This window comes from Lepisosteus oculatus, chromosome 2 (assembly GCF_040954835.1).
Source record: "Lepisosteus oculatus isolate fLepOcu1 chromosome 2, fLepOcu1.hap2, whole genome shotgun sequence".
Classification (NCBI taxonomy): Eukaryota; Metazoa; Chordata; class Actinopteri; order Semionotiformes; family Lepisosteidae; genus Lepisosteus; species Lepisosteus oculatus.
The window spans coordinates 10,664,608-10,736,696 of NC_090697.1; the positions used below are offsets into that span (position 1 = coordinate 10,664,608).

Sequence of the window (72,089 nt, forward strand, 5' to 3'; positions counted from 1 at the left end):
TCCCAGTTACAGAAGGTGTCTAAAAGGGTGGCATGACGCATTAGTCCACCTTTCCCTCCTGGTGTCCTACACTCCCAACAAAGGCTACAGATTCCCATGAGCCTTACTGGGATTTCTACCTCAAAGCATTCACCTTCAATGTTCTTCTCCACTGGAACCTAACAACATATATTGTATGTTGGGGCCTGCTTTGTAGCCAGGCTTCTCGAAACAGGGTAGACGAACGAGAAAGGAGTCCTGTTCCTCATGGAATGGGCCACTTGGCAAAGACAATCAACATATCGTCATGCCTTTGAGAGGCTGGAAGAAAACACAGCAACCACAGAACACCCAGTGCAAACACGGGGAGAGCATGCAAACTCCACACTGACCTCAGTCCAGTCTGGAAACAAATGCAAAACCACATTGACCAGCATTAACCATCACGCCTCCTTGCTGTCCACAGCATTTACCTCCCACTTCAACTCCACAAAACCATTCAGGAAACAAGCGTGACTAGTATTATTACAAAGAGCATTTGCATTGCTAATAATTAATAACAAAATAATACAAAGTCAGATTATAACATGTACTGTTTTGGTAAAATAATGTTTTTTTTTTCAGGTTTGCCCAGGCTGTTTTAATCTCCTGTACTACATAGGCTATCAAAATGGCTGGCTTTCTCTGTTTTTGACACTGCTCACAATAAGCCACACAGTGCTGGATTACAGAAGCACTTCATCACCACCAAGGAGTGTTATTCATCAGCAAAAACACAACTATAATACCTAGAGGGGGTATTCCATCTCTGTGAGACATGCCATCTTTCATCTGACTTGCCAGGGGGGAATTACCTGCTAATTCTGTTCCCACGTCACGTATACATTTATCAAAACTGAGCTGGGCGTAAAAAGGAGCTGATAACTCTGCACCTGTTCACTTTCCTTCCTGTGCTGAGCACCTGACTCCACCTTGCACTCACAGTGCAGCCCGGTCCAGCTGAAACAATATGCACCCTGGCAACGGGTTCTGAAGGCTGCATCTGTGCACGTCATGACGCTGAGTCATAGACTCCTGCACCACCACCAGTAAGGTCTGACTCACACTTTGTCACTGATTATTAGAGTGCAATACTCTCACTACCTCTACTACCTATACAGATCTGCATCCACCCAGTACAATTAAAAGCCTGCAAAGGAGCAGGTGATCTCTGTGTGGGTCCTTTAGGAATGGTTCCTTATTAAAGTGTCATTTTTCTTAGAAGAGTGCATGGCTTCCAACCTTGAAATTAATTATAGTACAGGTATGGTACATATAGAGACGTTTCTGAAAATATTCTCCGGCTGGTCATTTTGAATACGTTCTTTAAGATTTGTTATCAATAGACTGAAATGCTTGTCCCTCTATCCAATCTCTCCTGAATGTGAGCCTAGAGAGAAATGGCTCATGCTTCAGCAGTTTTAATGAGACCCTCAGTTCAATAACAGATGAGGCAGGTGCTCTCAGTCTTGATTAGGACGATAATAATAATAATCGATCATAATTGCTTACACTTATATAGCACTTTTCTGGACACTCCACTTAAAGTGCTTTACAGGCACTGGGGACTCCCCTCCACCAACACCAATGTGCAGCCCCACCTGGATGATACAACAGCAGACATAGTGTACCAGTACGCTCTCTTCACACCAGCTATCAGTGGGGAGAAGAACAGAGTCATAATGCCAGTTCAGAGATGGGGATTATTAGGAGGCCATGATTAGTAAAGGCCAATGGGACATTTGGCCAGGACACCGGGGTAACTCGCCTTCCCATTTCGAGAAGCCCCCTGGAAGTTTTAATGACCACAGAAAGTCAGGACCTCGGATTTACGTCTCATCTGAAGGACAGCGCCTTTTTACAGTTTAGTGTTCCCATCATTATACTGAGGCATTAGGACCCACACAGACCGCAGAGTGAGCGCCACCTACTGGCCCCACTAACACCTCTTCCAGCAGTGACCTTAGCTTTAGCTGTCCCAGGAGGTCTAAATAGCAAGACCATGCAATACCATGCAATACTTCATAAGATACAAATTACTTATTATGTTTTAATCTCCTGTATGTGAATATATATATAATGTTTATTTAACACACCTCCAGGATTATGCTTGCTGATGTTTTCCTCGTAATGTAAGATGCATGAGGTTTGTACAGGTTTCCTTCAATGATCAATAATAATCTGAGCACTAATTGTGTTGCCTAGCGCCCCTCTCACTATAAAAGCTCCACCATCTCCTTCCTCCTGTCAAGGAGCTTCAGTATGTATGAGCTTCGGTCAACTCCTTAATTGGAGCTCCATTAACCCAGGATACAAATATTTGAAAAAATACAGTATAATTCAGAATAAATCAGTAATTGACTAGTTATTTCCATACATAATTTCATGGCGGTTATTTCGCTTTACTGGTTAAATATCAATGCTTTTTTTTTCGGATTGTTTCATCGGAATTACAGCTACATTACGTTTACTTGGTAGTTACATGGATGTCAAAATGGTAAAATGGTTTCGTTTTCTTTGATAATGTCTGATTTCATTAGATGTTTTTGCTCAGAATTTTTGTTTGACTGACAAGAACAAATTAATGTAATTTATACATTATGATTAATACAGTATAATTTATACAGTAATGTAAGCAATATATGAGGTCACAAAGTGCAATGAAAATCTGTTTTGGCTCGGGCCAATTTTACATGTTGTACAATACAATAAATGTACGTTGTATTATACTTTATATATACTTTATTTTAATTTATGTTTATTCTCCAGATACTATATAGCAATGTTTGTACAGTTCCTACAATACTGTAGTACAATAATGTATTATGTGCCTGAATGACTGTTTTATAAACAATATTGCAATGTCATTTAAAAAGTGAGAAAAGTTCAAACTTAGCTGTGGGTGGGTTTGGTCTATGCTTCTTTAGACAGCCTTCAAGAAATCTTCAAATTCGAAACCTGGGCCACCTCACAGCACTGCTGGTGAACCGTGAAGGTGGTGACAGCGGAGTTGCCACAGGATTTTAAGCCTGTGGTATCCACTAGAAACTGTTTGCTCCCTGTTTCACTTTAAAAGCTCTGCAAAAGTAAAAAAGGCAATCATCATTATGTTGAGAGGCTGAGATGTGATTGTTAATGTGTGTGCAGAGTTTTTCTGTTTGTTTGTAGCCTCTCACTAGAAGTGTGTCCGATGTTGACTTTTTGAATTTAATATTGTTTGAATTTTTCATCAAGATTCCTGGCTCTGCGACAAGAGCGCTTTGTTTCTGGGTTGTTTGTACATGCTTTGTGTGCGCGTGTTTCTTTTTCTCCCACTTTTCAAGTAGCCCCCCAAAAAAAGTTTTCTCGGCCACTCCACCATTGTCGCAGGAATCAAGAAGGGGGGAACGGCGGCCCATCTGGAGTTGATGTCTCACAGGCACCTTTGTGCAAAGAATGCTGGAGCTGCCTTGTTAATGCAGGTCACAGCAGGTTACTGACAAAACCAGTGAAAAGAAGGTTTTGTGTCTTGCAGAATGGATGATGCAAGCGTTTAAAAATAGCCTTCCTCTATCAATGCACTATGACTTAAAACAGCTGGCTTGGCTGAAATGCAGCTTTCTTTCGGGCGAATGAAAGTTTTTTTTTTTCCTCTCATTGTTGAACTGTCTCGGCGTAATTGTTCCTTTTTATCTGGTTTTGTTCTGCGCTTTTTTTTTTATTATCCGTGTCCTTAAAAGTGGCAGAGGTAGTAACTGCAAATGTTGGAGAATGAGAAAAAGGTGTATTCTTTAAAGTTGTTGCTATATACTGGGCTACAATATCTTTTCTTGCATTCCTTTTACTATTTCATGTTAAAAAGTGCCTAGATTTGCAGAGATAGTACCTACAAGTACTGTGTTGGAGAGCATGTCTCTTGGAGTGCCTGTCATTAGCATGCTGATCAGCAGATTTGTGATTAGTTTGGTGGCGGGTACAGTCTATTCACACATTCAATATGATGATATTATTGAAAAGGGTCTTTATGCTAATTATTATTTAAAAATGAAACTTTTTTAATCTTGTTAAAAACTAATCATGCAAATATTCTGACATGTTTTTTTGCTGGTACTCTATATTAAAAACGTGTGTAAAATTAGCCAGCACGATGGCGCAGTAGTTAGCACCGCTGCCTCGCAGCTCTGGAGCTCTGCCTGAGTGTAGCTCCTGGGGCGAGTGCCGTCCCTGCTTTGCGCCTGGTTCTGGCCAGGATAGAATCTGGCTCCCCCACCAGTCTGTGCTGGAAGAAGTGGAGGGGTGTATCCCATTAAAGATCCGCAGTGATATAAGGGTTAGTGACAGGGACACTATACTGTAAAAAGGCGCTGTGCTTTGGATGAGACGTAAAACCGAGGTCCTGTCTCTCTGTGGTCAGCACAAACCCCAGGGCATTTCTCAAAAAGAGTAAACGGGCCAAATTCCCCCCCTGGCCTTTAACAACCAGGGCCTCCTAATAATCCCCATCTCTGAACTGGCTTCATCACTCTGTTCTCCTCCCCACTGAGAGCTGGTGTGTGGGGAGTGTATTGTGCTGTCACATCATCCAGGTGGGGCTGCACACTGGTGGTGGTGGAGGGGATCCCCATTACCTGTAAAGCCCTTTGAGTGTAGTGTCCAGAAAAGCGCTATATAAGTGCAAGCAATTAATAATAATAATAATTATTATTATTATTATTATTATTATTATTATTATTATTATTATTATTATTATTATTATTATTATTATTATTACCTGCTGCCGCACTGCTCCTCTGTACTGGGTTTAATGTCAGACTGGTGCTGCTTCTGACTGGACCTTTAATTGGTTTCCTTGGCTTCCTCCAACCTTCCAAAGATATGCTGTCTACAGTAATTGCCTCTAAATTGTTTCTCTGGAATGTGCGGGTGTGTGTCCTGCAGTAGACTGGTGTCCCATCCGACCTTTTGCCCTGTGTGCTCAGGAAGAGTTTCCAGTACCAGACCCTTGCTACGAGGGACCATATTTCCTACCATAGAAGGATGAATGGATTAACCCACTGTCGCTTTTTTTATTTTAGTGATTTAACACATAACATTGGAGCGACTAGGAAGGCAACCTACTGTGATGTGAAGAAACCTGTTCATTATTCTTTGCTAACAAGCCAAGCCACCATCAATGCTCTCCAAGAGCATTATCAGGCTGTTTGACAGAAGAAGCAATTATTTACTACACCATTGTTTCTCCTCTCTTAGGGTTTCCCACTTTATCTTAGGAAGTTTGAATTTATCCATAATCTTGATGCCTTTTATGTGCTTTTCTTATCTTATCGTGTTGTCATCTCTTATCCTGTCTATCCTGACCCAGTGCTCTGGATCAGATTCATTCATTAATCACTTAGCCTCCTTTCCTGCTTGAGCTCCATGGATTGATTGTGCTTCTCCGCATGATACAATCCCAGGGCTCAGACCTTTTTCACAGCACCTCTGCTCTTCTTCATGTTTTGTCATTTCCTATTCTCTGCTCATGGGGGAAAACACGATACTGTGCTTCTGCTAATAACTGGTGAGAAAGAGTGGGCATGCTAATTCAGTGGATGTTACAAAACTGTTCATGTCAGAGACACTCTGGCTTTCTTTGAAATATATTGGTAATAGATAGAAACCTCCTGTTGTACATGTGCTGCTGATTATTCCAGCTTTGGCCTTTATTTTGGGTGAATTACTGAAGTATTTCTGTGTTTGCTCAAGGAAACTTTCCCAACTTCTGGCCAGATCTCTCAGTGACCTGAGGATCATTGTGTTGTGTAGTTAACTAAGCCGTCACTGTGAATTCAACACATTCTCCATATCAGGAGTCTAAAAGTCAGCTCCTACAGGGCTGAAGTGTCGTTTAGATTTTATTCCATCTAAGCTCTCAAACACTTAATTAAGTCCAGCTACTTGTTTAATTAGACAAACTCCATGCTGCCCTCTAGGCTTCAGTAGAAGTGAAAGTCATTATTACAGTCTGTTGAATTGCATGTAATTTAAAATTATTTTATTTTTCTCATTTAATGAGCAGAGATAATACTGATTTCCAAAAATACAAATACCGTTTTTGTGCAACTTGAAAAATGTGAGTGATCATTTTTTTGCAGTGAAAGATTGTATTAATTGAAGTATTTATTATTGACATGGTTGAATAGGTTCAGAGGTTCAGTAATTACTCAAAATTTATGTTATCTGTAAAACAATTGGTAAATATCAATACATATCCATAACAGAAAACACTTAACTAAATATTGTTAGTCTTTATGGCCAGCAGCCATATCACTCTGCAACTCACAACTGGCAACCCACTGAAGCTCAGCGGGTGTGAGCCTGGTCAGTACCTGGACGGGAGACCTTCTGGGAAAAACTAAGGTTGCTGCTGGAAGAGGTGTTAGTGGACCCAGAAGGGGGCGCTCACCCTGCGGTCCGTGTGGGTCCTAATGCCCCAGTATAGCGACGGGGACACTATACTGTAAACAGGTGACGTCCTTCGGATGAGATGTAAAACCGAGGTCCTGACTCTCTGTGGTTATTAAAAATCCCAGGGTGTTTCTCGAAAAGAGTAGGGGTGTAATTCCTGGCCAAATTTCCCATTGGCCCTTACCAATCATGGCCTCCTAATAATCCCCTTCATTACTCTGCTCTTCTCTCCACTGATAGCTGGTGTGTGGTGAGCGTTGTGCTGTCCTACTCCCCAGGTGGGGCTGCACACTGGTGGTGGTGAAGGGGAGTCCCCATTACCTGTAAAGCGCTTTATACACTATATAAACAATGTAAGCAATTATTATTATTATTTATAACTATATATTATTAAAGAGTACATTTGCCAAACACATGTGGCAACTTAACTTGTGGAATTTATATTTGGCCAAACAGAGTTATAGAAGTGTACATTATCATGTTTAATGGTGGTGGTTGTGTATAAGAGACTTCTGGCTCTCCAGGCTATGAACTATATAGACAGTAAGGTGTAACAATTCAAGTCCTGAAGAGCCACTGTCAGCAGGTTTTCACTCCAGTGTGGCTCTTAAGCAGCTCTTAAACTGCTACTTTCACCGGTTACTGGTTCAGCAAGACAAATTTCTTAGCTTCTCCCAGAGCTTCAGACGCTCCTTCTTTAAGGAAACCTAAAACTATGAAATTTCAGAGCCTTGATTATGCTAAAAAGGAGTTTAGAAACCATATTGTATGTGGAATTATAAAGCATATCCTCACTACATCTCTCCTTCTTTTCATAATTCGGCCAGCCTTTTTGTTTTTTGCTAGATATTGATAGACAACTTACCCTAAGTACTCCTTTTGTTTTGCTTTATATTTTGGTCCGAGCTTTTCTGAACTGCAGCTGCTGATATACGTGAGTTATGATGAATTAACCTGAATGACAGGTGATCAAACATATCTTAGCAGCAGCTGCCTAAGCAACCTGTCCAGCTATTAAGTATCCAGAGAGGGTTTTGTTGGGACATGTTGTATTTGAATGCATCATATATACATTATGAACACAGTGATAGAAATGATTCCCTGAAATTTGGGAGCTAAGTGAACACACTTTTACCACCGTATACAAAGAAAAAATTATGGGCCATTTTATTAGGGTTGTTTTATGTTTCATTTAGTTTGTTATTAAACAGCAGTGGAAATATAGTTCCTTCCATGATGCTTAAGGGATATTGTTTCTCCTTGAATTCTGAAATCTGATTTAAAAAAATGTTTTATTTAAAAGCCACCCCTCCCTCTCTCCCAAGTTTGAAATGATCAGTTGTAAATCATCTCAGCTTGCCATTTCCACACTCATGCAAACTCATGCAAACAAGAAGACCATGCTTGCCTTCCTCTAAAACATGCACAGTACCAGCCATGCCCCATTTTCCACTGCATGAGTTCCACTGTGCTTTCAGAGCTGTGAGAAAAGGTGACACACTGTACAGAAGTACCGCTAGCTCGCCAGCTCTAACCAAGATGCAGGCAGGTCACCGTTGTTCAACAAGCCAAAGCCGGCGTCACACTACAGGACAACACGACTTCTAGTCAGAGAGCATGTCAAATTTAATGACTGCAGTTGCTGAATCTCGCTGCCTTTTCTGTCCTGGAGGGTGTCGAATTATACGACTAGGAATCGCAGGGGGTGAGTAATTATACGATTCCCTCACGACTTTTCATCATGGCTCCTAATCTCGTATTGAGCCGTGAAGTATTGCGAGGTCGCCTCATTTTGGCAGCCAATCCACGTGGAGCACACCGGAATAGGAGGAGGAGCGCCGCACGAAAGTAAACAAACAGCATGGAGAACAAGCAGGTAAACATCTTGAAAAATGTGACACAGGCATTGTTTTCCACAAATAAACATCTCCAAAAATATAATTCTTCTTTACAAATATAGAACAAATGTACAAAAATAAAACACAGTTAAAAAATATAAAACACCTTTAAAACATATATTGTAAACAAATAAGTATTGCGCTATAACGTATAATATAATGGGCACATTATCTCACAAGTACACATTTAGTGTAAACTAGTTTGATTTTGTCGTAGTGATTTTGAGAGAGTCGTAGGGGCTGTTAAGAGCGCTATGACTGAGTTGTTGGGGTGTCACACTACACAACTGACGGCAACGCTGGGGGTGTCACACTACACAACTGACAGAAACGGGCGTGCGCTGTGACTCTCTACAACTCGCTGTGATTTTCTTACGATTATGTAAATGAAGGCTACGACTGAAAATCCTAGGAAAAGTTGTGTTGTGTAACGCTGGCATAAGGAATTCCTTATCAACTGTAAATTACCCCACCTTAGTGGGGCCCATGATCTAACCCAGAGACCTGCACCATCCTACACTGGGATATAGGGATCAGTCTGCCTTCCAAACAGGTACCCTGTCTTCTCACTCCAAAAATCTGTTTAGAATATTTTATTTTGGAATTTATTATGATACCATAACATCCCTTTATTAGCCCTATAGCTCTCCATGAGACACACAGAGAAGCCTAGGGGTCAGAGCGCAGGGTCAGCCATTTCTCGGGCACCCCTGGAGCAGTTGGGGTTGAGGGCCTTGCTCAGGGGCCCAACGGAGGAGGATTCCTCTGCCGGCTGCGGGATTTGAACCGGTAACCTTCCAGCCACAGATCCTTAGCCACAGAGCCACCGCTCCACCCTGATTTAATATTTGTTCAAATGAAACTTATTATTTTATTCAGGAATTTATCGCAGATTTTACCAAGGCTTGACGACATACTGCTTTATGAACTCGGGTGTCTTCATTTTCGAACGCACACTGATAAAAAAAAATAATTCTAAAACAAACTCCATCTTTAGAATCAATTCTAAAAGGCATATTAATCTTAAGGGGTTGTCAAATATTATTTCTTACTCTGCAGTGGATTTCAATTTTTAAATAAACACCAGTTAATTGCTATTAACATTAATGAGAAAGTGAGTCAAACAGTTTAACTGAACACCGCTGTGTGTTTACTCTAATACCCTGCTGTTTTAAGAAACATATTTTCCTGTATACCCATCATTTACTTGAATTCAAGCATGCTGATAGCATCTGCGGTGCTTTCTTGCAGCCTCTGACCTTCTCCATTTCGGCATTTTTTTGTCCAAGCGGAGCATCATGCGAACCAGATTGTGTGGCTGGTGCAGGTCCCCCCCCCGCCTGTGGAAAATGAATACGCACTAATGGCTTCAGCAGCTAGTCACTTAAGACAGCTGACAGACAAGGTGAGTCGAGTCTGGGTGAGGGCCCATACCTGTCGGCACTTTCCCGAGTGTGCACCTGTCACTGCTCGAAAAGACGGATAAAAACAACACTCTTTGTACATGTGCCGTGGCTATTATAGCATGACTTGGATGAAAGACGGGGGGGTTAATTGGGAGTTTTGCAGCCCAGGGAAATAAAAGGCAAGCTGCGTTGTTTTTCTTGTCTTGGCGATTTGTTTTTTGAGTTATAATACAGTAGTATTATCTCCCACAGACATTTTTCGAGGATCCCTGGTCTTTTGATCCTTTGGGAACCGAATGCGTGGTTGGTTTCAACCCATAATAACATGCCCCAGACATTTAAAGGTTTTGTTAAAGGTTAATGCAGATTAAAAGAGTAAGGCTGCACAATTGTGTGCAATGATTGATCCCACAGCTCTTTGCCACAAGCACTTTATTATGCAATTCTTCAGCCGTTGCAATTGAGAGTAAGGGCAGCTGCTATTTTTCTTAATAGTCGGTGATTTTCTAAAACTGCACAGAAAAGGGGTGATGCTCAACAAATAACTGATTAATCTGTGTACTATCAATCGTTCAAATTAGATTTTCTTTTTCTCTGTCTGATAATAGCTCATCTAAAGCGAGCATTGTCTCTCTTTAACATTCTGAGTTAATTTATTACTTCATACATAACTCTCTGTTTTGCAGTTACATCTGGAAAAATAACATAAAAAAAAACATTTTCCCAGTACCTACAGTAATTTACTGGAGAAATGGTGTTAACAGCATATTGTGTCTATCCTCTTCAGGCTTAAAACGATTTCTGCGTTATTATATGAAATTAAAAATGCAACATGGCTATACAGTAAAGAACATCAGCACCTGGACTAGTTTAATGGTTCTTCAAATTAAAAGAAGTTGTGGGCGTGACCTGAGATAACTAGCCCAGTTAGGTGTGTCGCTATCTTTAATAAGCCACTATAAAGGCTTTTACAGCTGTTAGTAAAAAACTCTGCTTTGAAGTGACTCCACTTTCAATTCTATTGCATGTCAATAATGTGACCTTGGGGTTTAATTGCACTTCTAAGTCCTTATAGGTTATAAAACATACATTTATTACATTCCACAACTCCAACTAAACATGTCCATTTGTCTGTTTTACCAGAATTGCTGTCTTTAAATTCCTTCATTTTTTAAACAGTCGTCTCTAAAAGGATGTCAATTTCAGAACTGAATTATCTTTTAAAAAATTATTAATTTTCATATTAAAACTTAAGTTAAAATGGATCATAGATTATTTCAACACGACAGTTCTACCTTCGTGTATTTATACTAGGTTTATGGGAATGACCTGTGTTCTTTGCATGTCCAAATTGTACTATTTCCTAGAGATGCAAAGCCAGTTTGTAGCAGGTGATAATTACAGTACTTGCTGAATTTTAATAAGTAGGATTCGTACTTGAAAATGTGTGGATAACAAAAATTAAACAACTGTATGTTTCTGTCTCTGTCGACGAAATGATCCATAAATATTGAAAACAGGAGAAGTCTCATTTGATTTACCATATGTCTAAATCGACATCGTCATCTATATGATCATTCATATCAGAAAAAAAATCAAATACAATCAAATACTGTATGATATCTTCAAATAAGAGATCTCACATTATTTTTCGCTTTTCATTGAAGGGAATATGATTCGATACAACAAAAGGCAGAGGTTAATTCAGTGCTTACTTTCTTATAGCACATTTGCTCTTTACAATTTTCACATTGTGCCCAGAACTTCAAAGAGCCTTTGAGAATATTGCCATTTTCAATGAGCTTTCATGCTTTACCTCATTACTTGAAACTTGCTTTGATAGCTCTGTTTTCACTGACAATAGAGCAGACATCTTTTGCGCTTGTACAATGGGTTAATAACAAAGCTCAGATCCTTTTGCTGTGTTGTGTGACATTAGGCCTTAGGCTTTACTATACTGATCTACAGTAATGTGGATCCTAAAAACTGAAGATGAGGATTTTGAGCCATACAAATGAACCATCTGAGGAAACTTTGTTCCAGTTCCTACATAACTTTGAAGGGGTGCCTTTGTTAACAGTCTGAAAAAGAGCTTAATCCACAGCAATCAGAATGCCTGCCTACATCAATGTAAGTAGTGCCTCATCTTCAGTTTGAAACTGTTGTGTATTAACTTTTGACCACTTCTTTAATTATAGCCAGTTCTTTAATTATTGACAAAGTAGAGTTGCCATGCTGTTTGAAAATTTATTTTTAATGGACATTTTCACCAGTGTCGTACATGCCATTTCTTGCTCACAAATGTTATTCTGTCCCCCCAAAATGTTAAAAAAGCATGAAGGAGTAGTTTTGAAATAATATAATTTCCAGACACAAAATTTAGAAATTCTTTAAGACAAATCTAATACGCACATAACACACTGTTGCGTGTAATGTTTACGGTATATAAAGTCCCCAAATTGACAGTCATGAATCATTTAAGGACCAAGAGTGAGCTGGAAGATATTTATTTCATTTTTCATTTTACAATATTTGCTTATTTGGGTTTTTCTTTAGAAAATTCAAGACCCATGGAACATGGAACATGGACATGAAAGTATAACCAATTACAGACCAGAAAACATATTCTGTAAATCATAGCTGATGTTGTAAAGTTTAGTGAACGTATCCTATATTGACATTACTTGAAACATGCAGGCAATAACCCTTCCACTGAGCTGAGCACCCTGCTGTGCTGACCCTGCTCATATCCTTTTCTCTATTTCTTTATAACTTTATTTCCTTTCTTGTTGCTTTTTACTGTTTACTTAAAACACCTTTATCATCTTTGACCGATAATCTGGGCTTTACTAGTCTCCTGTAATTGCTGGGAATTTGAGCAGAGAGGACTGTAATATACAAATATAAATATTTGAACAATAAAAGACAGCCTGCCAGACATGTGCCAAGCAGAGTATTAAAATAATATTATCCACTAGGGGGACCTTTCCAGCACTGGGATAACTTTGCAACCTTGTAACATTTAACTCATAGCACGAGTAGCTACGTATGTGCGCTTGTATTGAGCAATTCAAGCCTCTTGCAAGCCTCTTTTGCACTATTCATATTCTATGACTTTGTTCAGGTGCTTCACATGTTTTTAGCTACTGGTTGCAGAATCCTTGTGTCCGTTGCGTGTCACGCAGGGTCACAGAAGTAGCCCCACTTGAGAAAAATACATTTGTTTTGTTTTCGAAGCTGAAGACTTGAACACGGTTAATTAGTTTACTCTTTCCCCACATTTGGCCACCAAATGCTGTTGCTTCAAAATAGCTGTCTGTTGGGGTCCCCCTGCTTTTTTTTTAACGCAGAGTGTGAATGGTTGAGAATAGTGGCAAAAGACACTGGACTTGAAATGTAAGATCTCCAGGAAGCAGAGGCAAACAGAGGAGCTAATTTAGCCAGGCATAGCTGGTCTTGTTTGTGGTTGTCCCTGACAGCAGTGCTGACTCCAGAGCACCTGTGTTTGCTCACTAGCTTTCCTCAATCTGCTAGAAAATGGCCTGAGCATGTCACATGGCAGCCAGATAGCCCAGGCACCATGGGAATACAAAAGCCGGGGCTTTTAGCACAGTTAATCATTAATGCAGCCTTTCTTTGTCCCATTCAGCAGTGCTGACAAGTGCTTTGATATTTCATATTTGCCATCAGGTTAGCCACAGTCATAACCAGGTACTAATGAACACATGTACTCAAAAGCCTCTCTGTATCTCTTTCTGAGGGATGCAGGTTGATACAGAGAGCAACTGTCCTCTTCAAACATCCAGTTCCAGGACATGGACCTGTTGGAAAGAAAAAGTGAAATCAGTTGCAGAAGATAAATGCCAAATGTATAAACCACATTGAGTGGATTGCGAGAGGTTTTATGACGTTTGCCAGAATTCTGGAACTAGTTGTGGAAGTGCGGACAGAATAGTAAATAAAACGTTGCCTGCCTTATTTACTATTTGCGTGGTTAAAAACAAAATCCTTCAACACCTCTTTTCCTAGCGTAAATGTCACCAGCAGATAAGATGACAGGTTTTCATGGGAGGCTATTATAAACATGACAAGGAGGAGAAGATGGCCGAATGACCTAAAATCACACAACCTCCCGATAAACTATTTTCTTCAACCAGGTTTGAAATTTCAGAGAGGTGCCCACGGTTAGGGCTTAATCCCACAATATCAGACTACGAGGTTGTGTTAACATGAATTAATGCTAATTAATTAGGTCTGTCAATCCCGATTTAACACGGCGTTTCAGCTCGCTTTTAGAACACCAACACTTGACACCACTAAATCAATCTGGTTCACTACCGAGGTCTGTCACTGCTGCCTTCAGTGAAAAGACTGGTCCACAGAAATGTCTTATTCATGATTCCATTCCATTTTATTCTTGCTTTAATTAATTAAAAGTGGCTCTAAAAGGTTTTGTGCCTTAGCTCATGATGTGAATGAGAGTCCTAATGCTCATTTCATTGCAGTCATAGCTTTGTCTTGGGAGGAAAAAAAGCATGAGCATTCTTTTAGAAAGAGTCAGTATGCTAGGGCACATTTATCTTTAAGGAATTAAGTGTACACAACCACATTCTTATTTTTGTGTAGGGGGCTGGGGCAATTCTTATCTTGCTTTTGCCTGAACATGCAAAAGCTTTTCTAAAGAGGGTTTGTCTCCCCACTAAAGTGAGAGCAAGAGACGTACCACGGCACCACTAGAGCACAAGGTTAAAATATGACAAAACTTTCCTGAATAAACACTGCGTTCAAAACATTTGAGGTCTGCAGTGGGAGCGGTGGGTCAATCATTTATAACGCACATTCTAAGGGATTTGTTCTGGGACATTTCATAGAAGTAGGTGATAAATAGCAGGTACATTACAGGAACAAGCTCAGAATAGTGGCTTGCATGCTCCCCAATATGATTAAGGTGTTCAAGAAATATAATTTAGTTTGTTACAGGCAAGGCATAAAACAACCTGAGAGGATGTGTGATACCTTGTTCTTTGGACAGAAAAGGAATGTTTCAATGGTTTATTACACTGTTTGTACTATAACACATGGATTTTCCCACCCAAAAAATCCTTCAATGAGACTTTTAATGGTAAACAAGTGAAAATGATTAAACTCCACCTCAAAAATTCATGACACGCCTGCTTGAGACATACATCTGTTTTCACGAGATCAACCCATCGCCGACGTCGGAATATTGCTCGAAAAAGTATTCTATCACAATATCAAAAATGCCATTTTTAATGGCATTTCTAAAATTTGTTGTGTTATCTACTTCACCATTTCAAGCCATCAGTGTATCTTAGAAAAAGAACTATACAGCGATGGAGCAATTAAGTATGTGACAAGGTAAACACTTCTACAACAGCCTTTTTAATTGAAGGACATAGGAGACACCCGATGTTTACAAACTCTTACCTAGAGAAAAGAACTATTTTATAATTGGTTGATAGGTCGTTAGGATACATCTTTATGAGTGTAAGTGTCCTGACAACTTTACTTTATTTACTCGAAAAGTTACTCTATTTGTTCGAATTGTATGCTGTTAATTTGTTGTAAATTATATTTATACCAATAAAACAGCGTAAACTTTTGTGTCTGCAATGATGATCTCATTGATGAAACTGTTTCATGTGCTCCTTTGGCTTTCTTTGTAAAGCACATAACAGCCTACCATATCTTTTCACTTTTCAATACTGTAACTGTTGTGTTATATAACGCTGTTTCAGAGTGTCAGGCATGTTTTATCTATCATAAATGCAATTTACCTCCCTGGCATTCAAACAGGCAAATCGGTAATCAATTGAATATTCTTTTTTCCCTGAAGCAAAACAGATGACGCTTGCAGATGACAAACATTTCCAAAGTCACCTATTTTCTTTGATAAAGTCCTTCCAACCCAACATAACTGCATAAGTGCATAACTGCTTACAATTTCAATTTCCTAAATGTGTAATTTTTTTCGCATTGAAAATGGTTATCATCCTAAAAGTACAATTTAAAACAATAATTTTAGTAGCTGTTTACCTGTAGTAAATGCAGATTTTTACTTTACCACACTTTTACAATATAAAGTTCATTACTACATGGTAACTAAATGTCAAAACTATTTTGTATTTTCTTTCACCAGGACAGAATTGTTTACTGTGAGACAGATTTAAATGGTGAATCAATTAACATTCTCTTGAGACACGAGAAAAGAAACTCAGGAACTTTCTGCCCGGAATGGTGAAAACAATTACAATCTTCTTTTGTTAATTGTGCCATATTAAAGACTACATATCGTATGTATATACTGTATGTCTGAGAGCATTTTGCTCAGCGGCCAAAATAAATTAAGATCCCGTAATAAATTGAATACAGTGCTTGGATCATAAGGATATAAATCGAGTTGAAAAGTTGAAAGCAGTGAGAAAAGGAGCCTAATGACTCCATGGTTCAAACAAAGGTTCCTGTTTAAAGAGAGCAGGTAAAAGATGGATGGCTCGTTAAACATTGCCAACATACTTGGCTGGTGCCATTGGGCGGTCACTGCTAATAGCTGAAAGAACATCGTGCCTCTGATCCATCTGCTCATAGTAGCCTCCGACTTGCACAGCATAATCTTCTGTCAGCCTCCTCTACAGACAGTAGCACTCTTGAATGTTTTCACGTTTTCCAACATGAAAATAATCTTTATTCATTTCTGTAGCTGCGACAGCATGCGTAGGCTGCAAAGGAACAAGTAAAGGTCTATTCCACGCTGAAAAGAGAAGAAAAAGAAACAACGTTTTAGCCGTGGAGCCTTCTTCGGGTGTCCACAGCCGAAACGTCGTGTTTCTTTTCTGAGGGCCTTGCTCAGGGGCCCAACGGAGTAGGACTCCTCTGCCGAACCGCGGGATACAAACCAGCAACCTTCCAGCCACAGAGCCTTAGCCACAGTTTCACCGCTCCGCCCCCCAATTCCATGCCCTTTGCGTTTTAAAAGGAGGAACCTGTATTTAAACGTAAATCTCATGCAAAATACACAAAGAGAGTATCGGTTCTGGCCTTTTCTACACAGTTAAATAAGAATGATCAAATGGCAGAATTCTGAGGAATCTTTAGCGTGCTATTAATTGCATTAGCATGTCAGCTGCTCAACTGGTCTGAGGCCCTCACGTCAAAGGTATTTACCTAGCTGGAGAGATAACAGACTCACACATGGAGAGGAAAATTCCAGGTAGAAAATAAAGGTGAAGTTGGTGACTCACAGCACAGCCTGGACCATAACAAGGAGGAACAGTGAGAATTCCATTGTATGTGGAACGAGCATGTGATTCCTGATATGCCTGTTGTGAGATGTTTAGTGTCGAGGCAGATGTTTTGTAGATCAACAGCTTTGCCAAACAGCTTTCATCAAGTTATGATACAAATTCCTTTTCTGGAGCCGAATGATATCCATTGCAAAAAAGATATTCAACATAACAATTAAAAGGGAAAACGGTGTTAAATTTAAAATAGATGCATGCGTGTCATTTTCCTTGCTTGCTAGCTAATTTGATTAGTTGTCATGTACCATACAGGTAGAAAAAAGATTAAGTAAAAAATTGTAAGACAGAAGACAAAGTGCTTAAGGATGCTACCATGAAAAAGTTGTTTTTCTTGACACAACATTTTCCCTCATTGACAATCTGGCGGAGCAAAAACAGACTAACACTACATAAGGATGTTTAGTCAAAAGCATCAATTTAAATGAAGAAAAGTTATTTTAAAATTGTATCACACATTTAAAAAATCCCATTTAGTATGTAGTGTACTGTCTATAACAAAAAAGTTCTTGCTGCTTTAGAACTGATCCAGATAAAAGCCCTCCGGTATATTTACATGCTTGAAGTTCACTAGGAATGACAACGCCCAAGATCAACGTGTAATGGACTACAGTATTATGGAGCGGATATTTGGCTTAACCTGCTTGGCTGAGGGCCGACCTCCTGGCCACAGGACGAGGAGGACAGGACCCCCACGCTGGGTAACCAAGGGGCAGCTGCAGAGGTGGAGTTGGGGTGGAGGTGGGATGTGAAAGTCGCACGCCAGGGAGAGAGATATCGTGTTGGTATTTATAGCGTTCGGTTGGGGTTGGATGAAGGGAATGATTGCTAATCACTGACGGCTGGGAACGATTGAGCGTGGTTGTTGTCATCACTCCCGAACTTTCGTTATATAAACTCCATGAATGTCCAGCACTCAGATGATAACAAAAACTTGAATATCTATTATTTACTTAACTGTAATAAACTATGTTTGGATCAAGTATTGAACACTACTGACTCAGGTAGTGGACACTATTGACATAGTCAACCCAATGGGCTTTTTTCTTCAAGATTATCAGTGGATAATGAACCACAGACCACCAACGGAAACTGCAGGGAAGGGCAGTTAAACCTGAAAATAAGAGTTGCTTTTTTGCATAAAGTGTTTCTGAGATTATGGAAGAAACCACACAGCCATGCTGAAGCTGATCTTCTAGTTTCTTGCAAAAACAGGTCGATACCCTCTGTTCACTTAGCTACTTTGCTTTCCCAAAGTCTTGCTGGTCAGCAGTGTGTTGTTGGGTAATTGGGCACTCAAAAAAGAGTGCCATCTTAACAACCTGCTGTGCCTTGATTTCAATTCAAAAGTCGAAACAAAGATCAAAGATGTTTCTGTTACAGAAAACCTGTCCATTTTGTACCTAAAAAGGTCTCAATCAGAACCATGTCGCTGGAATTGGACGTAATAAAATCAACTCGGAGGAATATAATGACTAGGAAAGAATCCACATGTATATTTACGAATTATTCAAGACCAGGTCGGGCAAAAGAAACATCTACAGTTAATGACAAAAAAAGCATCAGACCTGTCAAGGAAAACCATAATACACCACTCAATGAAATCACGAGCAGCTTTCAGAGTGCAAGGGAGAACGTATCGAAATACACGGAAAACTGAGACGACACTATTACCAAAGCTACATCCAAAGTGCCAGATTCTAATTTGCTTGGAGGTACAAAGATGAGTCAGGAGAGGTTTGGAACATAGTTTTCTGGACAGATGAGAGCAAGATTAACCAGAGCTTTACCGAATTGATAAAAAAAAGTTAAAGTGTGGAGAAAGAAAGGAACAGCACATGCTCAAAACAACACCACCTTAGCTGTGATGCACAATGGAGGTAATACAGTGGACATACATGGGAGCTTCTTGAAATGGTTTACTCATCTGTAATGATGATGTATCCAATGACGGCACTGGCAGAATGAATCCTAATGTTTAAACAAGCATTGTCTGCTTATGTGGAAAAAACTACTTCCACGCATATTGTGCTGTGTTTCAACATACAGCAAGAAAATGACCCACAACATATGACGAATGCAACAAAAAGGAGTTTATCTTTATATGGAAAATCTTAACTGCCCAAGTGAATCACTACATTTAAATCCAACTGAACATGCAATTTTGGTGCTAAAGAAGAGATTGAAACACTAAATAATAGGCAAGAACACAAAAAGGTATGCCAACACCATCTCAAATGATTACACAAAGCTTGGTGACATCAAAAGGGATATGCAACCAAAGGCTACTTTTAAAACTCTGTAATTTAAAGTGTTTTAAATTTAGTACTATTTTGGTCTCGTGAAATAACTGGATTTAACACAAAGAAGGTTTCTGTTCTAATATGCATTTCAAGCAGATGCCCCAAAATACATTTTATTATATCAAGTAGGGAGCTGCATCAGCATGCGTAGGCTGCAAAGGAACAAGTAAAGGTTTAGTAAATAAACCCGAAAAAGGCTCCACAGCCAAAACATTGTGTTTCTTTTCTTCTCTTTTCAGCATGGAATAAACCTTTACTTGTTCCTATTTTATTATATGATACTTATCTGTGTTAGTGTCATGATCACAGATGCCAATTGTTTGATCATTAAAGAACATAAATACATAAATAATTTTGGTTTTTACTTTGCATCTTTGGAGGCCACATCAGATTGAAAGAGTTTCTTCCTTGTTTGTAAACTTGTGTTCTTATGCCCATATAATGAAACCTTTTAATAAAATATTAAAAGCTTCACATTTGTAAAATTTTAGAATTTTTTAACAAAGAATTTTCATGACTCCGCTTCTTCAACGACTATTATTCAGTCAACAATGATCAAACACAAACCCTGTTTTTCAAGTTAGGTAAAAATAAAGAAAGATATATGGAACTTGGTTTGCATTTTTACTTTCACATGTTATAAGATAATAGAATATATTTAAGAGTTTGAAGGACAGCTTGTCATATGCAGAGCTGCAATGCTTGCAAATGCTTACTTCCACTTATACTCCACTACAAAGACATTAAGGAAACACCAACTTCAACACACAACAACAGCAACAACAAAGTTACAGTACAGTGATAAAGGAGAAGAACAATAACACATATCACATATTGAATGCAATATTTTAAAAATAAATTATCTTGCATGATCAATCTTTTTAAACCCAATTGTATGGCTCAGCACAACTACAAACAGTGGTATTGTGGGACCATAGCAGACACAACACTAATTACTCAAAAGAACTTCTGATAGTTTAAATAACAAATCATCATAGAGTTACTTTTCCATCCAGGATTTCTTCTTACCAACTTTTGCACTGTTAAAGAATGAGGAATGCTACTTTAAAAATTAATATTACACACAAACTATATAAAATGCTTAAAAACAGCATCTTTTCATGTTCTTAGGGGTGACTATGTGACAGGGTCTTGGAATCCAAGTTAAAAAAGGTCATTCCAGATGAGCAGTTAGAAAACAAAAGAACTACTTTTTCTGAACCTCAGAACATATGAGAACAGACCAATAAAAAATGGCCAAACTAGAAATACACAAGCATAATCTACAAAGATCAGGTGAATAAAGTATTTTTCACCACACTATGCCCATTGACATTTTTGGAAACAAGAAATAAGGTGCTAGAATTACAGAGTTCAAAAGAAAACACTTTAGGTAGCTCTTAAATTGATGATAGAACTGAAAGAGTTCTGTAGATCTTTATAACCTCTTCCCCTTTGTTTTCTACATACAGTCGGACAAAACCATTGTAGTCTTAGCATGCTGGTAGTTGATTCACGGGTACACTCTAGGTTAAGGTATAAGCAGCAACACCACTGGTGAGACTTAGCCCTCCTCCGGAAAGATTTTGATCTCATTTCAATGAGGCTTTTTAAGATTGTTAGACGTAAATTAATAAAAATTCACTAGGGACAGCAACATGAATTGAAGAACTGAATGTTTTGTGGATCCTTTGTCAGCTACGTTTGGCTCAACCTGCTTGGTTAATGGATAGCCTTCTATCCAGGAGGAGGCTCGAACCCCATTCAGAGCGAGTGAACCAAGGGGAAGCTGTGAGGTGGAGACGTATGAGACTTGTGCAAAGGGAGGCGTTGTGAGTTACAGCTGGTTTTGTAATGATGGTGATTGGGTACAACCGTGTGAGTTTGACATGTCATTGTTATCCCTTCATAACTCCCATGTAATAGGACAATGAACAAGAGCGGAATCAAAAAGGCTTTGATTACATTTAGAAAGAGTTAAAAGATATTTTTTAAATGAGTTCAGTGATAGTATGACAGTGATGCAAAGCACAAATTCAACAGATCAGATTCTAAACGGGAAAAGGTTTTGTAGTATGGGATTTTCCACAGTTTGAAAGAAAAATGTGGATCAAGATACAACTTTATTTCAGGTGGGTAGCTGCGTCAGCTTGCGTAGGCTGCAAAGGAACAAGTAATAGGTTTATTCCATGCTGAAAAAAAGAAGAAAGAGAACACAACGTTTCGGCCGTGGAGCCTTCTTCAGGTGTCAATTTCAGGTGTAACTGTCCAACTACTTACATCTCAGCCTTTCTTGACAGCCTCATAAGACCGCTGGTGGAAGATCTTCCCTCATACATTAAAGACACCAACCACGCCCTCCAACTTTTTAATGATTTCCAATTTCAGGGTACCGAATGCTACATTTTTACCTCACATCTCTGTACACCGTCATTCCCCATAAAGACGCCCTTACAGCCCTTAAGCACACGCTGGACAAACGCATAGTGCTTGATCCACCCACCCACACCCTGGTACGCCTTGCAGAATTGGTCCTCATACTGAACGCATTCTCTTTCAATAATCTTTTTTACCAACAGGTCAGTGGAGTTGCCATGGGCACCAGAATGGGACCCAGCTATGCCAATATTTTTGTCGGCTGGGTAGAAGAACGCTTCTTCGCTTCCTACACTGGCTATGTCCCTGACCTCTACAAACGATATATTGATGACGCTCCAACGATCAGCTTGAGTTCTTCCTGCACCTAAAAAAGACACCTGAAGAAGGCTCCACGGCCGAAACGTTGTGTTCTCTTTCTTCTGTTTTTCAGAATGGAATAAACCTATTACTTGTTCCTTTACAACTTTATTTATCTGTGTTTTAATTTAGTTAAACTGTCAATAGCCCCCAGCCTTGCCCAAAGCCCCAGGACCTTGCTCAGAGACAAAGAAAAATGTGTGATAAATTATCCCCTCTTTTTGAGTCTCATGAAAGCCACAGAAGCCAGGAGGCCCACCTACTGTAACTCCCTTGGTGTGGAGAACAAAAAGGTGAAAACTCACACAATCCTTAAATAAACACAGACACACACTGCAAAATAAAGTCCAGCCGTTCAGTCAAATTCCAATTATGATGAGATGGAATGACAAATATAAAGGTATAGTGTATTTCATATTTTAGTGTTTGGTGTTAAGTCAGCTAGCTGAGAAATGAACCACAGAGTAATATTTATATGTAAGACAATGGAAGTGCAAAATCACAACGACCCTCTCACACACTTCTGTTTAGCTACTCCATTTTATTAGTTCAGACAAGTTCAAATTATGCAAAGAAGAGACAACGTATTTAAAGGAAAAGTATGCTTAATGTGTGTGTGGTGTGAGCTCACCTGTCTAAGGAAATAAACCCCCTGTCTAAGGAAATAAATTTGATCAATTAATTTGGATAGGCAATGTAACAGGGAAACACTGATTGGAAAATATGACTTGGAGCAAATGAGAACTACATGTGATGACACTGAGCATGTGGAGGGGGGGGATGGATGCAGAGATCCAGGGAGGTGGAACTCAAATGTAGTAAGAAACCTTTGATCTATGAGATCGATCGATGCTGCTGTGTCGACCCAGACAGAGTAGCCTGAGGTCAATTGCACTAATGCATAAGTAGAATAGGAACTCCTAGTCAGATAACACTTGAGTTACTAATTGCTGAGGTTTCATAAACTCCCCCCTCCCCCAAAACAAAAAAGTTTGTGGAACCCTCCAAAGAAGAAGCAAGATTTCTCCCTCTTCTTCTGAACATGCTGATTGAGGAGAGTGTCAAAATCACTTATTTTTAAAATGTGTAATAATCTCCATTTCCACTCAGAAGTCTAAAAACAAGACATAGGAAATCATAAAAAAACATTCAATCAGCAGCCGTCTGAAGGACCAAAAAGACCAAATTTAATCACTTTTAGACACATCTCAGAATTCACTTAACACGATTTTAAAAGGCATCTCTAAAACTGTATTCATAACATTTTCTATCAGTAGGCTATTTGTTGTTGTTCACATAGCAAACAACACAAATATGTGTTACAACATGATTACAAACTCCTACAACATGACTTTGCACAAAGAGTTGTGGGGCTCTGGAACCTCTGATTATCTGATCTGATTATCCAATCAGAAATGATAACTTGGCTTCTTTAAAAGAAACGGGGATAACTGATGAAGTCGAGTAGCTACTAGGTACCATCTGGGCAGAATGATCTCCTCCAAATATATTGGTACAGTTATATACATTGGCAGACACATATGTAGAATTATATTGTACTGATAACGATTAGAAAATGCTTATATAGTACACAAGGTTAGATATAACACCATTTATGTCAGCAACAAATTTTATTTCTGAAGCAAATTATTTCTTTGAAGAAATGTATTTGTATCCCGTAGCTCTATATATTATCTGTTCATTAAATATGTTTATATATTTAAGATTTTGAGTCAGAAAAGTAAATAATTAACGTAAATAAAAAAAAGATTTTCCGAGCATAAAGGCTGCAACGAGACGTTTTCTTTTCAGTTGAACGTCGTTATTTGTCTTATACAGAACAGGTTTTGTTTATGTCGCTGCTACCATGCTGCTTTTACTTGCAATGTATGTCAATAGTAACGGATTCAGCTCACCGCTCGGATCTGTTGATTTAAGAGTTGAGCTGCGTAACCTGCCTAACTTTCTGACCGACTTGAACTAGTCGACCGTCCTTCTATCGCATACTCACAGGGGTGCAGAACAAATAATTATTTATTTATAATGTACAGCTCTTCCTTTATTGCCTAGATACGTTGCGGTTCTACGGTAATCACCCGCCTTTAATCCTCTGATTTCAATGGGATTGTACAGTCACAACCTCTGAAACGGGAATCAGGTCAGTATAATGCGACAGGATTGACGTAGGCAATCAGTTTGTGGCATGCGTATTTTATATACACTTTGCATTTCTCCCGTAAAAATATGACCTGTGCCTTTTCGGTCCATCCGACTCCTTTTTTTTTCTCATTTGCTTATCGTCCATGATGCAAGACTGTGTAAATGTTAAACGAATACCACGCGCTGCCCTCGCCACATCCCCCGGCAGATCAACGCCCTGCCACACGTAGCCCGTTTTCACTTCGGATACTGCGCATCCATCATTTATGGGATTTTCCCGAGACGTTTGGTATTCTGTTAGTCGGAAAATCAACAGTTAATACGATAAAAAAAAGTTACTACTGTTTTGTTCAGTTGGTAAAAGATAAAAAGGGAAAGATGACGGGTGTAGGGTAACATAGTGAAGGAAAGGCTGCCAAGGAAAAGACGAAGTCAAATTGTAGGAATTATAGTATTTTCTTGTGTTGGTGAAATCAGAGACGGCAAGATCAAGCTCTTGTTTGCTCTGAGTTGGTAAACAGTATCACGATAGTTACCAGTTGTCAAAACCAAACACTCTGTTTCTACTGCAGACATTTCGATAGCAGCCACATCTACTCATACAGTGAAAAATATTATTCTTTCCTAACAAACGGCAGTTATGCAAAACAAGACATTTTCCCTTTCAGATTTAAGACTGGTATTAATACGAAACGGACCTTCAAGAGACTGCAATGTTAGGAAGCAGTTTTTTCACGAAAGGATTTTAATCCACAATTTGAGATTTATTCTACCGCCCGTGTCGTCTTCTAACACATTGCATTTCACAGTCACAGTAAATCACTTAAACACTGAGCAAAAATGGTCATATACAGTATATACGATTATGGGTTTTTTTTGTTTGTCCATGACTCTGTGTTCCAAAAGAGTTACTTTAATTGGGAAAGTTTTATCCTTAAAAATAAATAGGGTTCATGAAATCATTTAAATTGAATTTTAAGTATAATACCTGTTCCAAAAAATTGAAATCTGAAATTCTGCTTTGTTCTTGTATAGAAGCTAAATTACATTATTTCTTTTTGATCTATTGTGGTTAGTATATGATGACAGGATGTGTCGTTTCGATTCTTGTATAATATTAAATAATGACACGCTCATGAGAGAGGCAATCTTAAGTTTTATCCGTTTTGAAATGTTGGCCGTCGATATTATCATAAAGGGGTATATTTGATATTTGGTATATGTGATTTTACTGCTCTTTTGCCTTTTAGTGATTTCAAAATGTATTAATCTAAAAGGTTAAATGCATAAATTGTACAAGCAGAAACAAGTGTGTAACCATGATGCAAGTTATGAATGTATCTCATATTGTGAAACATTTTAAAGATAGTAAAGTTATGTACCTGTACCTTTGTGATTACAAATAAGAATATTATCTGGGGGAATTAAGTTGGAATCTGATAATTTTCCAGCAGTATTGCAGGAGGATGTTGCTTGTCATTAAAAACTAATGACTATGGAATCATCAGTGGAGCAAAGAAGCCAGCATAAAAAAAATATATTCTTGTAACCTATTCATTATGCCCAATCAGGTGACATTTTCCAGAATTTAAAAGTTTAAGACGAATTCTGTTGTTAACCTTGAAATATCTTTTCAATGTTATTTGGAATTCGTGCCCACATCTGGTAACAAGTCCCAGGCCCTCACAACCCCTCCCATGCAACCCAGTATTTTGTTTTACAGTATTCTTCATGTTGATGTTTACCAAATAAAATCAAGCTCCAGTAAATTTGGGTGACCTGTTTTTAGTAGGTCATCCCACAGAGGATTTTGATATCAATTATGAAGCATGTGACTCACATATACTTGAATTAAAACTTTGGATATTTCATAATTTGTCTGCTTGGTTCATAAAGGATATTTTAATATCTCGGCTTCACCTTGTTATTTTTTATTTTTTCCGCAAAATTAGTAAAGGGTATGATATTGACTAAAGAATAAGGACATGGTGTGGCAAGAAATTGTCGTTATTTCCACCGCATTTAGATATATGAATTATGGAATTACAAGTAAGAAAATGCTTCACAAGATCTCAAATAAGTACCTAAAGTACGACACACCACCAGCTGTCACTGCCTGTTTGTTTTATCCTTAAATATACACACAGAATGTGGAAATGTTTTCTTAAATAACCAGCTTTAACCGCACAGATGAAAATTTCAGGTTTTATGTACCACGATGTTTACATTCTAAAATGTAAATCCTAAACACATGCTTCGTGCAAAATCGAAGAGCTTTTGCCTGTCTGCCATTACAATGACCATTTCTCTCTGTCTTGCTGGGTTCCTTAAAACTATGTTTGAATAATTGAAATAATTATAATCATCATTATGGTTGTTGTTGGTGTCACAGTTTATAGGTATATAGGTATTGTATATATCCATAAAGATACAAACCTCAATAGAAAATGGAAGGATATTGTACAGTATTTTTATTATATCTTAGTTCTGTGTGCCAGACACATTCCCCCATACATCAACACCTCCAGAAGTTGCACACTTTGCATTTTAAAAGAAAAAGACTGTTTTATTATATTTTTATTATATGCCCGACCAATTTGAAATCACCAATTGTCTTTAGACTCAGCTTTCTCTCAGTAATTCCTGAGAAGATGAGGTATATAGACGCCATCTGACACTCTTCAAGCTCCAGGAAGGTCAGTGCCCACTAAAGAAGTCCTTCTTACCTCACTGACGTTACTGCAAGTCTGAAGTCATCCAGCATGTTATGAGAGTCTCTATTGCACCAAATGCTGCCTAACCCCAACATTATAAAATCAAATTAAACAGCTGCAAGACATTCAAACAAAGGGAAATCCATATTTAATAATCAAATACAAACAGGAGATTACCTGTTTAACACAAGAAAAACACTCAAGGCCCCATATTCAAAACCTTCTGACACTTCAATCCCAATTGCATCCTTATATTGAAAAAGTAAGTTATACTGAAAACATTTAGCGACTTAAATTCCACATAACTCCCTTGTTGTTTTCTCTCAGAGCTGAAAAACTCAAAAATTGTTTCAGATTAAAAAACATCTCCTCTGATGGACAGTCTTTATGGCTTTAGTGCCCATTCTAAGTGTTCAGCATTTTCTTAATCTCATTTGATGTTCTTGACACGGCAGCTCTCAAGATACTGAGCTTTCTGAATTTTTGTTCTCAGCAAACTGCGTTCTTCCTTGGAAACAATTAGTTTTGGTAGTTCAAACTATCCTTCTGTCATCTTTTGCAGTTTGAGGCTTGATGGCTACTACTTACATTGGCTACTAACATTTTTGTGTCTGCTGATTGTTGTTAAAACTCTGCTTTGTGAAACATTGAATTTTTTGTAATTTTCCCTTTAAAAGACCCTTCCTTGTTAAAGCTCTGCTGTTACCTTATTATACTGTTGGAAGATATGAGAAGTCAATGATGGAAATAAATGGTTGAACAGTTGTTCACAGTTGTGTGACAGAATGCCCACGGTATACTTGAGTCTGTACAGTACCTTGCTGCAATTTTACTCCAATTTGTATTTCATTACTTGTTGAAATAAAATGTCTGCAATAGCTGTTCAAGTTAATCCTTTTGTGAACATGGGCTGATATTTCAGTGAAAAGGAATTGCAATATTGTACATCTTTGCTCTCTGTATTCATTCCTTGGTTCCCTGCTCAATATAAAATATGAACTGTTTATAATTGCTAATGATATTAGTGTTAAAGAAATGATCCTGGCATAGAAGAAAATCCTTATTTTATATACAGCTCATCCAGCTGTTAGGTGAACGTCCCTATACTGTCTCCATCAGTGATGGTCATCCCCATTGTTTAGGCTGGCCATCCTCTTATGGAAAAAAATTCAAGTTCATGACCTGCCACATGAACATGCACTTTTCTAGACAACCACAAAGGTGCTCACATACAGCATATCTTTCTAAATAGAGTTGATGGCATTGCTTTCAAATGTTGTACTACGTAGCATCAATAAAATAATTGTGTCAAAATAATGGGAGGTAGAAAAAAGCAATTCAGTATTTCTTAGTGTCATTTTCAAATTATATTGTCAAGAAAAAAACACAAATGTGGTGCAACGCGGTACACTCCTTGTGCATGCAGGCATTTTTCCTTTTCGCACTAAATTGCAAAGAATTAAAAAAAAAGCCCATGAAAAACAAGTTTGCAAATGTGACATCGGAAAACATGAACATTTCAAAAACAAAAGTTAATTCCAGAGCCGATATCGCCCTTGGATAGTTCCAAAAAGGTTTTAGCGGTGAAATGCAGGTGAAATGATTCTGGATTTTGTCTTGAATGCAGCAAGGCTTTTTCAAAGACTAGCTGAAGCTCTCTGCACTCATAAATTACACCGAAATTGACAGTTGTAATACGTGGTGAAATGCCATGAACAGAGCTTTATTTCAATATTGCTGAAGCGTGACACTGAGAATGCTGCCAAGTTCTGAACCACCCCATTGAGATGCTTTGTCTTAAAGGCAGCGAAAAATCTGTAATAAGACACCTATTTATTTCTTCATACCTGAGGTCTGACAAGCTGGTTAAGTATCCGAAGAACACAAATGTGGCATTTCAAAACATGTCTTTCGAATCGTTTCCTAATGTTGAACCTTTGTTCTAAATGTATGTTGCACTTCTAATTTAAAGTGCTACCGCTGAAGTAAAAAAATATTTCATGCTCTTTGGCTTCTAGCTTCAACTGTACAGTAGCTCTTGAAATTATCATGGTTTACAAGTTTCATGGTTAGCGGCCTTATTTAAAGACACTTTTCGTGCAGCTTCTAAATCTCCAGCTTGTTTAAAGAAGTCTGCGTGAAAAGTGTCTTTTGATACTGCTGCTGAACATGATACCAAATTAAAGTTTAGTCTCTTCTACAGTTCAAGAAAGTACAAATGTTGATCATAAACGTCTCCTTTTAATTTGTAAAGTGACTTAATTGCATTAATTGACACTTGGAGTTTGCATCACATTGCTGAAAATATCACGTTTTGTTATTTTTATAAAAGCGTCAGTTAAAAAAAAGTGCACTAAAGACATGCTAATTAAAATGTTGCAGAGAGCTGACATCACAATATCAGCCATGCAGCTCATAGTGTTGCTAGGCATTTGTACATTTCTTAAAAAGAAGCTTGTAATTGATCAGTCTTGCACACTACTTGGAACTACTTGCAACTACGTAGTCATTACTCTTTTTCTATTAACGATTTCTTACCATAGTGTCTTCAGTCTTTGGGCCAGAGGATTCAAATTATTAGCAAGGCAAAGAAAAGACAATATTTGGATTACTTGAAAAAAAGTCATTAGCTGATAAGAGGTAAGTGAATACAATTAAACCCAAGTTTAGTGTATATGTGCATACAAAACTTAAGGAAATGCTTTATGTAGTGAATTGACACATACAATTTCTAATTTTGCATGTTTATCACCAGGGTTTCATATAATGCCATTTAAATTCCAATACAGCACCGCTATGAAGGAAAAGGATGTAAAAGGCACAGGCACAGCAGGCAGGGGCACTGTGACAAAGTTTTGACTTCTCCCACTTGTCTTCCTGCAGCCTCTCACTCTGTTTAGAATTCCTTTCGGACAGAGCGCAGCCGGTGTTGAGCACAGGGATAAGTGTCTGAGACCCAGCTAAGTGCAGCAGGGCCGCGGATCAGCTCAGATAAACAGGTGTTTGTCTTTCCTGGAGACGTGTGATGTCAGTTTTTCAAGACAGTGCTTAACAGCAATCCTTTGCCTTTCAGCCTGCGAGTCTGACCACCCAGAGGGCCACTGAAAATGTGACCAGGACTGAGGGGGATGGGCAGGGTTGGGGGGGGGGGTGTGGGGGGTGTTGTCTAACTTTAGACGGGGAGTGAAATGTGTGTGCTCTTCATTTTACAGGTGAGTGTTTGGATTGCGTTTCCTGAGAAATGCTAAATGGTGCTCCAGATGAATTGCGTCCATTTTTTTTGTACAGCGTTTTCTGCCGAGGACAACGATGAATGCTATGGAGAGACATACCGTTAAGAGTTTGTTTCTGCTTGCTATCGTCTCACAGCTTTCGGTGTAGTTTGTTCTTTTGTTTTATCTTTTTAGGTACCTTTCTCCTTGACCACTTTTGTCATTTCTAATAAAATTAACAATATCTCAAATGATATAAACATTTGCTGGAATTATTTATGGCTAAAAGACTTCAAGATTCTGTAGAATAGCCATTACTTTTAATTAAAGTTCACATGTAATTAGCAGGGACTATGTGCTCTTTTCACAGATTAGTAAATGAGTCATTTTTTCAATACCAGATGTTTAAGGAACATATTTTAGATTGTGGAAGGAATCAATTGATTCTAGAGGTGCTTGAAATCTAGTTTGTGTTCCGCTTTTCTTTCAGTAAGCCAATTTGTATTGCTCAGCAGAGCTGACAACCAAAAAGAAAACAGCGCTGCAGGGAACACAGGCGTTTGTTTTATTTGCTTACTCTCTCCAAACCCAACAAAGCATTTGAGAACGGAGCCCCCCATCATTTGCAGTCTTTCCCCTTTTTACATCCTTAAATGGTGGACAGAAAGCTACAATTGCTGCAACTGCTTATTGTTTTATTATTCTGTCTTATCAGGGAGATAGAACAATAATATCCCAGAGCCTCCCTTGCAGATTACATAAATGGGAATTAATTGCGGTGCTTTCTGCTTGACTTCTGATGCTTTAGCTCTTGAGCGGAGAGGGGGTCAGGCTTTATCCCACTCTCACAGCCTTGCTTATGTTTCCCGAGACTGTTTCTGATCTTACACCGCGGTGCGCGTTTAAGGTGAAGCACCCAAATAAGACACGGAGAGATAAAAGCTTAAATTCGGGGATCCAAATGCAGAATGAATAATACAAAGCTGGGTAAATGACCATACAGTAAATGTAGAATGGGTATTAAAAGTATAAGGCAGCTGTGCTCTTATCTGGCCAGAGGAAGAAGCCGAACAACAAAAGAGCCAAAGAAACCCCAGTTGATGCATGGGAAAGCCATTGGCCAACCATTGTGGCTGCCCTTCTGCTGAGCAAATAGTTCAAACTGTTCATTCCTATCTCCTATTCTCTCCCTGGTACATTGTTTGTGGCCTTGCATTTCATTCTGTGAGGAAGATTGCTCTCTGGGCCTGTGAGCAAACAGTCCAGAAAAGAGCCAACTATCTTCTGCAGTTCCCTGGAGAACTAGCATTTTTATTTCAGCTCCAAGCTGTCAAAGGATTGGAGAGTTTATGTCAGTATCCTGAATTAATTGCTTTAAGCTGGGGCCGACCACGTTTATCACCAAATGTTCAGTAAAATGTTTCCTAGCGATTATGCCTCACTCCAGGGCCCCGAGTCACCAAAACATTTGTTATTTGATACATACTAGATGAATTTCAACATCCAAATTATGCAAGTTGTCATCCCGTCTACACAGTGTCATGAATAATGATGGACAAGCAGCTTACCACAAGTTTGAAAAGAAAGGAAAATGTCTGAAATCTTTTTATTATTATTATTATTATTTCAAGCTTCACCAAGGTTGGTTTTGGCTTTGCAAGACCTGCAGACAGTAAAACACATTTCTGTTCAAACAGTTGGTCATCTGCACTTCTGTATGAATCCCCAGTTTAACTGTCCGAGAAACCCCAAACCTTCTGTTAAATCCCACAACATCCCATGTTGGGAGTCATAAACCGTGGCAGGGAAAGTAGTTTATGCAGTTTGCAGAGATGGACATGGTATATTTGTGCATAATTTCTTAATATCCACATTAGAAATGTGGGTTGTAACATTTGAAAAATGCAGTCAAATATCAAACAGGTGACAAATCTTTAAAGCTATTTCTTTCACTGCTTATTTTATTTTTTTCCTCTTTCAATTTCTATTTTTTTTAACTTCCCCATGTTAATCCTTCATGCTGTTTTGTTTACACAAGCTATTTTTTTATTGATTCCACAGGTACACAAATGATGTCTGGGCTGAATATTTTTTAGTTTTTTCGAAATTTAATTTTATATATCAAAATTCCTAAATTAAGATGAATGAAAGACGCTTTCAGAAGTGTGGCTTTTAAAAAATTTCAACCAAGCAAAGTTCATTTCAATTATTACAATCAAGCAGCTTAAATCATGATACTGAGTGGAAAGGATTTATTATGAAAATCCAAAAATGATACACCCAAAATTCAAGAATACTATTATACTTACAGGTAACTTAAATAATATTTCATTGTCATATTTCTAAACCTTGTTATCCACAGTCGAACTAAATCATTGTTACATGTATTGAGATGGTGGACAAAGAATATGTTGCAAATTCAATAAAACGCTTTATTACAGATTTTCTTTGCCATCTGGTTTTTAGCCTTACAGCCTTATTAAAAAATGACAGACTCATCTTGCCTTTTTACATCCCAGCAAAAACAAATCTGGATGCTGCTAAACGTCCACTTGTTAATAAGTAACTGTTGACAGATCGAAGTAAAGTCCTCACTGCTAGTCATTCCAGAGCACAGGTCACTGCAGATACTGCTTTTACCTGGCAGACAGGCAGAACTAAGGGCAGAACATCTTTTGTCAGGTAAGACCTGAGACAAAATATCACTGAAATAGGCGCCTCTAAATTGGGTTTGTAAAATTCCAGGTCACATTTTTACTGCAATTTAGAACTAGAATCGTGACCTGTTCTTCTGTTCTGTATTTTCTAAGATCACATTCCCAGATATCAAAACATTTGGTTTTGCTTATTTTTAAGGTACGCAAAGTGCTTTTTCTGTAGTAATAAACAAACTGGCTGTGGCTCCTGTTTTGTGCAATTAGACAGATGCGAGCTTTATTTTTTTGTCTGGTGGCAGGTGATGCCATGTTGGTGCTATCAATGTGCATTTTGCTGACTAATACTGCAATTATCTGTGATTATGTAGAAGTCATCAGTCACAACTCATGTAGCACAAGCATACAAAGCCTCCACTGCTATTCCTGGCCTCTCACAAATAACACAAGAATAACTAAAACTGCATCTACCACATAAACTCACTTAAAAAACACGCTATATATTTCTGGCCATGAGCATGAAGTATCCAGCTTTTAGAATACTTTTCCCCATTCAATACTTTTTAGTTTGTTGATTGTTGCTCTCAAAAACGTGTCAATAAAACTATTGGTGTTTTCATTTAGAAAAACATTCTGAATGATTATAGTATGATAACATAAAGTAAACATAAATGTAAATATGTAAATATTTTACATTATAATGTACATATATAGTGATTAATAACCTTATACTTTCAGAAAACAACTTTGAGAGCAAATACAAATACATTTTACAAAAGGCTACGGTTTGTAAGGTTTAAAGCTACTCTAGTACTCTTTAGATAAGGTAATAGCTGTATGTATATTAAAGTGTATTGGACTTTTTTGATGCACAATATTTAATGAATGTGTCTATTAAGTTTGCCGTTTATGACTTTTAACTTTAACATTCACTCCATGTTTTGTTTTTTTCATTAGCCAAAAATTAGGATCAAAATACATTCAGTAGATTTTTTCGTAAAGGTTTAAGACATTGTAAAAAATCAGACCACAAGCCGTGCTCAGAATCATTTTAACAGAAATCATCTATTTTACTCTCAAAAAATCTGACTGGCTGCTATATGTGCTGAAGTACTCCTTTTTTATTATTATTTATTTGCTAACCTAATCAGCCTTCTTGTTTCTCTTAATCAAATAAACATTAACATCATGACTACTGTGCATTGATCATTTTAAAACATTAGTGTGTAATTTGAACTTTGATTATTTTTAATAAAGTAGGAGACAACTGTTTCTCAAAAAGCGTTTTGATAACAATATATGAGACATTTCAGTTTAAAATACTGTAAGTAACAACATCTATCAACGTCTGCTTTGCCTTGTGAAAAGAAAGATCCCATGGTGATTAAACATGTAAAACACATGTTATGTGCCAATGGAGGTTGGACTCTTTTTTATATGGAAAATGTCATTAACTTCCTGAATGATTTGTCTCCCTTGTCATCAGTTCAATATCTCTTTTGGGGGTCTTTATATTGCAAATTGCAAAACAAGGAGATCCAATCCCAGCAAATAAATCTGGGGTGTTACAATAGTTTCCTGCTTAATCTGACAGAAAATTAAATTACTCTCAGCACTCAGTCATTGTCACCAGTTAACAGCCTTGGGAAAATTGTGGCCATCAAGGGAGCAGTCTGATGAAAATGTATAGTCCTTGCATCCTTGCATTTAAGTGATTCAGTCAGTTGTAACATAGACAGCCTAAGGGCTCGGAAGATAGTTAAATTTACCACCACAACCAATTAATGTACGATTAATCCGAGGATTGTTTTAACTCAAAGAAGGGCATTCGAAATTAATAAACCTTTTCCACTAAATCTATGTATCTTGTCCACAGTTACTATGACTAAGGTTATATCAGCTTCATATTTTGATTAACACACTTCCCTTTGACCTCTTGATCAGTTGTTATTAAATTGATTGTAATAATTCATTCTAACAAGAGGGGCACAAGTGACCAGTTTTCTTCTGATCTGTGAAAGTAAGTGAAAATTAAAAAGCAAGAGCTGGTTCTAGTTCTCTGTGGGAGGAAAGGGCGGGTTTTGATACTGCACACTCTAACCTTGTAAATAGGATCAAAAGGAATAAAAGTAATATATTTACACTTCAATGCTCCTTTAATTATGTTATCTCTATCTGTAACTCAAATGACACCCAAAAAACGTAAACACTGATAATTAATTTAAATTATTGTTGCCTTGTATGGTTTTGACATGGCTTCAATATCAGTTATATTTTTTTTATCCGTGTTGTTTGACTGTGGAATGTGTAATTTGAACTGAAAGGAAAAAATCATTTGGGATCACTTGCCTTTTGTCTTTGATTTTTACATGTATTCAATGGTTTGATGCCTGTTTTATTCTGTACTGGGTACTGTTGAAAAAAAGTCCAGGGGGAAGATAAGAACTGCATAGTTTTTCATACACTGCCCTGTACCACAGAGTCAGGGGAGAACCAGGTCCTTCACAAGACCTGTATGTATTTGTAATGCATTCTTTTTTTTAATAGTGAAATAACTAGCAGCCTGTTTGGGTTTTATGTGGGTTGCTTTATAAGTGTACAATTTATAACATCCATCCATCCATCCATCCACTTTCTAGGAGAGTCAGAACCTCGCCCAGCAAGCAATGGGCACAAGTCAGGATACTCCCTGGACAGCACACCAGAAGCCAATTAACCTACAACCTTGGACTGTTGGGAGAAACCGGAGCGCCCGGAGCAAACCCACCACAGAATAGGGAGAAAGTACAAATTCACCACGGATAGAACACCAAGTCTGGAGTAGGACCCAGGGCCCCAGCACTGCAAGGCAGCAATGCTCCCCACTGTGACTCCATGCACGCGTAACCATTTGATGGGAAAGGAAAGGAAAACTTTAGCTTTCCTTGAATTAACCTTTTCTTTTTGGCTCATTAAAAAAGCATGACAAAAAATAACATTAAACAATTATTTATTTTTAACCTATGCAGCCATTTTTACTAAACCCCTTCGGCCCTAAATGGCTGCAGTTATTTAAAATCAAAAGTGTCCAGATTTTAGAGTTCACTGATGTGCTGTACCATGATGTGCAAAAAAGGGACGTTTTTCCGTATTCATACCTATGACACCTGCCTTCTGCTTGTTCGCTTAATTTTTTGTCCGTCAGGAGACACGAATGCTGAAAATCAATTAAAAAAAATCAATGTTTTTGTTTTTGAAACTTCTCTCTGTGCATATGAGGAAGGAGAATAGCTTATTGGCTGTGCATAGTCTTCTCATTAAAGTACAATAAACTAGATCCTTTTTTCTCTAAGAAATTATGTCTGTTAATTATTATTACATAACACTGACATCTGTTTTGCAATGTCCTCATGCATATTTCAATGTATTAAAATGATTTCAATCAATTCCAATTCACCACAGCTATGCAGTATATTGGTGCCCAAAAATGCTTCTCACTGTGGAAGAGGTAAAAAGGCAATTATATGTCAATTAAGAGATATAGGTGAAGCCATCCTTCACACCATCTACATCTCAAATAAGCAGGGAAAAGCACAGTGATGCACTGCACTGCCCTGCAGAGAAGAGTGAACCTCCAATTTCAATCAAATTTCGAACCGGAGATCCAGTACTGATAAAATAGCTACCTATTTGTTTCTTAATATTGGACAGGAAATGAGTTCTCTCACCACAGATGTTAATACATTTTCAAATTGAGATCTATCACATTTGGTCTTTTCTCTGATTGATTGATTCATGCTAATTTAACAGTAAATTCATTAGGTTCGACACCTATTTAGCAACATTCTTTTCAAGCATAGTGACTTCCGAACCATTACTTAATCTGTTCAAGTTCATTAAACTCACAAATTATAATCAGTTTCTATTCATGCATGGGAAACGGTTCACCACACATCAGACTGTGGTCCCAGAAAAGAATGATGCAGGATCAGGGTTGACTGATTTTTAGCTTTTACCTGTTATTTAACTCTTGAATTGAAAAGACGACAGTGACAACTAAATAAGTGCATTTTCATCTAGTTACAACCTTTTTTGTCTTTCACCTGAAACAGAAATAATAAAAAGCACCTTTTAAACATAAAAGATCTTACATCAATAAGTCTTATCTATCTATTTATAGGAAAACATTAAATCATTTCTGCCCTTCTCTATAACTATCAGGGGCCTTTCTTTTGAAAGCTACAACATTTTCAGATCAGAATCACATTAACCATTCATTTAGTTTGGATTTTAACAGTTTTCTGTGGAAAAGTGTTTGCTTTAAGAGGAATGGTATTGTAACTAACTGCCTGTTAAATGCATGATACGTTAACAAAACACTAATGGCATTTTTTAAGTGCCAAAATCAGAAATGATTCATGTTGCCTTGATGAATTATGTCAAATGACATTCTTGAAAAAAGATGTCTGAAACTGTTAAGAGATAAATAATACATAATTTAACAGAGAGACATTCACTGCAGTGTTTGCAGGCGTACGTTTTGAAAATGAATATCTATGGCATATTTTTCTAAGATTAATCCTTTTTTAACTAACCCACTGTTTGACGCAGTGATTTAGTGTTAAAGGCGTATGGAATAAGGAAATAGTGAAACCTGGTTCACCGGTGTTGTTGTAGATTTACATTGCTGTAACACACTACTGCTTTGTTTTATTTTTATCCCTAATGATCAGTTTAAACCACACTCATAGTGAATTGTTCTGAAAATATTTTTAAAACATTGTCTTAAAATTGTAGCACCATTATGATTTTGAGAATAATCATTTTATTCCTGCATGGCTGGAGTTTCCCAGTAAGCCTTACCTTTTTCCATTTTCTACATTTAATACCTCAAGCTATATTCAGACCTTGTGTAATCCAGATTTCAGAACACCTTTTCTGCATGGTTGATCACGCATGTATAATCTTGTGCTATACCTACAGCATCTCAAGAGTCCCTGTAAAAATAATCCACCCATCTTTTTTTTTCTCAGAGCATGCCTGAACTATGGTTACTCCAGCAGAAACACTGGTTCTTTCAATGCTGTGGTGCATCTAGTTGAAAAAGTGTGATTGCTGTAAGAGGAAAAAGTCTAAATACTAGTAATACTAAATACTAATACTCATTTTAATCGGTGCGTTAATGAAAGTCTTTCTGCGATCATAACAATATTAAGGCTGAAATAAATAGGAGATCCTCACTTTTTTAGTTTTTGACCAGATGTTGTGCAACGTTTTTGATTAAAACGTGGCGCGGAACATATTCAGTGTTGTTATACTAGCATTGTTCTATTCTTTACATGCTGTATTATCTTGCTGCTGGCAGTAGAATATGACAGACCCAGGTTCAAACGTTTTGAGTAATACTGGAAACACAGAAGAAAAAGATATTCTTCTGTTTGAATGTAATAGGCCCTTTGTGCACAAAATCTTGTGTTATGTGGGCAATCAGCAGGCGGCATTTGCCGTTTTGCCAGCAGAATGTCTTCTGGTGTGCAAGTGGCTATGAATTGCCAGTCTGTGAGAGGAAGTCTAGACCTAGAATTTCACAGCATGCTGAAAAAAAGTTTTGTGGCAACCCCAGACTTCTATGGCATTCCCACTATATTTGTTTTTCCAGGGATTCTCAATTTGTTCCTTCTTTTTTCTTTCCTCGTCTCTTCAGTGGCAATGCTCTGCTACATGATGTCTGAAAGAAACTGTATTCTACTATCTTTATAAAAGAGCTGCATGCTTAAAACAGCCTCTATTCTATTTACCTGGACAGAGTTCAGAGTTCTTTTCATAACCAATCTCAGTGCTGGCCACAGAGCCAGTGGCAACGTGCATGACTAATATGTTAAATATTGTGTATAACTCAGTCAAATTCCAAAATATTATTCAAAACAGAATAACAGAATTTATCAGGAGTATTGTGTAATCACATGCGATCATAAATGCAACAGTATAATACATTAATGGTGCTCGGATAATGACATTACATTATGCTTGGAGGGTGGAATGTAAGAAAAGGAAAGCTCATTTTTCACTTACAGCCATTTGTAAATAAACGTTGTTTACAATTCTAAAATTTTTGGTAACCTTCTTGCTTTACATGTTTTAAAAAGCATTCCTGCATGCATAACATTAATAAAATGTGGTCAGATCACACATTTTTGCTTTTGGCAACCAGAAGAGACTCCACAATCATCTGTCAAATGAGGTTTTTGGGCTGCTGCTATACTGGATATAAATATTTGTGCACATTTTATGTGAGAACAGGAACTATTTTACACATTGGCATTGCATCCTACTGTAGTGATTGGGTCTATTTATCTGTGAAAGAGTAGAACATATTGTATATGTTTTTCTGAGCACACTTCACACTAGAGACATAAATCTGCAGAAGACAGAATTTGAACATCATAATCATATTCGCCTCTTTGATGATTATAAACTCATATACTAGCTGTGGAAAGTGAAAAGGAAAACACAATGTAACTACCTAGAAAGGTAGGGATATGGAAAACATTTTTTCCATTGTTAATGCAATATTCTTGCATTCCTCTGCCTTTCTTCCTGGTTTTGGAACCCTGAATGTATATGGTAGGTTGGTTGGAAACAGTAAATAAGGTTTAGTATTTTTTACCTAATTACTATGCTTCTGACCACACAGTTACTTATTGTGGCTTTTCAAAGCTTCAAATACTTTCACAAGAAGTAACATGCCAAATCAATTTACTAGTTACAATTAACAGAAATCCCCATTAAATATGCTATAAATCAGTCTTCACTGTCTGGTACTTAAGTTATTGCTCTATAGTTTAGGATTCTATAATCCTGTATTGCATCACACCTAGGCATAAAACACAATCTGCTTCTCTACAGAACAAATCAGTAATATATATATTTAAAGAATTACACAACATACTGTAGCATACCAGTCACATTTAAACCAAAACTGGTGAAGCACAAGTGAATAAATACTAATTTACCATTTAACACTGTGCTATGTACAGAACTATTTTTTTCTAATTCAGGAAATAGCACAATATATTTAAAGAGTCAAATAAATCCTTACATTATCTGCTTAAAAAATTAGATTAAATATTTGAGTCCCAATATGTATATGTGTGGCGTTACGCATATTTATCAAGTAATTTGCACCAGTCTTCTGTGTACTTTCTACTTTCACTTTGTTACCTTTAATAAATAATGGCACAGGTACTATTTAAACTAAATTTCACTTCATTGAATATTTAGTGTTTGTCAGACTGTGAAGAGGGCATCTGCAGTCACATGGTGATGCAAACATTGAATCCATCAGAATCTAGGGAAAAGACAAATTCTGACTACAGGTCCACATTGGGATTTTCACGAATACTTTGAGCCAGAGAAAACTGCAACACAAATCCGTCACAAAAATCAGCCCCCAGATCATGAGAGAAATTAAATCTCGCATTAAAAAATGACATCAAAATGGTTTGAAGTCTTTTTGCTCCATGACTGAGGTCAGAGTTGTCTTGGAGGATGTACTTAGTGCTGCACGTTAACACTAATATCTCCAATGATCTGGTTTAAACAAGACTTTTGAATCTGGAAGTATTCTTCTTTATTAACAATATCCTTAGCAAAAAGTAAGAAAACACTCATTTGCCCCATGGAGAAGAACACGTTTGGATAGTCATTAGGTAATTTAGCCAAAATGCTATGTTATGTTATAAAATGTTAGAAATGAATATTTTAATCTTATCTCAGTCTCTTTCTAATTATTTTCTAATAATTTAAATGTAAATCAGGTCAACTGAAGACCAAAATCAACAAGCCTTGAACAGTTTTTTTTTAATCAGTGTTTTATTTTCTCTTAAGGTTTTATGTTCATCACTATATAATTAGTAGCTCTTTTCATCGCTTTGACAAATGTGTTAGTCGAAGTCATTAGGCTAGGAAGGGAGTTGAAGCAAGATTAAAAAAGAGGTTACTAAACTGCAGAGCTCTCTAGTCCTGCTGAAAAAGGCAAAGTTGATTTCAAGTCATTCCTCTGCTTTAATCAGATTGCAATCAGATCAGTTTACACAGATAACATCCTTAGGTAGGTAGGAACTTAGACTAAACTGAATATCTCCAAAATAAATGATACCAACATGATGCACCAGTGGGTAAGACGCAATGAGTACATATTTGAAGTGGGAGGAATGTTACAATAATATGTTCACCTTGTTCTCTATGCAGGTCTGGAAGTAGCACCTGTCTAAAAAAATAAAGGAAGAACAATGTTAAAATGTGTTGAAATGGTGAAAGTTTCACAAAATAAAAATAAATAAAAAGTTTTGTTTTTAAATAAAGTATGTTTTAGTTCTTGGAAGACCTTAACAAAGTTTCAGAAGGCAGGATGACAATTAAACCACTTTCACCCCAACTGGTATAATTCATAATAGTTTTCTGACAGCTAAGGAGGCCTTAAGTCAACCTGTCGTTTTCACATTCATTGGCTGCATCCTTCCTCCAGCCCATCTTCACCTCCGCAGATGCCCCTTGGCCACTCCTCACTCTGTACCCACTCTGACTGGTGGTCCCAGCCTCCTCGTCCTGTGGCCAGGGGGCTAGTACTCTTCAAAGTGGGTTAAACAAAATCTCATGACAGTGAATCTAAACGCTCAATAAACGTTCTTAAAAGCTTTTAATTCTTCTTAGGTGTTGTCAGTCCTTGAGAACTGTGTATTGTAGGCAACCAGGTCAAAATTCAATTGTCTGTCCCATTAAGAAGGCAACAATTTTAACACATGCTCAATGAGGACATAGGTAACAGGAAGGTGTTTGTCTGGGCCTAGCAGAGCTCCATGAGAAATTTTGAATGTCAACTGTTAATGTTAAACTCTCCTGCACACTGGTGTGAGCACTGTCCCTTGTGAAGACATCCTGGGGCTTGAAAAGTTTGCCACCCAGACTAACAGTAACAACAGCCCTGACACATTCAGGGGATATGAAAATCACTGCTTGACTTGGAAATCTCTAAAAATCAATAGAGAAGGAAAGCACTTAGAAACATTCAGAAGAAACGCCAAAAAGAAAAGAGCGAGTACTTAAGTCTCAGGCAATAACAGCAAAACAAAGAATAAAGTATGTAGTCAGATGAGGACTTCAAGGAAAATCATAATGTTTGGGCTTTGGTTATATTAGCTCCTGATATGAAGGGAGTAGAAAAGTAGAAAAGTGTATTAGGAAAAGACTGATGGGAAGGGAAATCTTTTAAAGAAAAATTTAAGGAACAAAATAAGACCTGCTTCAGCAAACGTTTAGTCATACTTGTTAAGAGTGTCAACAAACTACTGAAGTTAATAAGGGTGAGAGCAACATCCCCCTTTGTCTGACAGATTACTGCTGCTAAAATACTCCTAATGCAAAAGAGTTAAACTGGTGTTTATCCAAGGAACAGTAGAAATACACCTAAACTAATTATTAATTTTACAGTGACTTCTTCCCCTTCCAGCAGTTATAAAGCCAATATCTACATTCGTTTCTGAAGTTAATTTAAATGATGTGTCAACATAAAAACATAAGCTTCTTTCATAAGCACACAGTTCAAGCTGGGTGTTTCCAATTTTGTATTTATAGTTTGTTTTTACTATCTGCATACAAAACCCTGTACTTGTGTACATTAAACATCACCTGTCAGATATTTGCCATTTTAGTTGTAATCAAAAATCTGTGAATTTCACATGCTGCTTCTACAGTCTTTGTTAATCTTAATTTGGCATCATCTGCAAATTTATCCAGTTAAGAAGAGCTGTGGTCCCAATACATATCCTTGCAGTACTCCACCAATTACATGACTCCAATTTGAGCATTCACTTCTCATCTGTACTCTTTTTATTTTACTGGTTAATTTTACTCTGTTTATTAACCACTTCTCAATCCAAACACACATGTATCCATAATGCCCACAGCAATAAGGAGCAACACTCAGACAGTAAGATGTAAGATTCAAATCTGCTTCTCCTCATGAGCAGCATTTATGAGCTGTAGAGCGCTAAACTATTGCATATTATTGAAATTCTTATCAAACTAAAATGAATTTAATTTGTACCATTGATACAAAGTAAATGAATATTGGTTTTAGCAATAAAAAATGCATCTCTACATTTAGTAATTGTGCATAAATAAACAAGGCTTCAATGAACACCTTAACTTCTTATTCACTTATTAACCTGTATCTATCGTGTAAAAAGTTACTTTTTAAAAGTAACTTACCCCAATGCTATTCAAGTATTTCGTAAGCAAAGCATGTTCTCAATGTGATCTGTACATTGGTTCTACATTGCTTTTTTAAAGCAGAAACATAGTCACTCTCTATTATAATAGTAAAATAAATTCAAAAATGCACTAAAAGAATGCAAAAGGAAGTCTCCCGGCCATCTCAGGGAGCCACAGAATAAATTTACTAAAAATTTGCCTTTAATGCATCTATTGTAGTATCAAGTATCAAGTGCCAAACATACATATTGATCATTTAGCACTGTAAATGAATGCACCTAGCTCTCCCAACAACAGGATCTTTGAAGTTAATTATCAAGTTTAGGTTTTTGATTGTTGCAAATTTGTTCCTGCAAATATTCTCACTTTGCAGAAATCCCTGCCACAGCTGCAAACACTGAGATTTCTGCTGTACCTGTCCAAGCTGAAGATCATCCACACTTGTCAAACCCGTGTGTTCATCATGACACATGACGCAAACATACAAAAAAGCAAAGTCTAAGTGTCCTGCCTAGATCTGTGGCATTACTGTTAGACAGTCGAGCTGTATCTTTGGAGTGGGAGCTATCTGCTTTGCTGAACTGGACTTTCTTTTATAGATTCTGTTGCTAAAGGGTATGCTTGAATTTCTATGCACACAGAAAGATTTCATTCAGTGAAACAGCATGTTGTTTTCTGGAGGCTATATTACTTTGCTGTACTGTAATTTTTAGTGTTGTTTTTCAACACCATTAATACCGGACTGCCTCACTGAAGTGCATTTGTTTTGTGCTTGTGGACATGTATTCTGCTTCTCAGTGGGAGAAGCATGTGTTGATTACATTCAAACCTCATATCTCAGTGTTTGGGAGTTCTCTTATTTTATTATGGGATGTTTTATCATATTTGTTTTCATCTGATCATAGGTTATGTTTGCAATCAGCTGCAGAATATGTTGTGCGCCATTTTTTTGTGCAGAGGATTCTAGGGGTACACAGAATTGATCACCTGAGTTGGAGCTATATATATGCAGCAGTGGAAAAAAATGTTTTGATCATTAATTAATATAATCAATATTGTCCGAACCCTATACAACACTTCTGCTGCTTGTGTGCAGCCTTGACCCCTCAGAGTGCACTGTACAGAGAAGCAAAGTCTATTGTACTGAATGAATCTGTGGCTTTACTGTTACACAATCGAGTTGGATCTTTGGAGAGGAAATTGTCTGCTTTTCTGACTGTACTTTCCTTTTATAGCTTAATTTGTAATTATTGATGATAGATCAGAATTTGTAATGATTTTAAAAGATCTGTCATAATTATTACCACAATTATTTGTTCATTCATAGCACCGGCTATCTGCCAAAACATCAGTATTACTCCCATTGCATCGACATTGTCAGCCCATTGATATATAGAGGGAAATGGCTGAAATCAGCCCTTATGATTAAACTCCTACTGCTAATACAGATTCTCTTGCAGCCCCATGTCCCATATTCCTTTTTAGTTAACACTCATCAGGTTTTACACAGTAGATCTCCACTAAACATCAAGTATATTCCTAAAGGGATTATATATACAAGGTCCTGAATAACATTACAGTGCCATCAGGAAGTATTCACCCCCACCCCCGAACAATTGCGAATATTGTTGTGTTCCGCCCAGAATTTTGTCAATCACAGCCGAATAGCTTTCTTCACAGGCTACACCACATGGTAGGATTTCCATTACAAAAACGGACAGATTTCCCTCACATCAGTCTCTGATTCTCCAGGATCCTCGTGTCACTCTCTCCACAATACCTAGAACAAATTCGTTCTGGAAGAACTATTTTCACGTAGGGGGATACACAGCCTAGGGCTCTGCTGACAGCTCGAGTGCTCCAAAAGCTTTGCTTGGTTTTAGATGTCACTGCTGGGCTTAGGGGGGCGGAGGAGAAGCTGGCACTACTGTCACGCCCTCTGCAGCCAGAGGGCGCTCCTTTTCTGTCCTGTCCCTAGTTTCCGGTCTGCTGTCCTTCCTGTCCCTCTCTTTCCCTTGGGCTATATATTTCCGGGTCTTGCACTCTGTCCTGGCTCAGCATTGACGTTTGGATGTCCTGAGACCCGCCTAGCACCAGGGCGCCCCACGTCCGCTCCCTGAGGGCATAGGTTTCTATACGGCATTCCTGAACTCTTTGCACTAATGAGCCCGGGCCTTTTTCCCGTCTCGCCGCTACGCATATGGGTCTTTTTCCGCTCTCCTGCTCCCCACGGTTAGTCCCTTTGGACGTCCGTGACAACTACTCTCTCACAGCCCTTGGACCCTGGCGCTATTGCAGGCTGAGGTGCCGTCTGTGTGGAGTTTGCATGTCTTTTCCTAGTTCCATGAGATCTCCAGTTTCCCCCCACCTCGAAAAGACATGCGGGCCAGGTAGGATGGGCTACCCCAGATGGTCACTTTCCCCGCGGCCCAGCCGGGAAAGAGGGGGAGACCTGGGCCGCCCCAGCCCCCGCCGGCGCAGGCAGCTTCCCGATAGTGGGCGGTCATTTCCATAGAGGACGCTGATGACATGGGCGGCCTCATGGTGTCCACTGGAGGATGCTTGGAGACCTCGGGATCTGTTCATTTCCTCAGCCCCAGGGCAGTACCACCTCCCTGCGAATGGGCACTGTCGTCGCTAACTCACCTGGAGTTTGGGGGAAGGTCGTCGACTTTCTCAGAACCCCCCCTCCCCCCAAAAGAAATCATTAGAAAAATATCCCCTTATTACCTTGTTCTAAGTCCTACCCTTCCCACCCTAGTCTGCAAGTAATATTTAAACTCTTGGTGACCTTTTTGATGACAACAGATTGAGCATATTTTACACATTTAGTGAGGCTTTCTCTCCTTGAATTTCCCTATTTTATCTATCTTACAAGTCCTCTAGGCCTGACTAGACATACCACCCTTCCAGTTGCCTTTATAAGGGACAGAGGAGTAGACCAGTCAGATGGCAGCCTGGATCAATCATTTCCTGTGATCCACTTTGACATGCACACAGAGATACACAGAGATGCAGCACCACACTGAGATACACTCCAGATACAAAGTTAGGTTTCCTCCTGACTCTCTATGCCACAGGTGCCATCAGAGTATGCCCAGTACGTACCTGCACTTAATTTGCTGCAGAGCTCTTTTGAGAGCAGGAGACTACTGCTCCTGCTCAGTGACAATTCTTAAGTTCTTAAGTTACTACAGTATGTTCAGGGATATCACATTTTGTTTGTGAGTCTAACGACAGCCCCCAAAAAAGTGTGTTTAGGAGCCTGGTGAAAACTGGGCTGCCCTTGAACAACACGTGGTTCCATTAGTTTGTTCTTCGGGAAAGGAGTGGCGCTAGTTTACGATTAGTGAAAAGACTATATCAAGGGCAAGTGCCTGGACAAACTCCTCTCCCCTTTACCCTTTTTTGTTATCTTATCTGTAATAATTTGCTTCTTCTATATAAAAAAAATAATTGAAGATGTGTGGAAAACGTATCAGAAATAATGTCAACGTATTATTCTTTAAAACGTGTAATCCTTAAACAGTCTCTACTAGACAAAGGATAGTTAAATTGTTTTTTTTTTCATGATTCCCCCTAAAACATTTTTAAATGATTTTATGTCAGTATAGTATATTTTGTTTTCGTCCTGATAACGTATCTATGTGTCATAAATATGGATTGTACGTTCTGTATGTGGACAGATACAAAAGGGAAAATCAGGCTACCAGATTACATAATTCCCTCATTTCTCTCTCCCATTTTCAGTAGCTCAGCTGTAAATTATATCAGAGCTTATTCTGGCTCTGGTGTATTAGTCTACATTTTGTCTATATGTTCCAATACATAATATATCTAAACGGTGTTATGGGCGTTTAAAGTGAAGTAGTTACCGATTTTCATTGACCAGTTTTGGAAAACTCTCAAACACGTTATATTAATACATGACTCTGTGGATGATGTTTTCTCAGGAAGCCAATTCCTCGCGGGTGTTCGGTTCTGAATACTTGTAGAGCATCACACTAATATTACACTTCAGAGATCCACAATTTGTGTTTTCGTAAGACCTAAATGCAATGTGTTCACAATCATTAATTCGCCTGTCGCCAGTGATGTAGTCCGGTGACACGAGGTTGAGAGATTTCAGGGCGTTGCACCTTGCGTTGAAAACAAAATTACAGGCACCAGAAAACCCCACAGAAAGGTGAAGTACTGTAAAAACACAAGCTACTATCATGGGAAGGTGTGCTGCCTTGTTTGCATTGAAGATTTGCTTTTGCTGATTTTTGGCTGTTAAACCAATTTGCTTGAGTACTATTAAGCTTTACCCTATAACAACAATAGACAGTTCATAAACCGTTGCAAAAATGTATTATATTTAAACAGCATCCACTGTCTATGTGAATAATATTTTCCAATAAATGGTAAATAAATCACTTCTTAAAAATCGTTTTACAGCGTTTTAGGTGTTAGAGCTTTCAATATCAATATTGATCAATATTAATTGGTTTGATTGATATGCTAGTTACATGAAAAACGTTTTCCCTCTTGGCCTTCAATTTTGTGAGTTCCTTCAATATTGTTCAGCGTCTAAATAAAATCTATATTTAATACAAACTGTTTTTATCGTTTATGTGGCAGTGGAAAAAATGTATGAAAATATTCTATTATTCATAATGTCGTACATATACGCTGAGGTACAGGATACACGTCTGTCAGAATACTAAATTCTAAAGACAATTTGGAGTGCTTTTGAATATGCTTCTTTATGTTGTTTACAGAAAAAACTGCATAAATACCTTCAAATGAGTTTAGAATAGAAGTAAATATATACTAATATTACTATCATTATCGTCATTAAAGACAAAACGTTGTTTTCCCGTGCAAGATCGGGTTTATCGAGTCAATTTAGCACAGAAGATGTTTCTTTTTTTTTGCAACAGGTCAAATGTCTAGTTTTAAAACGATTGTTTTGGCAGCAGAATGGAAGACTGTTTCATTAAACAAGTTTTTTTTTTCGCGTGTGTTAAAGATGTAATATCGACGAGGATGACGATGGTTATGAAACTATTCTTTCTTCGTCTCCTGTAAACATTGGCTCGCGAGCGGACGACCACCAACGCAGACGATGACCCAGCGACCCTGCTGTAAAGTTTAATGTGAAGGTGCAAATGAAAAGAAAGTTCCGTTTTCACTTGTCCAGGAGGAAAAAAATCCCAAACAACCAATTAATTCCTTTTGAAAATAAAATCAGTTTTCTGTTCGTTTACAAACTTAATATTTGTTATGTATATATGATGTCCGCAGTTCCTGAAAAAATACCTAGCCTATTAACACAATGAATAAGTCACAAAAACATAAATAAACATTATATGGGTATTATAGATTGCCTTCTATTTAATCTAAATCTATTTTTGTTTTGCTTCTTCGCTATGTGCATGACATGTATTTCTGAAATTTATGATAACCAAATCCCGTTGAGGCGAACTCGTACACCTTCATGACATGAAACACATCCAGCGATTTAATACAATGCGGAAACGACGATAACATATCATCTTCAACGAATTTTGAATCAAAAATGTAATATTTGCCCCCCAAAAAATCGTATGATAGGAAAAAAGGCCGTCGGAATCAGAACCGTAACTACCGAATCCATGCGTAAGAGAAACCAGGGATTGTGAAAGGACGGCTTTTACGTTTTGACTTTGTTGTCCTTTAATATACTGTGGGATAGCAGTTTCCCTTGCAAAGATATAGGATTAGGAGTATTTCCAATGAAAGAGCAGTTAAGTCGGGATAGTGTGAACTGTCCCACCCCTGCAATAGGCTAAGGCAGAATTACAGCTTGTAAGATTGGTATCCAGCAATCTCCCTGGAGACTGTTCTACTTGGGTGTTCCAGGCATTGCAAATTTGAACCCAAGATGGGTATTTCTGTGTGCTCCTTAAGGTACAATACCTATCGGAGACTTTGTGTTCATCTAAAAATATTTCCCATGGTATATGAAAGGAAAACAATACTATGAAATTGTTACTAAATTATTGAACTAAAACTTCAAAAGGCAAGGCATGACTGAGGCGTTTTTTTTCCGCTCTATTCGTAGTCCATCGAACAACAAAAAAACTGTATTTAGCATTAAAAAATGGCTTCACAATTCTTTTTAAGTACTAGTTGCATTTGAGAGCAGTGTTGTTCAGACACGCTATTTATAGGACTGGCTTGATGGTGGGTTAAATCAGTATAATCTTTATTCTGGCATTAAAGTGCGTTTTCATTTTAAAACTAGATCATCTGGTGAATTGATTAAGGTAATTGAACAGATGTAAAGGGGTTTCGTTTCGCGGATGTGTCGATTGTATATTGTCTTGCTCAGTTTTTTAGACTCAGATTTTTTTCTTTAGACGTTTGAGATTATTTTGGACGATTTCATCCCGAAATGTCTTTTGGGCAATGCGTGTAGCTTGCTAGACCCTGCATTGAATTTTATAAATACTATTGTTTCTTTGTGGATGTCAGGCCTTATTCGGTGAAAATATGCAAATAGGATGACTGGTAAGAAATGTAATTAAATCGGGTTACCAAAGTAAAAGGATCAACAAGCTGCCTTATGGACCATCGCTGATCTTGTTGCTATAACAACAGTAAACGGGTTGCCTGTGATGTACTACGAGAGCCTTTCGCAAAGGCACTTCGATCTCTGCTGACATTTCAAAACCTTTTTGTGTCTGTGTGTGTGAAATCTGCTTGGGTGAAAATGTGCCTTCTTGCCTTTTAAAGTCTGCATCAGGTTATTTGAAAAATGACCAGGCGACATTAAAACAAAGCTCTTTTTCACATATTACCGTGTTACAAAATAAGTAGAAAAATGTGTGTGTGTGTGTGTTTGGGGGGGGGGGGGGGTTTGGGTTCTTGTTTAATTCAGACTTCACTTCTCCCGGGAACTTGTAAAGGAAGCGATTAATCGGGTTTAAAAAGAACAGGGTACCTTAATTAAATCAATTAATTCTGAGGCTAAAGAGAATCCAATCAAAATCGATGCACTGCTGTAACTAAAACGGCATAGCGTTGCGAAGTTTTATATATAGTCGTCTTAAATAACAAATTTCATCAAAGGGGTATCTTATCTGGATTTCTGATGGAGTGATACTCAGTGATGTATTTTGGGTATGACAAAGAAATCTTTGCGAGGGAGGAACATTAAATTCATTGCCGTAAATTCTTCTTCAATTTGTCGCCATTGCTTTGGCAGACTCAAGTAAGAAGCCGGTTACCTTTGAACCTAAAATATCAAAAGGCCATTCCCATTTAATTCAACACTGAAGTGGGCTTGACTGAGGTTATTTCCCCCATCAAAGGGTCTGGAATGAAGTACGTGGGTATACACTCATTTAATGACAAGTAATTGACAAATCCGAGGACTTCCATTACCAGTGGAATTGGAGAGAATTAATTATTTAAAAACGATTAGCCTTTCTGTGTGTTCTGCAGAGATTTCATCTTCGTCTGGAAATATAGCCTGTCAGAACAGTCAGGTAGCGGTGGTCAGAGACAAGGACAGACAACCAAATGAAACAGGGAGATTATTATTATTATTATTATTATTATTATTATTATTATTATTATTATTATTATTATTATTATTATTATTATTATTATTATTATTATATGAGGATGATGCTATTTAGCATAAGTACGTCTGTTTTCGTTCAAACACATCCTTTAGCATTTCAGTTATCAGGTTAGATATAATGTCACAGCTTTCTGCGGATTTACTGGAATTTGACTGGTAAAAATCGCAAAGCTCTAATGAATAACATTTATCATTTTACTTGTTGCTCTGTGACACTGAAGAGCCTTTGGAAGCGAAGATGTCTACCCGGCGAAAATAAAAGCGACAGTGCTGCTTAAAGTGACTTTTTCTTATTATTTCGTCGGAGTCACTCGCATTTTCAAAACTTCATCGCACAATGAAAGACTTCGGTGCTGTTAATAACATGGCTGTGGACAACTGTGCGCTCACTCCCATCTTTTCAATAGCCTAGCAAATATTTTAAGTGGCCACGATAAGTTTTTCCTCGAGAAATGTGGATGTAAATGCACCCATATATAAACAAAATCATCTCAGCGCCGGTGTTTTTTTCTTTGTTTCATTTACTGTTGCGTGAAATATGAGAGTCAGAAAAACGTTGTTCAGTCCTTTGACATAACGGTCGTATACTTACAAGTTTTATAGCTACGCAGGGAAAGTAAATGAATAAACTCCAACTTTGTTTTTAAATTTTACAGCACTCCGAAGGGGTTGCAGATTATTATAGTTTTACAGCGTATTGGGAAATTACAGGTGTTTAGAAATTGTAGACCTCTGTACGCGTTGAGTGCACTGAGGCGCTAATGATATCTGTGTGAAATTAAGCATTTTCTAAGAAGATTATAAAACTACGTAGCCCACAGGTTGCTGTTTATGCTCCTAAATATATGCACACATATATTTTTTTAATATTTTAATGTTTTTAATTTTTTTTATTTTATGTTATTTTAAAGAAATAATATGATCGTGGTTATTATTCATTTTTCAGCATTAGCTGGTGATGCAGTACTGAAAGCGGGGAGCTCTGGTTATGTTAAAAACGGAAGATAAAAGAGAAAAACTTACCTGAAACTTAATAGAAATAATCTATACATGATACATTTTGTACAGATAAAACTCAATTATTTTTTCTTTGGTGTAAGCTATTTGTTTCTGATTAAAAGTACTGAATTGTTGACCTGTACATCATTCGTATCCGTGATTGTGTTCGCATACTCAATATATAAACACCCGTCTACTTTTCTAACATCCCAGCATTTGTTTTAAAATCAGCACAATTCCACTAGAAACACGTCTTTTGAGTGCGTATTTGAAATGTTGTAAATATACCATGTTATTATGCACTTCATATTTTTATTTCCGTTGCTCTAATTTTTATATATGTAAAATATATCCACAAATAAATATCAACTGAAGATCCACTTCTATTCCATTGTAATTCATACTTGGGTTTTAAAAATTCAGTAAATTCATTTGGTTTTGATAAAAGGTAAGGTTTGGTATTAGGTTTATAAAATGTATGAAATTTGGTACTCGGAATTTTTTAAAAAACATAATTTTAGGTATTATGCAGAAGTGATCATAATAAAACATTCAATAGATGAAGCAAAACGTTCAAAGAGACAATAGCGATGCACGAAAGTACGAAGAAACGCGACTACCTGTTAAATATTATTAAATATATATATGCATGAACGCGCGCGTGTGTGAGAGTGCTTGTATGTCCGCATTGGATTTTGAAAAGAAAAAAAAACACCGTGCGCACTTAGGGTAAGTGAGTTATCCTGATAACATCGAGACTATCAATCACCTGTTATTGTTAACTGACCCATAACAATAAGGTAAAGGAAGAAAAACCGACCTGCCGTACTGAACTGGCATATGGGTTTGGGTTTCTCAACGGTAACCCCCAAAATACGTTATATTGCTTTGAAATATTGGTACTTTTTTTTTCTCAATCCGAACTCGGAGCTATATTTAAAACAAACACTTTGATGTAGGTGATTGTCTCTGTTCTTTAACACTCCATCTTGGCATAAAGTGAAATATATATATATATGCCTACCTGGTGAGTTTGTTCGCTCAGCTGCACAAACGACCGGAGCCCAGTTTTAAAACGTCTCAGACAAGCCTACTGCAAAGGGCTCGAGGCATCCCGGCATTTATTTGAGCTCAAACTCTGCCACTGTTGACTTTAGCACAAAGCAAAGATTTCACTGCCCCGCTAGTTTAAAAAAATGATTATTTTACCGAGATATCGATCAGAGTTATAAAAATTCAGCTTAGCATTATGGCTAAAATGAAGAGAAACGAAATTTAATATCTGTGCAAATTTACTGAACTGTGACGTCTTTCTGTTCAAAGTTTGCTCTGTTGGAATTTGGTATTACATGTATATATATATATTCATTGTTTACAAACTTTGTTTATTCACGGATCGCGGGTGTTTAAAGACCGATCTGTGGAATGGAGTCGGAAAATACATGTACGGTGGAAATAAAGGGACCAGGAGCGACGCGGTGAGAGAAGTTGGACGTCCGGAATGTGAGGAGGTAGCCATGGGCGAGACACCCAAAGGCTGAGACAGGGGGGAAAAAAAACCGATCGGTTTCTCCCAGTGATCAGAATGACATCCCCGGTTTTGATTTATTCGGGGAGAACTACATCTTATCTGTTAGGATCAGTGGAGTGGGAGACACTAAGTAGTTTAAAAGTACCCCCCTGACAATGGCTGTGTGATACAGAACATAACAGGTTAGAGCATCACATTCAGCCTCCATTGTTGCCAAAGCCGCCCCATTCTCCTTCTCCCCGGGAGGCTTTTATGTGATAATGAAACAAATTTCATGCTTGGATCGCAACGTGTGTGTCCTCCCGGAGGAGAGAAACAGAGAGAGAGGGCGAGATTTCGACCCGGGGACTGCATTCTCAGGACAATGTCGAATTTAAGGAGGATTTGAATGTTGTTATGTAGGTGCGAGTTCAGACTATCTGGTGGTATACTGTGCGTGGGAAACCCGAGATACTGCACGGGAATAATACCGTTTTTTTTTTTAAATAACATAGTAACTGTTACTTAAATACGAATGCGTTTAATACATTCTCCTCTGGACGCCTCCCAGTTTTCTTTTGAGTTTTCAAGTTTTGAGATGAAAAAGTACCCCCCCCCTCCACCCCCCAATAAAAAAAATTAAAAAATTTGACATTTAAACCTTGAAATTAGGCTGCTGTTGTGAAGAAATAGTGACGTCTAAGAAATTGGACTAGTAAGGATCTAGAGTATTAAATTGTGTCATACAGAAAAAAACGATAATAGGAACCTTTCTTTAAGTGCTTCAAGGGTCCTATTATCTTGTTACAGAAATTAAAGCAGTAATTGCGCATAAAACCACAGCCCCCTTTATTCTATATTTTTATTACTGCGCTTCTAAGAAGTAATAATTGATTTTTAATCATTTCAATGAAAACTTTTAACAAACTTTTTTTTCATTCCTTTTCCCTTCGTTACAGTAATAGCGCCAAGTGAAGAACTATACTATTAAAGTCATCCTGTGACCGATTCCACAATTTCAGATTTATATCGAATCCTCACCAGTATCATCATCAGTGGTTTCATGATTTTAGGGGTCTTGTACTAGTGAATAAATCCCGAATAGCGAATTGAGCTAGAATGCTATACTCTTAACTTTTTAAGGTACAGCTAAATTAAAATTATATTTAATCAAAAGAAAAAAAGTTTTGCATTTGCAATGACATCAAGCTTAATTAAATTGATATCATTCGTCTACTAACAAGCGACCGGGTGCTGTCATCGGCAATCTGACGACTGAGCGCACCCCGTTTGTGTCCATGAATTTATTGGGCACTGTAATCGTTCTTAATCATTTTTTTTATGTTTGTTTGGAAGTGCTCACACATGTTAATAGAATGTTAATCTAGATTTTCTGAGGACTTGCTAGATTTAAGTCATCACTGCCCCAACACTAGTAATCATGAAGTGTATCAGGAAAAACATATGGGCAATAAAACCAAGTATTCATCGAGAACACTTCTCCTGTGGGTGTTTTGTCATTTAGCTGCTTTATAAGGTACAGCGAAAAGCGAGACGCACTTAATAAAGCACTGTTTCTCAGTACACTGCGCCATTTCATGGAATTTAGATTTCGCCACAAAAACGAAACTATATGCAGCATCGCTGCGTAGTAAGTGCTTTAAGCTGGACTTTAGTTTTGCTTACAACGATTGTTCCAGGCGGTTTGAACTAATCAGCTGTTGGTGAGGATGTCGTTTTATTTGTTTGACTGTAGCGGTTCAAATCTCTTTTTCTCACCTATTCCCACATCTGCTGTAGTTCACTGATGATCTTAACTCTTCTTCCTTTTCGCAGCTTTGGCTAAATGCCCTGCTGGGCTTCGTGGGGTTTCTTGTGCTTCGTGTTTCAATTCTGCAACTCACCGCGGCACCCAAAGCTACAAACACACACTGAAACATTTCACGAACTGTGAATATGATCACGCAGGTGAACCATAGCAAGAGAGTCCATGCAAGGAGTAAAATAGAGGACTTCGTTGTGTGTGTGAAATCGCAAAAGTTAACACATCAACAACACCGACAGGCCTGGCCAAATGTTTTGTTTTCTGGCGCCAAGCAGACTGAAATATTTACCCTGTCATCTTAGAAACACGTACACCTCCATATATTAAGAATATGATAACATATTTAGCATATTTAGTTTATTCGATTTTATATTTGATTCATGATTTTTTATAAGGTCATCTGAAAACTCGTTTTACCCGTATATCAACGTTAAATTGTAGGATCTAACCTTTCAATGCAAATATTTCACGTTATTTGGGGAGAATAGCGGAAGGTGTAACGGGTGTACTTTTCCAGCACAATTTCAAAAAGGTAAAAACAGAATAAGTCCCAAAGCGGTTTTTAAAATCTGTTGAGTTTCTCATTGCATATTGTTCCGAAATGATATACAATATGTCACTATTTAGATCATTGAATGCGATAGGACATTTAGTTACTTTAAATTAGGCTCAAAATAATTTTTCGATCTGATTCTTAGTTTTGCCCCTTATGAAATCCGGACTGGTCAACATTTTACAGTGATTTAGGGTGTTTTCGTAAAGGTAAAATACTTGGTTTTAATTAATAAATGTCCTAACTCTTAAATGAAGCGAACCACAACGTAACACCGTTTGGTATTGAAATAGCGAAAACTATACTGTTTTAAACCATGAAATGATTTTTACCATCGTAGATAAAAATACCTTGTGTTGTTTCATGTTGACTTTATCAAGCCATACTGATGCGTTTCAATGCTGAAATATTTTCTATATAATATGTTCGTAATTACATGAAACATAATTTTACAGAAAATAAGACCAGACGATCATGTTCCCAAAACGTCCAAGTAACACTTTAATATATTCTGCCCTTGTTGTCAACTACAAGAATACACATTTACAAGCCATAAATAAGAAATACACAAACGATAAATTATTCGTCTGAAGCACTTCACTCTCCCAAATTGCATTTTAAATTCAGTATTTACCGTGCCATAATTTGTAACATTGTTGTTTTGTTTTTTGTTCCGTTTCAAAAGCTGCGGTGGGAGTTTGAAAACAAACAAACAAATCTTGTCATATATTAACACCCCTTTTACAAAAAAAATACTAAACAAACTTGACATCTAGTAATCATTGGGAAACATCAAAAAAATATTTTGGAATGCGTGTGCACAAACTATTATTTTACAAAATGTACAAATTGCTGGAAAAGGTCCATTGTGTTGCAGAAAACTTAGGAAGAGTTCATGATCGGTCTAGAATACACACCTTGATAGTAAGACGTGTCAGTGGATATTGGCGAGGTCTCCAAGCCCCCCTTGCTGGTCATCGAGCCCATGGATAAGGCTCCTGTCATGGGAGACCCATACCCAGAGTAATGCATTACCTGCTCATAAGTCTTTAGGTCCATTTTGTGATGCTGCTGCTCCGACGACATTAAATTGTTAATGGAGAAAGGGTGGTTGAAGGAATAGTGATGCTCCGGCTTCAGGTGCGCTTCATGCGCTAGGACGGAGTGGTGTTGCGACAGCAGATGCTGCGCCTGAGATGTCGGGGACGCAGCGTGTTCGGGGCTCAGAGCCTGGCTGGACTTCATGTCCGACAGCGACCTTTTGGGCTCGGTGGAGGAGGACGCGTTGGAATTGGGAGACTCGTTGCCGTTGCAGCTTTCCGAGCTGCTGTTAGATCCGCCTTCGGAGGTCTTCCTGCCGGACTCCTTGGAGAGTTTTTTATCGCACTTGAAGCGCTTCTGTCTCCTCAGGTAGCAGCCGTTCTCGAACATGTTCCCGGAGTCCGGGTGCAGGGTCCAGAAGGAGCCCTTTCCCGGTTTGTCGGGCGACCGAGGCACTTTCAGGAAACAGTCGTTGAAGGACAAGGAGTGGCGGATTGAGTTCTGCCAGCGCTGCTGGTTTTGACGGTAAAAGGGGAAGAGGTCCATGATCCACTGGTAGATCTCGCTAAGCGTGAGCATCTTGTTAGGCGACTGCTGGATGGCCATGGTAATGAGGGAGATGTACGAATAGGGCGGTTTGGCGTGCGTGTAGCTCCTCCGGTACGTTTTCGGGTCCCTCGATCTGTTGATGTTGGACTGTCCGTACATGGGGCTCATTGCGTTCATGTTGGGGTAGGACGTCAAGGCGTTCATGGACGGCGGCTGCGCGGTCATCGGGCTCATGCTGGGGCTGAGAGCCGCGCTCATGCCCGCCATCCCGGGGCCCATGCCGTTCATGGAGCCGGCCCCGGCTGGCATGCCCGTCATAGAGGGGCTCATGCCCGTGTTCACGTACGACATGTTCATGGAGCTCGGTGTCATGGTGGCCGCCGTGCTCATGCCCGACATGCTCATGTACGTGTTCATGGTGTTCATCCCCAGTCCGGTGTTCATGTTGCCAACGGATGTGTAACACTGTGGGAGCAGGAAAAAAAAAAGACACACAAAAGTTAAGTTTTCGAATCACTGGCGGTTGTGTCAAAGGCGCTTAAAACAAACTTGGCACCACAGTTAAGTTTTTGTTTGTTAATGAAAACAAAACTTTAAAAAAAACAAAACAAAAAAAAATGGTGACCCGCGACCTATCATTGATTCGACAAAACGACTTCTATAAATGTTGTTCCTCATCCAAGCGTTGTCTTCGTTCGAGCAGAAAAAAAAACCCAACTCGAATCTTACATGAAACGTATTTAATATTTTCAGGATAATCAAACAAATGTGCTTTCAGCGGCTAATCTAAAATGTATAAAGAAGTCCCATGAGCGAAACTGATTTCCTCAAAGATTCTTTTCACGAGTTCTCCTTAGAACGATCACAGGACGTGAAAATATCAAATTGTACAGAAAACAATACAGAAAGTGTAACAGAAACCGAAAAAGAAACATTGAATGCATATTCATTAAGTAGTGAATGCAACTCGACAGCACTATATAGCAATTACATGTGTATTTTCCACTACAGAATGAAAGAAAGCAATCCTTAAAAAACAAATTATCCATGACTTGTATGTAAGCAGATGAAGTCAGAATTCCAGAAAAAAAGTTTCTTCTTGCATGCCAAGCCCAACTTTGTTAGGATAGCGCAGCTCGGAGATCGGGGAGGATTTGGAGACGCCTCAAGTCAATATTTGATCACAAAGTTAATATTATCTCAGGGCTAATATTGAGTTGTATAAAATGGGATCGGCTTTAGGAGGAAAAAAAAAATATATATAAGCTACCAACCTCGGGCTCGCCGTAATAGGTGCTCCAGTCTGAATGCTCGTGTCCTTCCATTTTAACTGCACCCAGCATTGTGGAAGCAGCGAATCCACCCGGTCAACAGCTTCTCTGGAGAAGGTTTTTTTTTTTAAAAAAAGTTCTCTAGAACAAGACTTCGGACCAACGGTAACCCAGATCGCTGGTCTGCTTTCTACTCGGGGACTCGAGCATGTGTAGATTTCAGACAGTGGTGCCCAGAGGCGCTGAATAGCGTCTGATGATGACAGGAGCTGAAATGACGTTGGTGTCTGGCTGTAAACGCTGTGATATAGCTCTGTGCGCCAGGCGAAATCTCCAATCCCTACTTCTGCGTTGCCCTATTTGAATAATCAGCTCACACCTAGGCGTGAGACTCCCCGGCTTGGCCGCCTATTGTACACCTGCGCTAACTAAAAAGAACAAACCCCATTTGAAAAGATTCATTATAACCTAATCTGATTGTTTTCCAGGAGAAAAGAGTTGAGTTTAAACTGTTGTTGTAAGAAGGCTTTTTATCATGCACTTTTTTTCAGCAGACGGAATTAGGAATGCAGAGAATTGCCTTCTTTTTGACCTTTTTTTGTTTATTGCCAGGAGTGTGGTCTATATTCCCTGTTAGAATCGTCAGAAACAAGACTAGATGTTCACTTCTGCTGTAAAGAATCGAATTGTATTCCATAACATGAGGTCAAACACGAGTAACTTTTCCTTTTTTTTTGTTTTATTTGACTTGAATTTGTTACCGCTTACAATACTGGCTAATAAAACATTTTTAAACAATGCTTTTTATCAAACGCATTGTAATCTCAATAAAACGTGTACGGATATCTCATTTCTTCCAGTTTCAGCTTTCCCAATAGACGATTTACAAGTGATTTTATAAGTATTAAACTACAGTTAATAAATCCTAATATTAGTCGTAGAAGTGTGTTAACATTCATCTACTCATTTCAGCCCTTTTGTCCTTCTAAGGTCATCGTCATCGGATAATATTTTTTGCTCTAATTCGTTTAATCACTATTTTAGACCGAATTCAGACCTTTAACTGTACAACCAATTCATCATTTGCCTGTTCGGTATCATTTTTTTAGCTTGGCTAGTTTTGGCCTAGAGAAAACCGAAAATCTGTTTTTGAAAAACACTATTTCCAAGGTTTGTATGCCCATGACATTTCGCAACTAAGTAAACTAAAAACGCAAAACGAATTACACAAAGCACAACGTGGACCTTGTTTTATTTTCTCTGAAGAAAACAAAAGGAAACATGAAATAGGATTTATGAGTGACCTGTCACCAAAAACAAGCGGAGACAATTCCCCGGTGGACCAATTTTAAATTTGAGCAATATTGGAAGTTATTTATATCAAAATTATATTTCAGCTACATTTTCACAGAGAAATCCAGTTTTATTTTCTCAGTTACAGGAGCAGCATTTGAATTTAGACTCATCTCGCACGCAGCCGCGTCGCAGATCACGAGTCATCATTTTATTGATTCTGGAGAACCCGCAGGCTGTTTGATATATTAAACAAAGTAAAGTTTATTTAATGTGTTTGACCATCAGAGATTTAACAGATCTCTTCAGCGATGGCTGATAAAGCAGGCTTCAGAAAACACTAACATTCTTTCAAGTGAAATTAATCGTGCTATTTCATTGCTAATATATTTACTTATTACACACACCAAACGGGAGAATTCTGCATGGACGCAGTTCTTGGAGTGCCGTAGAAAATCGCTGAGCGTGGATATTACTATACTGATGGTCTTTGAATGTATTTGTAATTTCATATAGAATCAACACGATATCTAGCAGCATTTCACTATGTTTATTGATAATAAACGAGTTCTTTGAGTTCTTTGATAATGATTATGCATGTAAAGATTCGAAGAATTCAGGATTTGAGATTCGTCAACAAAAATAATTTCTATAGTAAACTATACAATTCCTTTTAAATCAAGAATAGAGATATTTTTTTAATTTCGATGGAACCGTATTGAGCCTTGAACCCCAGTACACATATCTTCATACATATTCCATAAGCTTCTCGTTCTAATTTGTCGTTAGAAAACACCGACCGTTCTAAGTAAAAAGAGGTTTTCAAATATTATTTATTAATGATACTCTTGATAATTTGAAGAAAACCAATCTGGGATTAATTCATTTGAGAGCGCCCTCTTTTGGAAATAATACAGAACACAAATGCCTTTATGCACAGGTGGAAACACTGTATTTGTGAACTCGCTGCCCCAGACATCAACGCGGAAATAACGAAACAAATCCGTATTTTCAAATGATTCATTACCGTTTTAAGTACTGCAGTCCTGGAGTCCCGTGATCTATTTCTTCTCTACCTCTTGCGTGATTTTCAGCCTTTTCAAGGTAAGCATGCAATTGTACTGTAGGTATTTGTTTCAGAAATACTCTTATTTCACGACAGCGGCTTGTGTAAAAACAACAACAACTTGCTCTCTTCGCTCAGAGTTCGCCTAGAGCGCCAGCCTGTTTTTACAGGACTCTTTTTGAGGGTCTCCCCAACAATGTCTACCATGGGAATCTAAGACCACCACCCCTCACCCCTGCTCTGAACTGCTCCTCAATTCACTGTATAGATTCTGGGGATTAAGATGCAGGTAACAGTAGTGAGAAAGGGCTGTGCGATTAAGGAGTCTGGTAAAGTGGCAACAATCCCTGCTGTAGATTTCTTCTGTCACACAGATGGCACAGTGTTGTGACCTTTAGCACGTCTGCCTCACAGTTCCTGGGTCCCAGGTGGGACTTTGCGTGTGGAATCTGCATGTTCTCTTCCTGTTCAGGTGGATTTATTTGGGAGTTCTCTGGTTTCCTCCGCCTGTCCAAAGCCGTATTTTTCTGCCATCTCTTAATTGGCTCCTGTATCAAACTGTGTGCCCACTGCCTGCCAAGTTAGGTTCTCACTTGTCATGACCCTGTGTGGGACTAAGTTGTTACCGAAATGGATGGATTATTATTACATATCACATTGGCCAGCCCTTTGTCCCATCTGTCCCACTTGTATTGAATTCTGCGGCAAATAACTTTTATTCTACCAAGTCTTCCGTATCCTCCACGTCTTCCATAATACCGCTGTGTGAGCTAGTGAGAGGTGGCTTTGTGCGAGAGCCACATGTTAATTGGAAAAACCTGGAGAACGAGGCACAGCTATTCTGCCTGAGTAATTGGAACTCAGTGGGAGTGAAATTCCACGTGAGGGAAAGGAGCTGCCAGTATAGGCTCTGTTTGGGATTAACCACACCTCTCGGCTAATTAAAAGGTCACTTAAACCAGCTAGGAGATAAAGGGCTTTAAGACGTTGTCTGCTCTGCGGTCTGGAAGAAGTGAGACTCAGAGCTCTGGAGGCAAATAACAAAGTTGTATATACTTGACATGTAAAGTATAAAACAAAATGCCTTAATGTATAGGGAGTAAAGCATTCCTAAAACAGTATGGAAGACAGTCTCCCAGGTCTTCAGTTCTGTACTTTGGTCCCGTTGCAAACACATGCAATCATCACTTGCAGGTGTAGATGCAAGTCACAGAACTGTTCAGTGTGCAGGTGTCACGCTCGCCTAACGACTGTTGGAGGACTGGATGCCTTATTTACTAGGCAGTGTTCCGGTTCGGGCTTTTGTCAGAAGGGGATAATAGAGATGTGTGACACTGACCCACCTGTCTAGTGCCTTCGTAGTTATATGTAGATGTCCCAAACATGTCCCATCACTGATGTTACAATCAGTAGTGTAGTGTTTCAGAGGTGGCCTGATGGTTTTTCTGTAATATCAGAAGCAGTTAGCAACAGTTCTTGGAATAGTCCATCTTGAAGTACACCTGGTATTTTATACCACTCATAACTGGGTTATCATGGTATCCCCCTGTGTGGGATAGAGTCTTTCCATTTTTGAAATTGTGAATGCTGAATGTGTTTTCTTTAATACTTCAGTTCTCTGGGAAAGAACATACAGGAGGGATTAGACAGCATTTAGGGCTGGGCAGATCTAGATAGAATACATGCGATTCTAGTTATTATTAGTACTACTAGTGGCCCAAACAGTTTAATAAATTCAGACACATATACAGATGAAAAATAATTGATAAAATCATAGATATAACCAGATCCCTCTGAAAAAAATGACTATAATGAACTACAAGCACAGGTTATGCAATGGATGGTAAATCAATAATAAAGGTTTATTCTGTGTTACAGTAGTAAAAGAAGGGTGAGGTAAAGTGTTTCAGGAACAATGATGAAAGTATAGATTGTAGAGAAAGGCTGAAAGAACTAAACCTTTTTAGTCCCGGTCAGAGAACTTCAAAGGCTCTGATGAAATCAACCCACTAGACTTCTGCAGAATCAAAAGTGAAACATGAATCAAAGGATAGAAGTGGAAACTACAAAAATAATACAGTGATATGCATTTACTGTAACCCCAAGAAGGGTGTCACTTTTTACATACAGCATTATGGGAGTCTTAAAAAAGCTAACCAACAATGCCACTGAAGATGATAACCCGGCTTTTTCAAGAAACGACTGAACAATATGATCAAATAGCTACTGGCAGCCAAATGAGTTAGACTGGTCAAACGGACTCCCGTTTTCAATATATCTAGCGTAGTATATATTGCATTCTGAGTTGTGGACCACACAACAAAAAGGTTTTGTTGCCTTTGAAAGTGATTAAATTAAAGTGACCAGAATATTTTTGGATTGTAGAGGAACATCACGTACAAATAGGAAAAAGGAACTGAAACTCTCCAGTCTGAAGCAAAACTGATAAAAAGTCAGGAATGGAAATGATAAGAACAGCCCAAAGATAAAAAAACATATAGAGTAACAAGTGGAAATTAAGGGGAGAAATGGGGAGGATTTAATATGGGAGACACTGATTGGTCAGTCAGTTTGTTAAAGTGAATATTTTGAAATCCTGCAAGCAGGAGTTTATACTGGGTGAAATTTTGTGATTAATTATCTACTAGAAATCATAAAGTCATAAAGTCTAACAGATGGAATTTGTAAACCTTCTTATGTTCTCATGCTTTTAATTGTTGGATTAAAAATCATGATACGGCAGAATCAATAACTGTCATAATATAATACCAAAACAATCTCTTATCAATGCAGATGTAACTGTATAGTAATGACAGACAAAATCTTTGACATCTCTCTATGACCGAACCATAAGCCAAACTGTTCCAAAAACACAGGCCAGAGATTTAAAAAAAATAACTTAATCTCATGAACAGAATCTAATGAGAAAATGAGGTTTTGTGATTCTGAACATTTGTGACTTTTAGTTTTGTTGACAAATACCATTCTGCTTGCAGAACGTGTGTGTAAGTCTGGATGTGTGTTTTACTGGATTCCTGAGAACTGGGTTCCTATTTTTTTCAGGAATCCCTGAGCTCTGAAAAGTTCCCCAGCTCAGTGTCATTGATCGGCACAGCAATTTCCAGGATAGTGTGTTGAAACCGTTGTGGGGCTTGGAAATGATGGGAAAGTGTTTGTTTACATCAATAACTAAAGCGCTTATGCATGGGTGGGGAAGCAAACAACGTACAGTACAGTTAGACTCTACCGCCTATTGATTCCCCGAGGAAGACTGAGTGTGAAAAGGCGGTGGGATTGAAACACCTCAGTTGTGTACATTTAACATCAGGATTCAGGACTTCCTGCAAGCGCTGTTCCATTCAAGGCAGATGACTGACACTGGCGTCATACCGCTGCTCGGGGTCTGAAAGCTGGTTGGCTAAAGCCGTGCTGTGTGTGTTGTGTGGAGAGCAGTACGTTTCTGTTTGATTTCCTGTTCTTGTCCTGTTATGCAATGGGCTGTTTTTTTTTTTTGGTACAGCGTGACCCATGACTATCTGGCATTCTGGGCTGTTTGTGCACAGATGGGCAAATTAGTGCAAGGGAGCTGCTACAAGTAGGACAAGGTCTGACAAATAAATGTGAAGCTTTAACCCCCTTTACTGTTCAGGGATTTGCCTCCAAAACATCTGATTTGAAACAATTTTATTTTTTAAATCGCATTTAAAAAAATCAAAAACATTTTTACAAGCAGACATTACACTGTAAACCCAAATTCAGTCAAGTTCCAGATGAAACCTTTTCTGTTGAACTTCTAAAGATCCCTATATTGTTTTTTTTTCAAATGTCCAGTTAAAATAGTTCTTTACTTCTTTATCACAGAGTTCTCTAAATCAAATTGTTAGTCGGCATTTGTGTGGAAGATAACTACAGATGTTATCTTCCATGCAATCTTTAGGTATGCTATAAACCTTTGAAACCATTTTAGAAATGTTTTTATATAAACTCTCTACTTCAAGAAGACTTGACAGCTGAACTATTTTTTTTCTTTTTACTTGTCAGCGTGGAGTTAAACTGTGCTTGTTCATTTGCAGCCATTTGCAGTTTTTGTGTCTGTCCAACCATAAATCTCTTAGTCACATTTGATATCATTTTAGATATCAGTCAAAAGATCATTGTCTTACAATGTGCATGGAGGGAAGACATTTTGGAACAAAAGTCCACTTTAAATTAGAGACTTCTAAAGGCATTCAAATTGCCTATATTGCAAATGTAATAATAACGACAGCTCATGATCTCTTTTATCTGTAGCTCACGCAGAAGATAGCTAAATACAAATTATGTGAAACCAAAGCAGCACCAACAAAGATTGAAGTTTTGTGCAAGATGCTATGAAAAATTCCAATAGTGTTGTTCCATTTATGAGGATTTTGGATAAACATTTTCTTTGCTACTAATAATGTCTTCTACTGGGATCCCCTTCATACTTATGTATCTATAAAATATATAAGATCATAAGAAAGATTATAAGTGAGAAGAGGTCAGGCTCTCCATCTAGTACATGTGTTTGCTAGAAGATGAATGATCTGAGGATCTCATCAACCATTTTTTGAAGACAGCATTATCAACTTCACCATTGCCTGTGTGGCTTCTTCCTATAAACCTTTGAAAGAAAAAGTTTTTTTTCTCCCATTTTTAATTTCTCAGGAACGTTCCTTTAGTTTCAACTTGTGTTCTTCTGTTCGTGTCTGACTGTGGATTCTGAAGAAATCCAGTGCCTTCAGCCTTGACAAACCCCTTGACGATTTTGATCATTTGAATCAGGTCTTGTTATAGTCTTCTTTCTCTGTGTAAGACTGAAAATTGTCTGTCGGTGAAGGTATTCCTTTATTTCCAGGAATGTATCTGGCTGCTTTTCTCTGGACTGGTTCCAGAACAGAAAAACTATTGTTTGTAACAAGGTGGCCAAAACTGTACACAATATTCTAAATAATAATGTAGTGTATATATATAACATCTATTTCTTGATTTTAATTATACATATTGAATATACTGGGTAAACCTAAAATAAATATTCTTCATGTAAATATGTTATAACATTTTGTTTCCTTTTTATTACTTCCCTGCATAGTAGAAGGTGATGTGTCAACATAAAGACATGTTTTTCTTCACAGATAGCTCCTTTAAGTTCAGTTTTCCCCCTCTTACACCTTTAGTTTGTTTCTGCTACCTTAAGATAAAATAAGATCACTTTAGTAGGCATACACAATTTCTTGCATTAGGAATTTATTTTTTCAGATACCCTAGCTTGCTCTCCAGGAGACACAGAGAGTGGGAGAGAGAAGCTCAAGTTAAGGGCCAGTCTTGCTCAGGGGTCCAACAGAGTAGGATTCCTCTGCTAGCCACAAGATTTAAACCAGCAGCCTCCTAACTACAAGCGCAGATCCTTAGCCACAGTACCACTGCTCTGCCCTAGACATTCAACTCTCTCCACCTCTCTGTAATAAATGTAATCAGGTGTTTGTTCAGTCTTGAGTCTTTTTTAATTTTGTTGACCATGTCTACTGTATATTGTAGGCTAATCCTCTCATTTGGTACCAGGCGTGAACCTGACTAGGTTAGCAACTGTACCCAAAACTCGATCAGGGTTGCAAAGTCAGTTCTTTTGTGTCTTTTGGTTTTTGTTCCAGCCTGAGTAGAAAAGTTTGAAAATGAACCTATTTTCTAAATTAAACATTCTCAGTATTTTGTAAATAGTTGACACTAGATTACACAATACATTTCATTCATTTCAATTACAATGACCTGTAAATCACTGCAGAGTTGAATTAGAAGTGTTACAATTATTCAGCTAATCAAACCACTCCAAGTATGGAACTCGAAACTTGATTGGAACAAAAAAGAGATCATACCAGGCCCATAATGGTCCATGCTGATTTCCATGGTATTCCAGTAATAACATGTCCCCTATCCTAAGCCTTAACCCCTTACCTGCATACTCAGGCATCTGACCAGCGGCCATCAACTGACCAGTTCTCATTTCAAAAGCACGCATTTCCCTTGAACGTCGACTGCCTGCAATTTAAGAACGAATCTTTCACGATAACCCTTAGCAAATCTTGATGTCCAAAAAATCTTAATATTCCGTTTCCTATTTTGTGGCAGATCTCATTACCGCTGATGCTGGGACAAAGACTTTTAACAAAATAAACAAACTGCTGTTTCTCAATCCATGTTGACTGTTCCCTGGATTTGTTGGGCTATATACTGTAGATGATCTTCTAATTAAGTTCTAATTGTTGCTTCCAGACCCTTACACATAAAGATCATTCAGGCTTATTAATCTTTTCTAAATTGGTATGGTTCCGCGGTTACCTGTTTTTTTTTTTAAGTTGAAGGGTATTCCCCCCTGTCTTCATTGACTTTCAATTTTCGTTAACTAAGAAAAACATCTCTCCTTTCCTTAGGAACACCTGGTAGAATGCCACCAAACACTGAAGATTTGTTTGTCATCAGTGGTTCTTAAGATCATATCCACAACACACCTGACTCTTCTGTCCTTATACACAACAGAGGCTGCACAGCATCAGGTGGTCAGTTTCTTCCTTGGTAAACACCTGAATGAAACCTTTAAAGCTGCTGCTGCTAAGTCTGAAATCCAGTCAATGAAAACTTATTTTTTTTCAGATTTTGCGGCACAAAAATAAAACTTGCAAAGACCTATTGCACTCCTCCATCTAAAATAAATATAGCCTGTTGTTAGCAAATACAAATCCATTGGCCCCACTCCTTTCTACCGCTGGGGACAAAATCCACATGACCTTAGGCCTTCAACACTGCTTGTTGACTTCTCACACCCCTGAGTCAAACAGGGGTCTTGCATCAACTGATAATTCGCAGCACAATGAAAACCACAAGTCATTATCAATCATTACAGAAAGAATGCGTATTAAATGGCATTTATTGTAGAAATACCTACACATACCCATTCCATCTATAGCAATGCTCTACCACTCACAATATTAACTATTCAATTTGTTCCATTCATCAGGCCTTTGGTAAATGTATGGATTCTGCAAGTTCCTTTACGTTCTTATTTGAAGAACAGTTGTATATTTTCTCAGTGACTTTTGGGTTTTTTTCTTCGTCTGTATGGTGACTTATATTCTACCTAAGTATTCTCGCCAACACATCCATATAATGATTGAATATCACATAGTACTCTGCTGAAATAAGACCACAGACTTGCACAAGGATTGCAGGTTGTATCACAAGCGAGACGTTAAATAGAAGACAATAGCAGACCACACTACCTCAGACAAACCTGTTTGTTAAAACAGTACCCTTATCTAGACTGACAATAAGGCCCTCCAAATGAATAGAACTGTTTTGGTTGTTGCATTTAATTATGGTGCCACCACAAACGTCTTGTATGAATTCAGATTACTTTCGCCAATTTAGCAGCCATATCACTCTGCAACTCACAACTGGCAGCCTCACTGAAGCTCAGCAGGTGTGAGCCTGGTCAGTACCTGGACGGGAGACCTCCTGGGAAAAACTAAGGTTGCTGCTGGAAGAGGTGTTAGTGGGGCCAGCAGGGGGCACTCACCCTGTGGTCTATGTGGGTCCTAATGCCCCAGTTTAGTGACGTGGACACTATACTGTAAACAGGCGCCGTCCTTCGGAAGAGTGTAAAACCGAGGTCCTGACTCTCTGTGGTCATTAAAAATCCCAGGGTGTTTCTCGAAAAGAGTAGGGGTGTAACCCCGGCGTCCTGGCCAAATTTCCCATTGGCCCTTACCAATCATGGCCTCCTAATAGTCCTTGTCCTTCATTACTCTGCTATCCTCCCCACTGATAGCTGGTGTGTGGGGAGGGTACTGGTGCACTATGGCTGCCGTCGCATCATCCAGGTGGGGCTGCACAGGATCCCCATTACCTGTAAAGCGTTTTGAGTGGAGTGTCCAGAAAAACACTATATAAGTGTAAGCAATTACTATTATTATTATTATTATTATTATTATTATTATTATTATTATTAACTGTTCGCCCTTCTCACGGTGTGCAAAGCTTTTGTAATCATTGCTTAAAAAACAGTACCTGTTACAGATAAAGGGAATTTTATTTTGCCATTTCCACTTGTGTAGCGTAACATAGGATACTGTTGGTGCTCATGCTGTACTCATGATGTCCATATACTTGATAATGTATCATATTTCCATCCATCTATTTTCAATGAATGCTTCACCAATAAAGGGTTTGGGTGAGATGGAACTGCGCTATGTTATGTAATTTTCCAGGCTTATTGGTTTGGGGGGACATATTCCCCATCACTATAAGAACAAATCAGAAAACACAAGGTTTATGAGACGGCAGGTTACAATGAATTATATTTCTTAAAGCTGAAGAAACAAATGTTTTACAAATTTTAATACTACTACTATGCCATTATAACAGGTCTGTTTCCATCTTGAAGAGAATTCCATTCTTTTTCTCTTTTGCGCAGGTCTTTGAAGAATTCAGCATTGCCAAGAAACGTCTCTTATTTTTTGTTTTCAAATGTGTTCATGGGAATCTGTTACAATTAATTGGCTTGTCTTTCCTCAGCGGCGAGGCCATCTTACAGAATCACTTCAGTCTTTTTTATTCCAAAAAAAATGCCGGGGCAATAGGTTAAGCCTGTAATTTGTCAAAGTAAAATTAATAGTAAAAGTCCTTTTCTTCAGGAATCTATGGAAAATGTTTGCTGCCAACTGCCTGTGGTGACAGTAAACATTCCTGAGCTGGGTTGAAGTTTGGTCTTGCCATTATCCACCACAGCTGTGACAACTTCTGTTGGGTGCAGGTTTGCGGCCTGCCACAGTGTGTTTACCTGGAAATGAATCTGAAAAGCACTGTGACTGGGAAAGCACACACTACAGTTAAATAAAACTACGCTGCCGTTGCAAAGTGAAAGAAGAGTACGGTTATTACACTGGAACACCGACCTGGGCACAAACACTGCATAAATGGTTAAGAATTTCAACAAATACGTATCTTTGATATTTAAAAGATTTTGCTGGAAAGAAATTCAGTGTCTTATATGTTTTATGTGCTCGACACAAACAGTGCAGTAACCAAGGCCACACTGTTCTACCTCAATACTTCTCATGCAAACGCGTTCCGCTCATTGACCTTAGATACTGTCAAGGTGGCAATATCATTACAAAGGGCAACGAATGAAAAAGAAAGAGGATTTTAAAGACATGAGGCACAACTGTAGCGAGAAATTAAACTGAACTGTAGAAAAGGATGGGATTCCAGGCTCTTTGAATGAATTTAAGAAACCTTCCACTTGCATTCCTTTGATATTTTAAGCAGTGTTATGAGACAACAATCAGCTAAATGTATGTGTTAAATGTCGAAAGTATAAAAAACTTGGAATAAAATACATTTTAGACAGAACACGGAATAAATCCTTGCCATTGAGCTTAATCATAATATAGAATCATCAACAGCTGAGACATTATAAAAGATTTCTTCTTATCCCTACTTATGAAGTAGGTTAACTTATTGTCCTGCCTGTGTACAACTTTGTAAGATCTGTAGACAATGTTAAGGCTCACATTCTCCTTTTCATAATTTGTTACCCACTGAACAGCAAAAGAAAAGAAGTGTGAAAACACCTGACAAGACGTGTGCTTATACACAGGAGTTGTCATCACAACACAACAATTCCTCACTACACGTAAAGAGAGCAGTGTTCTGGCATTCCTACATGTTGCTAGCAATTTACAAGGAACACTCATACTCAATCCAGACTTAGTCACCAATATGACCGACTAGGATTACTAACACAATGTGGCTTTTCAGAGAGCTCAGTGCTACAGGTATCCAGCGCAGATCTCCCTACAAAGATGATATCATGACTGAACATCACTGCTGTTTGCTGGCTCTGTGTCTCAGATGGTGATGACAGAGCACATTCCTTAATGCCAGCTTTAGGAGTTGCCTTGTTGTTGGCAATCTCACTGCAGGGTGTCGTGTTCACAACATTTTGCGAATTGTGATGCACCTGTTACTACAGTACAACCAATGCCAGTCCCTTAATCTTTTAACTTTAATTATGCTCATCCCCTTTGTAGCACTCCTATCAGTTGTGAGTCACTGTCATGCCATATGCCATTCTTTCCCACCACTAAATGACATCTGGCATCTGTATCCCTGTGATCCATGTGCAACTTTTCCCCGAGGCTAGGCCACACCATTGCATGTTAGTGTTCAGTCTAATGGGGGACACGTCAAGCCTCCATTTTCTTAATTCATTAGACATCAGTATACTACCTTTGAAGGGACACTTCAAATCACAACATGGCGTGAACACATTCGACTTTCAAACATCTTTGTCATAAACATTTTGAATAGTACCATAGCTAAAATGTACACATTTCTATTCTCACTTGACATCTGTTTTGTACCTGGGGTCATTGTCATTGTATCGCTGCCTTACACAGTATCTCACGAGTAATGAGATATTCTATATTTTATCTGGCAATATATTCCATGATATTATTGCCACCACATAGTATACCTAGTGTGCTATGCTAAATGCTAAATGATATTTGATAGAATATTATCCCTACACCTCCATAGCTTGCCACTTCAGATCTCTAGTTTGTGTACCACTATTGGCTCTGAAGGAGTCCAGCTACGTGTTTTTGTGTTGTTAAATTTCCTTTGCTGTTTCTGTAATATTTGCCAACCCTTTAATACTGATTTACTGAATCTGTTTTGGTGTCATCTGTGAACTTTACTGATTGACTAAATATTCCGAAATCAAGATAATTGATATAAAGACTACAGGTCCCTGTGGAACTCCACTAATTACAGGAACTAATAATTAGTTTCCTTAGTATCATTTCCAGAACCTTACTTCTGTAAAATGGTAACAGACAAAAGAATTAGTGATCAGTGGTTAATTAGTTCAGTTTTGCTTACCTTTTCTAAATTGGGTATAACTCTAGTAAAATTCCAGTCCATGGGCCTTTCCCCCCGTACAAATGACAAAATAAGATTTCTTAACTTTCTATGAATAACATCATGAATAACATCACAATCGGAAGTGTACAGTAGGCCTGCATATTGGTTCATTGCAGGTTCTTATATATTTTCTTCTGTTTGATCATCTCTTCCTTAAACACCTGATAAACCCCCAAGTGAAATATCCATTCAAATCCATTCCCCTTTCATCTTCTAAAAGTTTTCACATTTTATTTTCAACAAAGGTTATTTAAGCCTTTATTGTGAAAGTG

The 72,089-nt window shown here is 38.2% G+C and overlaps 1 protein-coding gene and 1 long non-coding RNA gene across 2 annotated transcripts; both read right to left on the bottom strand.

The window, feature by feature from the left end:
• Positions 1 to 11,984: 11,984 nt before the first annotated feature.
• LOC107078367 (uncharacterized) lies at positions 11,985 to 52,820 on the bottom strand. Its single transcript, XR_001479312.2, has 2 exons — positions 52,736 to 52,820; positions 11,985 to 13,569 (listed from the first exon to the last, which is right to left on the bottom strand). It is a non-coding gene; the product is annotated as an uncharacterized lncRNA (long non-coding RNA).
• A 3,251-nt stretch (positions 52,821 to 56,071) lies between these two features.
• Positions 56,072 to 58,789, bottom strand: foxa2 (forkhead box A2). Its single transcript, XM_006626133.3, has 2 exons — positions 58,464 to 58,789; positions 56,072 to 57,654 (listed from the first exon to the last, which is right to left on the bottom strand). The coding sequence occupies exons 1-2, from the start codon at positions 58,530 to 58,532 to the stop codon at positions 56,482 to 56,484; spliced, it is 1,242 nt and encodes a 413-aa protein (XP_006626196.1). The 5' UTR covers positions 58,533 to 58,789; the 3' UTR covers positions 56,072 to 56,481.
• Positions 58,790 to 72,089: the final 13,300 nt, after the last annotated feature.

Bases quoted from the DNA above. Each gene is read 5' to 3' on its own strand.
- foxa2 (XM_006626133.3), bottom strand. From the start codon at position 58,532: ATGCTGGGTGCAGTTAAAATGGAAGGACACGAGCATTCAGACTGGAGC. The intron at 57,655-58,463 runs GTTGGTAGCTTA...CTGCTCCCACAG, and splicing joins CCTATTACGGCGAGCCCGAG to TGTTACACATCCGTTGGCAA.